At 42.5% G+C, this 72,089-nt stretch overlaps 1 long non-coding RNA gene and 1 pseudogene across 1 annotated transcript; both read left to right on the plus strand.

The window, feature by feature from the left end:
- Window positions 1–12,430: 12,430 nt before the first annotated feature.
- On the plus strand, window positions 12,431–12,995 carry LOC103671284 (annotated as a pseudogene).
- An 8,874-nt stretch (window positions 12,996–21,869) lies between these two features.
- On the plus strand, window positions 21,870–42,972 carry LOC121101036. Its single transcript, XR_005832972.1, has 3 exons — window positions 21,870–22,031; window positions 41,201–41,324; window positions 42,909–42,972. It is a non-coding gene; the product is annotated as an uncharacterized LOC121101036 (long non-coding RNA).
- Window positions 42,973–72,089: the final 29,117 nt, after the last annotated feature.

Consider the following 72,089-nt stretch of genomic DNA (forward strand, 5'->3'; position numbering starts at 1 on the left):
ATTTTTCTTCTTTATTTTATGGCTACACATTCTTTGTTTACCTCTTCAGATGACAACAATTTCATAATATTTTTGACTGAGAGAATAGAAAGATAATTTAGTTTTTCTCTAACATGGTTGATAGAAATTTGTCTTACTATTGATAATTAAGAAAATGTCAACTTTGCCCCTTGTTATTGTAATGTCATGCAAATTTTTAGGTGGTTCACAAATTTGGGACAACCTCTATCAACTTTCCTTTGTGTGTGAATTGCAAGATTTCTGGGTGTTTCAAGTTTTCTGATGTAGTAACTCATCTGACTCTTTACATTGGTAACTCTCAGTAACCTACCCAGGTCTTGGAAAGACCCTGTCTAGTGAGGGGCCCTGATACTTATGCTTTATTCACTTCAAGGTAAATTTACCCCTTCCCACACCCCAAGTATTTATTTGGAAAAATTTCAAACGTAAGGAGAAGTCGAAAGAGTAGCACAATAAACACTTGTATACCATTAACCAAGATACACCAATGAACATTTTGCTACATTTACTTTACTTCTCTCTTTCTCAGTCTTTACTTTTCCCTCTTCCCCATCTATACACACACACACACACACACACACACACACACTTCAGACTATATCTTCTAGGAACTGGTCATTTTCCTACATAACTACAATACCATTTCCATGTTAAATAAATGTAACATAGATATAATAATACTATGTAATGTCTACTCCATACCACATTTACATGTCCCCTATTCCATCTAAAGAGTCTTTTTTTTTTTTTAAGATTTTATTTATTTATTTGACACAGAGAGAGACAGCCAGCAGGAGAGGGAACACAAGCAGGGGGAGTGGGAGAGGAAGAAGCAGGCTCCCAGCAGAGGAGCCTGATGTGGGGCTCGATGTGGGGCTCGATCCCAGAACGCTGAGATCTAGCCCTGAGCCTAAGGCAGACGCTTAACGACTGAGCCACGCAGGCGTCCCTAAAGAGTCTTTATAACCTTTTACTCCCCTCTCTTCCTTTTCCTTCCCTTTCTTCTTCTTTCCTTCTCTCTCATTTCATCCCTCCATTGTTCTTTCTTACAGCTCCTTTATCCTTTTGTCATGTCTCTGTTAATTTTTGTGTACTGCCCCACTTTCTGGATCAAGATATTCCATGATCACGTTGTACTTTTTAGCCTCAGACCTAGAATCAGTCATTTACCCCAAGGAATCCTGGTTCAAGGACCCCTTACAAAAAGAAAATACCTGTTAACATCTGGTTGTTGTTAGGTCATCACACTCTGTAGGGTGAATACCATCCTGTTGAATCTGAATCCTTGTGCCCTTCTCCCCTCCTTTGTGAGTCAAGTCCTTAGGCTTGGTACTTAAGTAACAGGGAAGCCACTGGTGTCCATGATACCTGGAGACTTTTTGTCAGGTATTAAACAGATGTAACTTGCTCCATGGAATAAAGCTGAAGCTACACACCTCTTAACCTTCTCTTGTGTACTCCTCCTGTAGTTGGCGGAGTGAGAGGAGGGGAAGGTAGACCAGAGAGACAGCCTGTAAAGGAGGATGAGTTTTTTGGAAGTTTTCTATATCCAAACACTCCCCCTCCACCACAATGGCCAAGCCATTGTTTAAGGTCCTATCTGGTGTTATCTCTTACAGCTTCAGTATCATGTGTTTGGAAATCTTGGGAGTCAGTCTTCATTTGTGTCTGTGGGGCTTCTTTATTGTGGGAACTCATGAAGAACAACAAGAAGCTTTGCCAAGGTCCCTAGCTAAGAGTTTAGATATTTTCCAGGAAGAGCAAAAATTTCCCCCCTGAATCCCTGAGAGGACAGCTTTGGAAACCCGAAAACACACCCTGAGCTAAGGAGAGCCAGCAGGCCTGGGCCCTATGGGGGCAGCTAAGGTGGTACAACCACGGTGACTTACATGGACTTCTTCCCTGGAGTCACTTCAGAGTCATTAATAAGTTTCTTTGGAGAGCTGTCCTTTGAAAGAGCTCCTAGTGTGGGACTGATTCTATAAAGGTGGTGCTACCCAGAAATCAGAGGGTCAAATGAGCTGGCTGAGGAGGTGAGAAACCCTGGAGATGCCATGCAGGTATTTACTGGCATGCCCAGGAGAGGCCCTAGGGAGGCACTGATTCAGTGGGAGTGGAGGTGGTTACTGCTGAGAGCTGTCAGGTGCAGGGACTGGACAGGAGAAGCCGCTCCAGCTGCCGCCACAGTTAAGAGCTTACACTGAGACCAGGGACCCTGGCTGGAAGCCCTTCTACTGGAAGCAGAATTTCCCATTTTTATTCTGCCTGGGCAAGTGGTTAAGGGAGAAAAAGAGTTTTGTTGCTATGGCTTCCATGGGGGAAGGTTAGCCCAAGACATCATTAAAGGTGGAATTATGACCACTTAGCAACAAACTCACAGCACAAGTAGATATCCTCTGAGGAGAGTTGTGCTCCCCACTCTTGCCTGGCCTCCAGTTGTAACTGCTTTTCCTTTAGCTCTGGGGCAGCGGGATGTGGCAAGAATCTACAGACCTGAATAAAGCTTCTAACTCTGCTGCCAACGGGTTATGTGTCTTGGGCAACTTCTCTGAGGCTCAGAAGATATTGGACTACATCACTGTTTCTCAAAGTGCCTTGCGGGGGCCACCTGTTACAGGTGTGTGTGTGTGTGTGTGTGTGTGTGTGTGTGTTTCTGGTTGGCTTCCAGTCCCCTTATACCAAAACAGAGTCTCTGGGACTGGGTCACAGGCTCTTCTGATGATTTGGTGACCACCACTAGGCTAAAGAGTCCTAGTTGTCCTTCCAATTTGGTATCTCTTTTCAGTTAAATTTTCTCCAATGTGATCTCCTCACCTACAAACCAGGAGACTGGATAAGATGACTTTTTTGCCTTTTTTTTTTTTCCAATTAGCAAAATGAAGCCTTCTGTGGAAGTCCAATGAGGTAGAAGTGCAGCTGCTCTAGTTGAAGAGGAAGTTGGGGCCCCAAAGCCTTCCCAGAAGCCCCACCCCTCACCTTCCTCCACCCCTCCTCAATGGCCCCTGAAGGGAGCTCTGGGTTTTTACAAACAGATTCCATCTGGAATAAAAAAAACAGAGGTCTAAAACATTTTCCTCATTTTAAACGTGCAAATACAGGCAGAAAATCGATTTGGAATCCTGCATGGAATGCGTTTGTGAGTGCTGGTATAGGGGGCACAGGAAGTGCCTTCAGCATCATGTGTTTAGATAGCTGGAGAGGAGAGCCATTGAAAGGTTCCAGAATCATTAGGACCAAGTCTAAGTGAACCAGATAAACCCAAGTCCTGGGTCTTGGCTATAGGAAGTTAACGGAGCCCCAGAGTCCAGGTCTGAACACATCCTCAGTACCTTCTAAAGGCTTGATAATTTCTGTTCTGCTTACCACAGGTCCACACTGATACTGTGTAGAATGTCTATAGGCTTCCTAGAAAACAGGAGCAGTCTGGTGGTTTTGAGGTCTGTCCTATCCAACGTTTGTCTTAGAAGAGGTTTCATTCATTCTATTTTTGCACAAGATTCGTAAGGACTATGAGAATACTACATAGAACTTTGTGCTTCTAGAAGGTTTACATTTTCCAAGAACACGCTATGATCTCCTTTGATCCTCAGAACAACTCAGAAAAATAGGCAGGATAGGCATTAGGTTCATTTTTCAAATGGGCAAGCAGAAGCCTAGAAGTGGCAAGTGAATTGCTCGTAGACATATGGCTGGCATTTGATGAGACCAGGACTGGGTTTCCTGATTCTGCTAAGTCAGCCCCAGAAGCCCAGTTGTGTCAGGATAATGTAGGTGCCTAGAAAAGAGTTTTGTTGCTATGGCTTCCATGGGAGAAGGTTAGCCCAAGACATCATTAAAGGTGGAATTATGACCACTTAGCAACAAACTCACAGCACAAGTTGATACCCTCTGAGGAGAGTTGTGCTCCCCACTCTTGCCTGGCCTCCAGTTGTAACTGCTTTTCCTTTAGCTCTCTGGGGCAGCGGGATGTGGCAAGAATCTACAGACCTGAATAAAGCTTCTAACTCTGCTGCCAACGGGTTATGTGTCTTGGGCAACTTCTCTGCGGCTCAGAAGATAATGGACCACATCACTGTTTCTCAAAGTGCCTTGCGGGGGCCACGTGTTACAGGTGTGTGTGTGTGTGTGTATGTGTGTGTGTGTGTGTATTTCTGGGTGGCTTCCAGTCCCCTTATACCAAAGCAGAGTCTCTGGGACTGGGTCACAGGCTCTTCTGATGATTTGGTGACCACCACTAGGCTAAAGAGTCCTAGTTGTCCTTCCAATTTGATATTTCTTTTCAGCGATAACCCTTTGCCTTGACCCTGGGAGGGCTGAGGTTTCTGTAGGGAGGAGGTACACTTGATTTAACTGTAGATTTAAAAATCTGTTTCAGGGAATGACTTAGAAGAACCTGAGAGTATAAGGGGGAAGTTACTGAGCAGGTGGTACAGGTTAGTGTGTGGTGTGAGATGTTCTTTGTGCTTGTTTCAGGAACCGATGTAAGTTCTTAAACTCTGCTCATGCCAAACAAAAGTATGAGGACTATCTTTCCTCTTATTTATCACTGTTCTGGGAGATGTCTCTTCTTGTTCTTCTCTGGCTAGCTCTCTTAATTCAGCTGCTGTCTAGGGCTTACACCCAGAAGAAGAGCTAAATTCTAAATTCTTCCTTCCATTTTCCTGGGAAGACTTACTGAAATGACTTACAATGTTGACCAAAGAAGCGAGACCAGAAGCACTGAGATGAGGAAGGAGGCCAGCAAAAGAGTCACATTTTAAAATATGTGCAATACTTATTGTAATTGTTTTGTGCACCCTTATGGTGTGTTAAAAGATTTCACACTTTATAAGGTCTGGCTTCCAAACTGAATATGATATTGTCTTGTACTCAGGTTGCATATAAAAGTAGCTGTAACAGCTTAAAGAGTTAGTCTTAAGAGGAGACTCACGGACCAACATTATGCTTTATGCTTATGAGCTTGAATTTGGATATTTTAATACACTGGGGTTGATAAAGTCATCAAAAGTGTCATGGCAAGAAGCCAAATCCTAAAGGGAGGCCATTGTCTTAAAAAAGGATTAGCATTTATAGCTTATATGAGAACATAAGTTCTGCTCACCCAAGACTACAGAAAAGGTGGTTTTGTGATATAGAAATGTGTGACCTATATGAATTGATATGAAGTACAAAGAGTGTAGCCAAGTGAGTGAGACATCTTGCTGAATAAACTTATAGTTATCCAAGTTTTCCTTGTATAATTTAGAAATTTATTTATTGTTAGCTAATGCCTGTAGATTATTACCAGCTGCCTATGAGATAAATTTTAGGTATACTCTATTCTGTGGGGTCCAGAAGACATTAGTTTGGATCAAGAAGTGGGCATGATCTGGAACAGTGAGAGTTACCATTTGGAAGAAAGAAATAAGATTGTCCCCTGCCAATGATGCTTTTATTCTCATTCTTCTGAATTCCTCAATGATCATGCATGTGAATCCAAGGCCAAAGCTGCAAGTCGTTTCAGTATCCTGAGATCTTATTCGACAGAGCCAAGGAGATTCAAGTTTATTTTAAATTGTGAGGCTCATATTCCCAGCCCCTTATCTCTCCTATGTCGCCATTCCAGTGTCCACCCATGAGCAGTCTCCCTGCAGCTGACAACCCAATAGCCAGCCAACTGGATGCCAGCATCTGTGGATAAGCAGACTTCTGATATGCCAGTCCTCAGTTTCAGCTCCTGCTGCTTTCTCCCATTCAGTGAGTATACTGAAATAAACTGTTCAGGTGGAATGAAAATATCTAGAAAGAGGAGAATTAACTTGAGTTCATGGAAAAGTCTGCAGAAGGGGAAGCTCTCGGAGATGTGCTCTAGTGGTAAGAGCAATAGTATGGGGTGATGTTTATCTTGCCGGGGTCGCTATTTCCACGTGGAACATCTTAATTTGGGTTTAATGTGGTTAAAATATTTTGTATATTACTCTTCTTTTTTTCAAAATTATAGCTATTTAAAAAAATAATAGTTCTTAAAAATTTGCTGGGTTTTCCATTTATTTATTTATTTAGATTTTATTTATTTATTTAACAGAGACAGCCAGCGAGAGAGGGAACACAAGCAGGGGGAGTGGGAGAGGAAGAAGCAGGCTCCTAGCGGAGGAGCCCGATGTGGGGCTCGATCCCAGAACGCCGGGATCATGCCCTGAGCCGAAGGCAGACGCTTAACGACTGCGCCACCGAGGCGCCCCTATTTTTTAAATTATAAAGGACACGTAGCATTACTGATAGTTTGAGAAAGATAAGGGAAAATAATCGTTCATAATCCCTAACGCAATTATTATCTTTGTTTATTCCCTTCCAGTCTTTTTTTATAAGTATGCTTTTTATCTAGTTGTAACCACAGTGCAATACAATTTCTAGTCCCTTTCCCACTTAGCATGTGTCACTTGCATTTTCCATGTTGCTGTATGGTCTTTATCCTCCTAATGGTGGTATGATGGTCCATTGTAGTGTATCATAATTTACTTATCCATTTACCTGTTGTTATCATTTTGATTGCTTCCAATTCCCCACTGTTATAAAGCATATTGTGATAGGCATCTTTGTGCATATTGTTTTCCCATATTTTCGTTATTTGTTGCATTTTTTAAAGTATCATTCAGGATCTAAGATATTTACTCAACAGTGGGAATCACATGTGAAGCTAATGGGGAAATGGGGTATTTAACAATTGCACTGGGAAAATAGGGCATCATTTAACAATTTATTGGGTCTTCACTATTCTATAAATTGAGGGGGAACATGTAGCATTATGGTATTGGCACAATCATAGGTGTTTAGATACCTTAAAATTACCTCTGGTTTATTCAGAGGTCTTGGGGTGTTGTTAGGACTCTTAGCAACATGATTAAGTACTTTAGTGGCGGTCTTCATTGCAATTTCAGAACCATAAGCAGATACACAAGAAGCTATGTAGAAGGGTGACAAAATATCAGCATATTTTTGGTCAATATCCTGCAGGAAGGATACGAATGCGTGCTATCCTATTTATCTGAACTTCACTTAAAGTGTGGGTTTTGTGGTTGTAAAGCAATACCATTCTTGTCATGTTCAATGTCAATAATATGGCCCTTAGTGAGTGTCCAAATGAAGGCTGTGATCCTTTGCTTAATACTCCCGAGGCATTGAATGTATTGGTCACTCACATGCCAAGTACAGGCTTGTAATTACAGTGACATTCTTGACGTTTTCTTCAGCATTGCAAAAGTTTTCTTTAATGAAATGTGCTTAAGACTAACTGGAACACTTTTCTGTCTATCTTTGTTTTCTTGACTCCTGAACTTCATTTCCTCAGTGTGAATATGAAAGGGTAAGTTTTGGGAGGCAAGAGACTAGGGTTCACATTGGTGGGTCTCTGTGAGCTAATAGCAGGGAAGAAAAATAAGCATTGCATTTTTTTAAATGGGGGAAAAATCAGGAAAAAGGCATGCATAAAGGATTTATCCTTTCCATGAAAACATTGATTAATGAAATCTAGTATGAACGGGGTGTCACGCCCTTTAAATATTAGATTTCATTACTTAGTGGATGGTAGGCTTCTGAAAAGGGACATTCTGCCTCTGCTGGCTTTTTACAGACACAAGTGTTTCATGCCCTTGCAGTGATCAAGGATGACAATGCCTCGGGTAACTGAATCACTGGATGGGGTGAAACATTGTGCTGGACAGATGTGTTGTCAGGAAAGGGCTTTTGCTGATAAAAGGGACAGCTGCCCTCAGGATGGGGTGGGGTGGGGGGAGTCAAGTAAGAGGGAAGGAAGTATGCAAGGGAAGGTGACCCAACCACACGAAGCTAGTCTCTCGAGCCCCCAGCTGGGAAACTCCACCAGCTTGCTAGCTCTTCCGGTTCTAGCAGAGCTGGCCAGACATCTGGCCTCTGTTCTAATTAAAGTGGGCAACCAATTTGGTGGCTGCAGTCAGGGAAACAGCAGCAAAATCCTGATGGCCATAGGGTCACAAGAAGGCCCTACATAACTCTCTGAGACTGAGGCTTTACCAAATTATATCCATTTCCGAAGGGCCATTCAGTTCAATTCCTCTTAGCTTTATTGAGTGCCAGCTATTTACAAAGCCCAGACCTGGCCCTCAGGAAGCCCTTGTTTATTGGGGAAGGCAGACAAGGGGACAGCTGACTACAGTATCAAGAGAAATGAATTAAACACCACGTAAGGGACACATGCAGGGTACTGCAGGAGTGTAGCAGAGGGAGCAATCTATTCTTATTGAGAGAATCTGGGAAGGCCTTCTCGGGGAGTTGACATTTGTTCTGAACTTGCAATTTTGAAGTTAGGTTCTAGGCAAACATTCTGGAGGGTGGCCATGATCAGAGAAACAAATTCCCTAAATGGAATTTCCCACCCAGAATTCTCCCCTCTCTTCATGGGACTGAGACAAAAGACTCATTCTAGTATAGTCACAGAATTTGTCACATCTCATGGGTGGCGGCTCAAAGCTCTGTGACCTCTAAGACTAGGGTTTAGACAGAGGCAACAAACCAAGAGTGTGGCTTTCCACCCGGCTCGAATTGTTGGAGAAGGATCAGTTCGATGCCTCAGTATCTGGCCTATGTTTATGCCCCAAACAATGCATAAGGTAACCTCTTACTATCAGGAATAATTAAGCCCGATCTTCCCAGGTTATCTCCTGGTAGGTAGTTAACCTGTACTTGGCTCCGTTGGTGGCATTGGCTACAGGCAAAGTGAGAGCTGCCCATCTCCATGTAAATGAGCCAGTTGGAGCTTATTTGTTAACTATTTTCTTTCCCTTCATTGTCCCCTCTGATATTCCTCTTCCATCCCCCTCTTCTCTCCAAGTGCCCAATGATTGGTTGGCAAGACTGTGCCAGGGATCCAAAAAGCTCCGATTTGATCTTTGTTACTGAAGGCGAAAATGATCTGCTATGTATATTTTATAAGAAAATGTGCTTTGTTTATAGCTCTACAGTCAGCCCTCCTGACCGCCCCCCCCCCGCCCCGTCCCTGCCTAATAAGCTCATGTCAGAGCTCTGAAGTAAGTTTGCTATAATGGTAGCCTAAAGGACGTATTTTATAAAAATGAAAAATGAACATATTATTTATATATCAATAGTGTAAAAAACATTGATCAATGCAAGCAGCCTGATGTTTTGTTTCTCTATTTCCCCTCCAACCTTCTTTTCCCTTCCCCTGATTTCCCCTCCCTTCTTGCCCCAGGAGCCTGTGACACTCCTAACATTTAGAAAGAGAGTTCTAGCCTGTCCTGGTCAGTTTGTGCTGGGATTCAGTGTTTAATACAGAGCCTTCAACGGCTGAGCCTCCAAAATGACTCTCTGACAGCCAGCCATTAATTACCATCATCCGCGTCTAATTCATTCATCCCTCTCCCTCTCATGTAGAGGGACAGCTAGGGCTGAGGGCACTCAGGGAAATGTAGGCATGATTCCATGTTCTTTATGCAGAGAGGGCTGCCGGAGACTTTGTTGGATGCAGGGGCTTTAATTGAATTGGCTTGCCAATAAAGCTGTTGTCATTCAGTAAGTGAATTTGTTGTACTACTCGAACCACAGCTGCTGCAGACAGCCCGGAATTTCCTGAAGGCAAGCCAGACCCTGGGCTTGCCTGGGTTCAGCCTTTTTGATTGATCTCAAAGGCCAGGCAACGTGTGTCCTCCCTCCCTCCCTGTGCCCCCTCACCGGTGGGGTTTGGTTTTGGCACCCATTTGGATGGCAGGGAGTTGCAGAGGCAGGATTGTGCAGGAACCTGGTGAGCCAGTGGGTGTGACCTTAGGGGGTATCGTAGGGAACAGGGAACCCATAGGAATGTTAGAGATACAATTGGAGGGTAGGAAAGCCTTGCCTACCACAATTGGGTATTTTTTCAGTCCCTAGACAGCTGCTGCCCTGGGCTCCATCAACCTGGTCATAAGAGTTTATCGCTTCCCATTATAAAAAAGAAATTGAGAATATGACAGTTAATATATTTGTAGAGCCTTGTTTAAGAGGTCAGGTGGTATTAAGGAAATACCACAACAGTAGAATTGGCATTTGTTGTTGGGAGATCGTTGGGCCAGAAATGCTCTACCGCTCCGCACAGTTTATAAAACATTGCAAGATTGGCAGGTTGAATGATTTATGATGGCTTTAAAGTAACATCAAGATTAAGGAAAGTTTTTCAAGGGACTGCAGAGCCATTTTTGTTTTCTGTGTCCAAGTGCACGCATGTAGTGGGCTTAACTGAATGAGTGCAGGACCTGCAGGCAGATTTTCATGTTTTTGGTCTCTTTACAACTTACACAGATGGAGATCTCTCATTGAGCTCTTCTTTCAAGGGATTCCCTTGTAATTTGGAATTCTCTGACCAGTGCCCAGACCTTTTCAGGGAGCCTACTCTCCAATTGTAGAGAGTTCATAGAACAGAAGGATCTCTAGTCTGCTTTCAGTTATTCAAGAACAGAGGATTTTCCAGCTCTTTGCACTTGTTCTCCATAGTGTACCTACCTGTTGGCCATTTCATTGGACCTTCTCCAGGAAGTTAGAGGGAAAAAACCCTCTAAGTCAAATTTGGTTTTTGTTTGAGTCCTGAAATTCTGACAACTCAGAAACTCTTTAAATTAAACCTATGTATTGTCCCCATTCTTGGCCTGACAAGTGAGAACTGAATTGATCTGTCACACACATGGATCTAAGATTATAAGGAAAAAAAGATGGTGGTGCACGGGTGAAAAAGACTTTGGGACTGTCTGTCAACATGAATACATGGAGCGAGAGACGGTGAGGTGGAGTGTATATGGGCTCACGTGTGTGTGTACATGTGTGTGAGAGAGCGAGCAACTGGGAGAGAGAGAGGTTACTTTGATGTCTGACTTGGGGTGAAATAGAGAAAATAGTGCTTCTAATTCTAATCAGTAAATCTATTGACCATAACTTTCCCTAGTATAATCATGCCTTGTAGGCTCTTCCCCCAAATTAAATCATGGCAGAAGATGTGATCATGGAAATATAATAATTACAGTTTTGTTTCATGGAGGTGGATTGAACTACAAATCAAATTTAAGGTCCATTTTCTGAAGTTTCAATTTTATGCTTTTTTTTTTTTAGATTTTTTTTTTAAAGATCCTGTTCATTTATTTGAGACAGAATGGGAGAGAGAGAGTGTGAGCACAAGTCTGGGGGAAGGGCAGAGAGAGAGGGAGAAGCAGACTCCCTGTTAAGCAGGGAGCCCCATGCGGGGCTCGATCCCAGGACCCCAGGACCTGAGCCGAAGGCAGATGCTTAACTGACTGAGCCACCCAGGTGCTTTTAACCAAATTGGTTAACTCTTGAAGTCATAACTAAATTTTTCTCTTTTCAAATGAGAAGCTTATCTGTCCAAGCCACAGATGTTCTGAAATGGTGAGAAAAAGACAAAACAAATTAAAGATATTCCTCCATATGACACAAGTATGCCTCCTGAGAAAAGGATTTTGGTGGCTGCTCTTCTCTCTTCCCATCACCTGGACTCTTCCCACACTTCCTATTCTCTGTCTTCTGGGTTTTGCATCCTCCCTGCTCCTTCTCCCCCCTGACTTCCTACTTTGTCTTTCTCCCGTATCTCTCAATCTTTTCCTCCTGGTCTCATCCCATCACATATCAAATTATCTAAGAATAGTATTAAAATTTTAAATGGTCTTGTCTTTACATATGTGATTTCCTTAACCTGTTTCCCAAAATGATTATTCCTTCTTCATTCATGTTGGGAGGTTTGCACAATTTGTACCCAGTGAAGAGGCTAGCAGGACCCTGGTGATTGCTCCCAGATGCTACTTTCCACTAGCTACCGTCTTGGTTGGGAGTCTTAGATCTGTGTTGAACTTTCTAAGGTAATAAATTCAGGGGAACTCAGCTGAGACCAAACCATAATATTCTTCATTTTGGGTTTCTACTTTTCATAATGAGTGCCTTTTTGTACTTTTCTTTGATAAGTGGAATTAACGTCTCCACGTGAACTGGAAATGCTAAGTTGACTATAGTGTCTTGACGGTTTTGCGTCTTGCTCTGACACCTTCATGACTTCATCAGAATTTAGGTGTATTAAGAGATCAAGGAGCTTGGTTTTTATGTATGAAGTTCTCAAGGTGTTCTCAGAGTATGTTCCTAAGCCAAGTTCTGATGTCCCCAAGGAAGAAAATTTTCCACGTGCCAAATGAACACACTTCAGTGTGAAACGTCATGACAAGCCAGCATAATATTTTAATCATTTTCTATCAGTGGCTATGGAAAATGGTTGCGGAAAAAATATAATCAGTGTCCTTTATTCTTCCCCTCCTTTGGTAAGCATTATTTTCACTTCTCTTTCCAAGATTCAGAATTCTACTTTGGTTCCCCTGTTGCTTTTCTTCTCAAACCAGGGTATGTGGGGTAAGGTGGTGGTATGCTGGATACACCTTGGGGCTGTAGGATCAGCATGGTGATTTCCCTGGAGCATTTGCTTTACTTCAGAATTTTTGAGGAAGTGTTGCTGTTTGTAGTGGGCCCGATGGCTTCAAAGTTACTTCGTGGAGTTGGAGCGCTGGCATCGCAGGCCCTAAGGGCCCATGGTCCCAATGGAGTCACCATGGTGTTCCTACTGATGATGAGCAGGTGCCTGGACTGGAGAGGGAGGTCTTGATGGCTGCATGGAAGGGACTGGACCCGTGCAATATGCTAGCCCCCAAAGGCAGCTTCAGGTACCAAGGAAGACCCTCATTTAGTCCCATCTATCACCAACAAGTAAATAGTGGGCTGCATCTTTGAAGAGGACAATACTGCTGTCGTCTGGTTCTGGATGTACAAAGGCGAGACCCAGTGGTGCCCTAGTTTTGGAACCCATTGGAAGCTAGTGCCCCACCAGCTGGCTCACTGAGCCTTTGCACTAACTTACTCAAAATGTGCTGTAAAGTTTCTTCTCTCCAGTAAAGACTAGCTATTGCATTGGCTCCTTCTCCCATTAAAAAAAAGAAAAATAATTTTTGAGGAGAAGTTAATTAATGGAAAGATTATTACTACAATATGGAGTTGAAATTGACATTCATTTTACATAAATTACAGAATTCACATTAATTTTAAATAAAATCAGGAAACTTCAAACTTCTGCTTGGGATTCTTTATATCAACCTCCATCTTCGGGTCGCCAGAAGTGTGATTTCACTCTTCTCTGAGTGAAGGGTGGGAAATCACATGACCCTTGAACCAATCACCCTACTGAGTTTCTTAACAGAGCTGAGAAAGATTTGTCTGTGAATTTTAATATCTTTAGAGTATGGATCTTATTGTATGTATAATGTCAAATTCAGTCATCCCTAATAATGGTGCTAGATATTAGTAGTTGTATTATATGCAAGTGTAAGAAGGAGCAAGACTTCAGTCAGTTTTAACTCTTTGTGGTTTATGATAATGTCCGGATGTGCATATAGTCAATCCATAGTCATTTGAAGACTTGTCATTTGTTTTTGTTTTTTGTTTTTTTTTTAAAAGATTTTATTTATTTATTTGACAGAGAGAGAGACAGCCAGAGAGAGGGAACACAAGCAGGGGGAGTGGGAGAGGAAGAAGCAGGCTCCCAGCAGAGGAGCCTGATGTGGGGCTCGATCCCAGAACTCCGGGATCACACCCTGAGCCAAAGGCAGACGCTTAATGACTGAGCCACCCAGGCGCCCCAAGACTTGTCATTTGTATGTCGATTATCTCAGCTTCTTATGTTCCAAATTTCCACTTATTAGCTCTTGGGGGTTTCTTCCCATTAAATTAGTTGTGATGAGTTGAAAAGCCATTTAACCAGGATTCTAAACATGAAATCTTACATCAGGCTCAAGGGAAATATGTAGAGTGGGCACTCTTGGCAAAGACATCCTGTTGATTTCCACAGGGCTTTGGCCCCAGGCCCCGATATGAAACTCCCGTTCTTGCTGAAATCTGCCACACCAAGCATGGGCCACATGGGCTCTGTTAGCACTTCTGGCTGAAGGCCTGGCCCAAAAGTAGGCTAGTAATGTCCTTAGCCCTGTAGTCCCATGCTCTGAGCTTGATCTTTCAATTTTGCCTTTTGAGATGAGAAAAAGCACGGGTCCTCAAGGAAGAACCAGTGAAGAGGAAATTTCTCTGTAAGGCTAGAGTGGAATTGACCTAAGATGCCCACCTGGGCCAACCCGCTAAGGTAATGGTCCCACACATGGGAGTGCTGAGAGAGAGAGAATGAGAGATGAAAACAGAAAGAGCACCAGACCCGGACATTCCACGCTTCTTTACCCTTCTCTCCTCACAGGGAGAAGTGTGGGAATGTGAGAAAGAACAGTTCAGGTGGTGAGGCAGCTAGTGTGGAGCAGGATCAGGAGGGAAGTTTAGCAGAAGATGCTATCAGGTTTCTCCTGATGGCTGAAGTGTAGGACTAGCATTTTGTCCCCACCAAAGGAAGGCCACTGCTGAGAGAGGCAATGAAATTACGTACATTGCCTCCTTTCTATTGTTGTTCCTTTTCAGGTCTTAGGTGTGGTAAAATGGCATATCAATGGAAGATGCATTGTGTCCCAGGGTGGCATTGGACTATGTGTGGGCTTTCCTCGCGTGGCACCTGGTGCTGATGTTTGCACAATCCATGAGGAAAGGCTTTGTGGAGCCGTTCACATTAACAGTGTGAACAAGACTGCAGGAGGGACCATTTATCTGCGAACAAACTGTTTTCTAGCACTTTAGTAGTACCACTTACATACAATTTTAATGTGCTAATGGAAAGTAATTATTTTCTAGTTAGTGAATCTACTTGAAAGATATAAAATAGCCTTTACCATTCTCTAGTTCAGACACCTCACTAAGTCAGACTTGCCAGGTGCTTTGAACTGGAGCGCTGTGACGGGAATGTTCTCTTGAATTTTTGGTGTCGAGCATGCATGCAAGTAGTATTCCTTTCTTCAGACGAAAAATAAATGATAACATTCTGTTTTGGGTCTTGAAACTGCATGACTGAAAACATAAAGGCGACAACCGTGATATGCTTTTTTAATGAGGGCAGAGATGTCAAGAGAAACCAGCCTTCTAGGAACAAAACAATACTCTGTCAGGTGCAGTGGACTTAAGACCTTTTTCTCTCTTGGAATAATGTCCTTAAAAATAACCAAATTTTCCATTCAGTAGAAAAATGTTCATACCTCTCTCCCCATCAATATGAATTGTTGTCATCGAACATGGAGCACCAGCAAGCCGTATTGATTTTGGAAATTAAAATGGGAATGTTCAAGAACGTTTTCAAAGAATTATATGGGATTTTAGCCTTCTGAATGGCTTTCTTTTTAGGGTCAGTGAGAGTATTCTTGCTAAAATGTAGCCCATTGCTTTAGAAATAGTTTCCTTAATGTCTTTCCTGTCGCCCCTGCTGGGTCTGTGCAGGAAATGTAAACCAACATACAATATGTGTGTTTATTTTCATGTCCCATTTTATGGGAAATTGGATGGGATATTCCACTGAGGCTTCAGCTATGAACTGTTGACAATATGGGGAGAGCAGGGTAGGCTCTTGCTGAAAGAGTTTGCAAGGGACGAAGGGGCTTCCGTAACCTTTGAGAGCTACAGGGAAGAGCCAGGCCTGCCTTCAGGAGTTCTGTTACTCAGAGGTGAGGAGGAAGGCATTCAATAATGAAACCAGCTGGTGAGTTGCTGAGCCATTAAATGACATCCTCACCAGCCAGCCCTTGTTGCCAACACAGTAGGTCTGCTGGTGTGCCACACCTCATCTTGGGGGATGTTATGTCTGATACTGTGTGGTCTTCCTGCCTCTGCTGGCTACAGGAAACTCAGGGTACCAAACACCCAGTCCAAACCCCACAAGGGGTCATTAACCAGGTGGGGGGCAGAGTTACCCTGAGGACCCCTGCAGGACCAGAGAGGCTATAGATTGTCAAACCAGTCATATCCTGGCCATGTGCAGGTGGTAGTGAAACGGCACCTTTTCCTGGGATCCTACTGGAAAAGCAATTTAAAAAGTGTCTGGGTAGAGTGGGGCCTGAGCAGGGTGTGTGTGTGTCTGTGTGTTTCCCGTAGAAGGTTTGAGATCTCAGAGTTAGACCCATCTGTAAGACAGCAGTAGGTGTCAGTGGGAATGCAAGTTCTTCCTGCAGAAGAAAGGAGTTAGTATGTTTGCATTTTAAGCTCATAAACAGCTGCTGCCTGGACCATCACGGCAAGCACATTGGGGCTGGAGGCGCTAAGGGCTGCTGTTTGCCAGTGCACTGTGACAATTTCCAAGTTGTAGACTGAAATACTGTATAAACTTCCAACTGATTAGGATTTGCTTTGTGTTTCTAAACAAGGAAATTGAGGAGTGTCAAATTAATTTTGTAGTTTTGGTCATTTTTTAATTCCAAGTTGGCCATCCCAGCCTAGATTTGTGCAAGTTCTGATTCCAGAAAATAGTCGAAGTACTAAACTTGGTAAATAAATGTGTTTATTTTACAAATGGATTCAAGATGAAACACCCAGCACTTCTCCAGGGCATTTCTGTCCCTGCCTGTTCATTTTAGCATCTTGACCAAATGAATTCCCTTCCCTTAGTATAATATTTAAATGGACTTCTGGCGTCTGATGCATTGCCTGCTGCTCCAGTTCCCTGAGAAAGTCATTTAAATAGATTTTGACTATCTTGCATCTACTATGAAAGCCAATCTATTAAAAATCCTGGTCACTTCTCTCTCTCTAATTTTAGACAAGCCATGTGGAATTATTGGCATTTGAGAAAACTCATCTTATCAGAGCTGAAAGTTTTGGATTTAATTTTTAACAATCTTTTTATTTTTTTCCTTTTTTAGATAGAAAAATGAACACAAAGTCAAATAAGAAAAGTTTGCCATGAGAAGTTAGCAAGCTGTCAATAGAGATTTCACTACTAAATGAAACCTCACTTCAGCTTTTGGAGGAAGATTCCCACCTCCCCTTCTCCCAATTCCTAACCTTCCCTCCACCCCACTCTTCCCATGCCCAATATAAAAAAGGAAAAGAACCTTGACAGGTGTCCTGCCTTCCAGGAATTTGCCATCTGGTCAGGGAGACAAGCTCTACTCATTCAGAGGGTGGACCATGTGCCTTGGGTTTTTTGTCATGCAGATGAGGGGTGCAGAGTGGAAAGGACCAGGGTGTGGTGGAAGTTGACCTGGAGGGATGGTGAGACCTGGGTATGTGAAGAGCAAGAGAGGAGGTGCTGACTGCACAAAGATGGTGAATATAAGTGCAACAGTGGCTACAGAAGTAAGAAGTAGAAAGTATGGGTGCCTGGGTGGCATAGTCTGTTAAGCATCTGACTCTTGGTTTTGTCTCAGGTCGTGATCTCAAGGTCATGAAATCCAGTGCCGGGTCAGGTTCCCCGCTTAGCATGGTGTCTGCTTGAGGTTCTCTCTCTCCCTCACCCTGCCCCTCCTGCTATGCTCTCTCTCTCTCTCTCTCTCTCTCTCTCTCATAAATAAATAAATAAATAAATCTCTAAAAAAAAGGTGGAAAGCGAAAGGTAGAACTGAGGGACAGGGACTTGGCCAGCTTGACTGCATCCCCAGAAAGAGGGGAGATCATGCAGGAGGGTAGTAGGAGATGGGGCTGTAAAGAAGTGTGGGGCCAGAAGGGAGAAGCCCTGGGGTCGGGCTAAGGAGTTTGGATTTTGTGGTGTGGCCAGTGGGATGAGCCAAGAAGTGGTGGGGACAAATGAAATCCAAGATGGAGACTCGTGTTCTCAAAGTTCTTGGGCTGTATGTGGTGCATATGTTAAACCACAATGTGTGCCTCCAGGATGAGAATGTCCTAGGGGCCGGAGGCCGAAGCACTCCTCAAAGAGGGGGAGATAGAGAATGCCATAGACAGGGGTTGGCTGGGAAAGTGTCAAGGAAGAGCAGGGTTTTACAAGGTGGAGGCAGCAGTAATTAGTAGTGCTTGGACCCATCTTCTACCACAGGAAGATGATTATTAAAGCAGTACTGGGTCCTACCTTGGCAGTCAAGATGTATGAATAAAAATACATTGGTCACCAATTTACTTCCTGTTCCCTTTCTTCCCGTTTAAAATAGTAATTGATGCTTTTTCCCCCCAAACAGATGTTCTTAATTTTTTAGCACATTGTGGGGTTGCAGAATGGGGCGCGGGGGGGGGGGAAGCAGCTGGCAATAGCATCTTTTATTTTTTTATTTTCTGGCTGTGGGTTGGAGTTAGAATGAAGATTTAGAAACGGGGAAGCAGAGGCTTGTGGCCCTGGGTCCCGACTCCTCACACCACCTCAGGTAGCAGTTGTCCTGATGAGCCAAACCTGCAGCCTATTGACAAGTCGGTCGCATCTTTATATTACATAAGTTATACCTGCTTGTGGTGAAGAACAAGAAAGGTTCCCCTCCTCCAGTTTCTTTCTCTGGAGAAAGCCAGTGTCAACAGTTTGGTATTTATCCCTTGTCTTCTTTTCTTTGCAGACAGTAATACTGATGACAACCAACCTCAACTGGGGGCTTTCTATGTGCCAGCCACTATTTTAAGTGCTTGACATGTCTGAACTCATTAAATCATTTAGTCCATACATTAGTCCTATGAAACAGGTGTTACTACTCTCTCCATTTGACAGATGAGGACACTGAGGCATTGAGATGTCTAATAATTCCCTTGGGGTCACACAGGTAGTAGGAGATGAAGTCAGATTGATACGCAGGTAGTCTGAATTTGCAGCTGTGCTCTTAGTGACTCTATGCTGTCTCCATGAATGTGTTTACTATCTAGCACATGCAATTATAAATTTAGTTCTTACTTAAGAAAATAAAACCATGTTCCACAATTTGCTTTTTTTGGTAAACAGTAAAAATGTGGATATTTTACTATGTTAGTACACCTACATCCACAGTCTTCTTAAAATCTGTATAGAATTGTACCATCGTTTAATGATTCTCCTATTTGTGGCCATTTGCACTCTTTCCAAATTTTTGCTATTAAAAGCAATATTGCAAGGAACCTCCCAACAATAGCAGCACCAACAGTTATCAGTAATTCTGAATAGCATGCTCACTATGGGCAGAGTTTTAGTCTAAACTCTATCCATGTATGAACTCATTTAAACATGTGTCTTTGTGTAAGTGAGTAAATATTTCTACGGGTTAGATGCCTGGAAGTGGGATACTAGGTTAGAGGCCAAGTGCTTTTGAAATTTTGATTGCAACTGCCCACTTTTCCTCCAAAAAAGTGTTATTTATTGACTGTCAGCTTTCAACTCAAGACTGTTAGTCATTGTTTGGAATGCACAGACACGTAAGAGAGGGGCCTCCCAGGGGTCTCCAAGGGTGAAGAGACAAGTCACCAGGTGATTGAAGCAGTCTTTCCACGGGCAAGGCTGTGGCATAGCTGGAAACATTACAGGAACGCAGAGAAGGTAGGTCTGTGAGGGGCCAAAGGTTTGGGAAAGGCTTCAAAGAAGAGGTGGGCTGTATGAGGCCTGGAGGATGGGATAGGGTGGGGGAGCAGTCCTCCAGCTTCTCTCTCCAGAACAAGAAGAGAAGAACAAGGCTGAGGGGCTGGTGTAGTTTAAGGATGAACCATTGAGTCAGTGGGATTATGGTCTGACTGAAGCAGAGGGTACTACCAGGAGAGGAGTCAGGTAAGAGTAGAAATGGAAGCCCACCTGTCCTATGTCTTAATTTTTAAAAATTACACACAAATCTAATACATTGCTATGGAATGTCCTATTCTTCCACCTGTGACAATCTTCACAACTGCCTGAAATAGGTTTGAATTTAGAACTTCAGCTCCATGGGACGTGGCACCGGAAGGTGGTGAATTCCGTTTGTAGATCAGCACAATTCAGCCAGGCAATCAAGCTTGTGATAATCCTGTATATTTGCGGCAGTTCCTTTGATTAGGTTTTCACTTCTGCCAGTGTTGAAGCATGCTGGTGGTGGGCTGTTTGCAAGAGCAGGATGTCATGGCCCAGAAAAGGTGAGCGGGTGTCCCGGACACACAGAGGTTGGATCTCCCAAATCTCCGACTTGAAGCTAAGACGTGGGCATGGAAACATTCCTATTCGACATCTGTCCTCACCCCACCCCCAGCCAACAAAGAGAGAAATGCAGGTGTCCGCCTGTGACTTCCTGTTCTGCAGTGGAAGTGGGCTCCTGTGTTTTTGTTTCACAAACACAGTTAAGGTCTGATTTCAGTGCTGCAATAGGGAAGCGAGGGCGATGGTAAGAAACCCAGAACTTGGATGCAAATGATGGAGCCATTTTTAATTTGTTCAGTGTAATCAGGTAGGGGAAATTCTATGTTTAAATATAACCAACCACTTCGAACCACATATGGAAGTAGCTATGTAAGAAATGCTTGGTGACGCATTGCCAGAGTTGTAAAATTTGTACCTCTCAAGACAAGGACATTGAGAAGCTTCTCACGGTGATGCTAACGCATCTGCATCGTACCGTGCGTGCAATTTCACGTCATAAATAATGGATTTACAGGCTTACCTACTACTCTGGAATATTACACGTGTAGAATGTGGCTACATTAATGTCACCGTGAGACCCTTACCTTTTGTAAGGAGGCTTTCTCTGCTGCAGGCTGGGGCCAGGCAGGGCTGGGCTGGAGAGAGCCGATGCTGCCTGGCCTTGCAACTTTGCCTAACAAGCACAAACACTGTTTTGGACTCGAGGACCTTGAGCTCCACCAGCCACAAATCACAGGGAAAGGGAAATCAAGCATTAAGGTCGTCCCCAGATTATTATTGACCGGAACAGTCTGGAAATGGTAGGGTCTTTCTAAATGTCGGCAGGGGCCTCTGTGAGGTCCAGTGATGCGATGGTGTTTGCTTTTACTAGTGCAATTTCTCCATTTCAGGTTTTACTTGCTCTGATCCCTCTCAGAATGGGTGTAGAGAGCTGCTCTCACCTGGCTTTTTCCTAGAGCTGGAGGAAGTCCTGGGGGAGAGTTTGGCGCCAGTTGATGCATGCAGACTGGGGCATGGCTTTTACTAAAGTCCATATGGGCCCCAGGATAAATCACACCTGTCCTAATTTATCCATCGAGGAGGACTTGGGTGAAGAGAGACTTCAGGGGTAGCAGAGGAGAGAAAACGCAAGGACATCGTGTGTATGTGTGTGTTGCGATGACTGGAGGGAGGGGGAAGGTGGAACTCACAGGTCCTGCTGCCCTGAGTCTCATCCCTGAGGCCATGTAGAGCCCACCAAAATGGGTTCGAAGGCTGACTCCAGGACCTCGTCCCTTGGAGACTTCTTGCTACAGTGCTCTTCTGTCCCTGTGGAACCACCTGGGCTGCTGGGGTGTGGCAAATGGGTTGGTTTCGCTTTCCTTCAATGGGAGGAACTGGAATGAGTTGACCAGCAAGTTGCTATTGTGCACCTTTTGTGTGTTCTGCTGGGCTAGGGGCTATGGAGGACACTAAAGAAATAGAACACCAGTCTCCTCTTGAAGACTCACAGCCTTTGGTCATATGATTGTGGGTATACACACATTCTAAGGAGTGGTCCAGGACACATCATGGGTGCCTGGTTCAGAGGATAGAGACCTTTGGGGTGGGGGGTGTAGTCAGGGAAGGCTCCATGGAAGAGGCTGGCCTGCTTTTCAAAGAAAGAGGATTTTAGACAGGCAGAGGGAAATGAGGATTACTCAATAGATGGAGAAAATTCCATAAGCCCTACGATCACTAGCCCTGTAAGGAGCAGGGTGCCTAGCAATAGCTTTTTCAGTCTGAGTTCAGGTCCCAATTTTAGTCTCAAGGCAGGTCAACCAAAAACAAACCTGTTACCTTACTCTCCTCCCTGGCTGTCCTGTTCACAACTGTCATGATAAATTTTGACCAAATTACACCCCCAGAGGCAGGCAGCCGGGCAGCCAGCCAGCCTGCCTTTGTCACTGGTGTAGAGAACCAAATCAACCAACCAGGGTTCCTGCCAGAACAGGAAACCATGAGAAGTGTCTGCCTGGCTGCATCCTATGAAGCACTTTCCCACCCTGTTGCTGGAGAGGACAGCTTGGTAAGGCACCTGCTCACTGTGGATGTGCAGATGAGGCCCCCGGAAGGCAGGAGAGAGTTCTGGCTGGCTTTTCTGACAATTGTTGGGTGGTTTGTCATTGAAGACTGCCCCTCAGGCAGCTGTGTGCTCTGGTTGAGTGACTTCCTCTCTCTAGACTCAGTTTCTGAATCTGTATACTGAGAGGGGGAGCAGATGGCCTTGGAGGTCCCTTCCCGGTCAGCTCTTTCCTGTCCCTAAAGACAGATGAAGGCAGGTGGGGAGGGCAGTGGAGCAGAGAGGAATTGAGAGGAATTCCCCAGCAGAGGGTCTTGGGAACCACACAGTTCCCCATTCTGGTGCCACCTGCTCAGAGGGTGTGGGTGACAAGGGTGCTGGTCTTGAGGGCTGTATGGATGGGTGGCCTTGCCTCCCCCAACATGCCGTTAGGCTCCTTCGGGTTCATATCTGGACTAATGTGGAGGCTTTAGTCACACCCATCTTGATTTACCAGGAAAACCTCAGTTTTGTCTTGTGTAGACAAGTTGTCTATGGTGCCAGGGAGGGAACTGTTGCCCTGGGTTGTTCATACTCTGTCTTGTGACTGCGGCAAGGGCTGTGTCATCATGGCCGGGATCAGCAGGGGGGCAGACACAGGTCCAAGGGAGTGCCCCTGGTACCTCCCATGGACTCTTGATGCAGATATATCCTCATGTCCACAGCACATGATGTCTGCAGAGCTGAGGCTGGAAGACCCTGACCGAGAGGTTTGCCGATGCTGGGAGGAAGGTCCTTTGAAGAATGAGGACTGGAGAGGGTGGATGGCTTGACCAGAGTTGCACAGCTACTTGGGGACACAGCTGCAGCTAACTCCAGGTCTCCTGACTCTCAGTCTATCATGCTTTCTCTTCCACCAAATTGGTAGGTGGCAAGAGGCTTGGTGTACCACAGATTGAAACTTGGACTGACCTCTGGGAATCAGATCATTCTCTAAAAATGTGTCAGAGGAAGTGAGAGTGCAGGGCCTCTCTTCACACATTGGAGCCATAAGTGGGGCACGTGCTCTCAGCTCCAGGCCGGGCAGAGAAAGTTGTGGAAGGGCAGTCGACCAAAAAGTACTTATTTAATCATTTGTGTGTGCCCAGCCTTGAGCTAGGTGTAGTAGGGCATGAAGGAGCTTTGAGGTTCACACCTCACACAGCAATTTTACTGCAGCTGGCAAGGCAAATTTAACCCCCAGATCAATTGTAAAAGCAACTGACTGCAAGCTCCTGTCTGCATGATGAAATAGAAGAACATACATTTATATTTGCATAAAAGAAAATCTGGAAGGATACAAAAATGTAATAAAAGTGGTTAATTGAGCAGTCAGTAACCTGATAGGAGTAGGGGGGTGAGATGTTGCCATTTGTACCTTTTAATTACAGAAAATTTTTGAACTCTGTGAATGTATCATCTTTGCAAAAAATTAAATATGAACAATACCACTAATCAATACCATGCTGAATTGGGTGACTAGTAGCCAAAGGAATTCAGAAAAAATAGAGTTCAGGTTTTTTTTTAGAGCCTACTCAAGCTCCTGGAAGATTAGAACTGGAAGGGACTCTAGGTGCCATTGTGTCTGACTTCCCACTCAATGCTGGCATGTCTCGTACAGTCACCAGACATGGACCTTCCAGTGTCCCTTCCTAAGCCCTGTAACATGCATGGACAGTGCTAATCCAGGGATCACAATGTGTAAAGAGGCCAGTCTCTGTCCTTGATGGCCTTTTTTTCTCCAAGTGCACCTTTAACTGAAATGCCAAGGAGATTTTAAGAATCCCTGGTTAAAAAACAAAGTGATAAGGGGTTTGGAAGGAGGATAAAATTAGGGAAAGCAGCAGAATTAAGCAGTAAGTAATAAAGAAAAAGAAAGCATTTGAAATAACTCTAAAAGGATGAGTCACGTGTTGACAATCAGAGGGCAAGAATACCAGGTGGAGAGAACATAATGTTTAGGAAATTCTCAGGATTGGATAGCATAGGACTGGCCATGGTGGTGGAACAGTGGCATGGAAATCTGGATGGGGATCATGTTGTAGACTATACTGAGTGCCAGTCTGAGGTATTTCTTTTTTTAATTCAGTAGAAACTGGGAAACCAGTAAAGATTTATGAGCATGTGCTTGAGTTATTCTTCTTGAGATTTTCAGATGAGTGAGCATTCTCTATTCCATCTAAGAACCCATGAGGAGAGGCTCCCTGGAAGCAGTAGGAATTGAGCTGGGCCTTCAGGGATCAGTAGAATTTAGACAGCATTCTTGATAGAAGGAAGATCCTAAGTCCAATATTGATGGATACCACTGAAGGACTGTGAGCAGGAGAGAGCATGACAATGCTGTGCATTGGAAGGGTAACCATTGTGCTATTTAGGATACAAGGGAGGAAGGATTGCCTGAGGCACAGTGACAGGTAAGGAAGTTTTCTCCATAGTCTCAAGACAAGCTACTGAAGGTCTGACTTAGATGGCAGTAATGAGAATGGAAAGAGGAAGACCCACTGGAAAGACTCATATCTCTCCCATCCCAAAGGTCCTCTTTGCTTGGATTTACAAAAAGGAACTTTTAACTCACTTGCTAGTCCTCAGAGAAGAGACCATTCTTAGCTCGACGCTCCAAGTTTTCTGTTTACCAGATGTTTTTCTGGATCATCTCTCTACTCTCTCTGTCTCCACTGGCAGGAGTGGCAGCTATGCTCATCCCAGCCCTACTGTTCTTTGGCATTTTGCTGCAATTTGGGTTGCATTTGGATTATGTTGATGATGAGATAAACCTTTCCATTCTTGGACATCTTCTGTCAGGCTGGAGGAAAAGATGTTCAGTTCATGGTGAGAAGTCACCAAGACTAGATTCACCTTCCCCATTTTACATGTAAGGAAATAGAGGTCCAGAGAGTTAAAGAAACATGCTCAAATTGCAGAGAAAAGGGGGGACTTAGGAACAGAACTAGGTCTTTTGACTCCAAGTCCTAGACATTTTTAGTATACCTTACAGTTTCTGCTGAGGTATGCTAATATTTACTGAACACATATTATGTGTTATACACTGTGTTAAAGCTTTGATATCATCATTTAATCCCCCCCCCAATGACCCTATGAGGTAGGAACTATCATTATCTCTACCTCTTCAAATGAGAAACTGAAGGTCATAGAGACAAGTAATTTTCCCTGAAGTCACACAGCTAGGAAGTGGCAAAGCTAGAATTTGAATCCAGGTCTGTCTGACTCCAAGCATTTATTCAAGTGTAAGAACCCCCTAAAAATTACTTATTAAAAATAATTAACAGCCTGAATAGTTGTTCTACTTTTAACATTTACTGTTTGAAAAGATTTCGTGGACTCAGTAATGCCTTTAATCTGTATTTGAATGATTAGTGTCTACATACATTTTGGGAAATATATATTTAGAAAATAATAGCATGTGTGTATGGTTTCAGAACTCATCAGTGGGTAGAAGAGAGAGTTGGTGAGGTGTGGGAAGGTGGTGGCTTGGGAAATATGGTAAGATGAGCAATCTCATTGGAGTGAAATTTTAAAGCTTTTCAAAAAGTTCTCTGATGCAACTTGATGCACCAACCTGCAGGTATGAATGAAGTCACACATTGGTTTGGTTTGGTTACTCCTACCTGCAAAACATATGACCTTGGGCCCCTGGCAGAATTTCCTACTTACACTAGTACTCCTGGGATGCTCTGAGAGGCAGTGAATAAACACACTTGTACTTGCTGATGGACCCTGGATATTTGTTGTGTGTCTTGCTGCTTTCCCCAGTGTCATGCTCAGTGTCGCTCTGTGCCAATATACTGCTCACTATGGGGGAGAGAGGGGAAGGGTGGGACAAAGCAATGCCTTAGTCTTCTTTGTTAGAACCAATGCGTTACAGAGTTTAGAGAAACATCTCTTTGTAATTTTTAATTGAGAATAATTTGTATAGTCAAAATGCAGAGCATACAGTGTTCCGTTCATTGAATATTCACCATTGTATATGCTTGTGTAATCAAAAAAGACAGAATATCCCAGAAGTTTCTCTTGTACTTCTCTTAGTGTCAATTCCCTGGTCCTCCAGAGGCAACTACTTTCTAATTTGTCATCTTAGGTCAGATTTAACTCCATCTAAATGGAATTATATAATACAAATCCTTTGTGTTTGGCTTCTTTTACTTAAAAGAATATATTTAAGATTCATCCATGTGATTGCGTGTATCAGTAGTTCATTCTTTATACTGTTAAGTTATATCCCATTTCATGTATGTGCCACAATTTATTTTTCTGTCTTCCTATAGATGAATATTTGGGTTGTTTCCTGTTTTTTACTATTATGAATAAAGTTGCAATTAACATTGTTGTATAAGTCTTTTTGGGGAAGCATGTTTTCATTTCTCTTGTGTAAATACCTAGTAGTGAAATTGCTCGGTCATGGGGTAGATGTATATTTAACTTTGTAAGAAACAGCCAGTTCTCCAAAGTGATTGTATCATTTTACACTTGCATCTAGCAATATGTGAACATTTTACTTGCTTCACATTGTCTCCAACATTTGGCATTGCCAGTGCTTTTTATTTTAGTCATTCTAGTGGGTGTGAAATTATGGTTTTAATTTGCACTTCAAGATGGTGTTGACTACCTTTCATGTTTAATTGACCATATCTTATTTTGAGAGATGTTTTTTGGGTATTAAAAAAAAATAAGACCTAGTTTTAAATGTTTAACTTGTAGATATTCTTTATATATGCTGGATGCACGTCCTTGTCATGTATTATAAATATTTTTCCCAGTCTGTGGATAGCCTGTACATTTTCTTAATGGTGTCTTTTGACATCCAGAATCATTTTTATTTTGATAGTGCTCCAGATCCTCTGACTACCTAACAAACTATCCCCCAATTTCTTTACTTAAAATAATGACAACATTTATTTTACTCACAAATCTATAATTTTGGTAGGACTCAGTGGGGATAGCTGGGCTCTAGTCTCTGGACAACATTTGGGGTCCACTGGGGTGGTTTAATAGCTGGGGGCTGAAATTATCAGAAGCCTTGATCATTCATATGTCTGGCCCTTGATACCGTCAGCTTAGACCTTAGATGGAGCTGTTGGCAGGAATGCATACCATGACCTCTTCATGTTGCTGGGTTCCAAAGGTGAGAGCGTCTAAAGAAAGTCAAATGGAAGCTGTTTATTTTTTTCTGACTTAGCTTCAGAAGTCACATAACATCACTTCTGCTTTACTCTAAGAACTGGAGCAATTACACATTCACCCTGGTTCCAAGGAAGGGTTAATTGACTCTCCTTCTTAGTAGGGAGTGGAGATGTTTTGGAAGACCATGTGGGACTGGATATATTGCTCTAGACATTTTTGGAAAATACAATCTGTCCCCATCTAATGCTAATATGTCAGTTTATTCTTTATTGGTTAATGCTTTTTTAAAACCATCCTATGATTTTTGCCTACCTAAAGATTACAAAGATGTTCTTTGTTTTCTTCTGACACTATATGGTTCTACTATTCACATTTAGGCCATCTTTTTTGAATCCTGTTGTGTAAGGAGTGAGGTAGATACTGAGGTTGACTTTGTTTTTCATACAGATATCTAGCTGATTCAGGCCCATGTGTCAGACTTTCCTTTTTAACAAAAGTTGAAGTCAATTGACCATATATGTATGGGTTGATTTATGGAATCTCTGCATTTTCCTATTGATTTGTTTGTCTATGTTTTCATCAATATCAAACTGTAATCAAACTATATCAAACTTTATGATAAGGCTTGAAATCATGTAATAAAATTCCTCCCAATTATTTTTTTCACATATTTTGGATATTTTATGCTCATATAACTTTTAGACTTAGTCTGTAAATTTTTCAAAAAGGCCTGCTGGAATTTTGGTTGGAATGGTATTGAATCTATGGCTTGATTTAGACAGAATGGACTTTTAACAATATTTTGTCTTCTAACTTGTGAGCACGATACATCTCTCCATTTCTTTATCTCTTTAATTTCTCTCTGTAAAACTTCTCATGCCTCATACATTTTCCAATAGGTTTATTTCTAGATATTTAATGGTTTTTGATGATGTTTTAATAGGATTTAAAAATTATTTTCTTTTTTATTTTATTTTATTTTATTTATTTTTTTTTTTAAAGATTTTATTTATTTATTCGACAGAGAGAGAGACAGCCAGCGAGAGAGGGAACACAAGCAGGGGGAGTGGGAGAGGAAGAAGCAGGCTCATAGCAGAGGAGCCTGATGTGGGGCTCGATCCCATAATGCCAGGATCACGCCCTGAGCCGAAGGCAGACGCTTAACCGCTGCGCGCCACCCAGGTGCCCCTAAAAATTATTTTCTTTTTTAAAAAAAGATTTTGTTTGAGAGAGAACGCGCGAGAGAGAAAGAGAGCGCACAAGCAGGGGTGGGGGTAGAGGAGAAGCAGACTCCCGGCTGAGCAGGAAGCCCGATGTGGGACTTGAATCCAGGACCTGGGATCATGACCTGAGCCAAGGGCAGACACTTAACTGACTGAGCCACCAAGGCACCCCTAAAAAATTATTTTCTGATTATTCATTGGTAGTATATTAAAATTAAATTGCTTTTGGTATCTTAGCCTTGTATCTTGTAACCTTGCTAAATTCATTTATTACTTCTCCTTCTTTTGTAGAGTCTGTAGGATTTTCTACTGTACAATCAAATTGTCTGCAAATGATGACTTTACTTTTCTAACATTCATGTGTTGTGGTTTTTTTTTTTTTCCTGCCTTATTGCACTGGCTAGGACTTCTAGTATATACTAAATAGAAGTGGTGAGAATGGATATAAGTATGATATCATCAGTAGGTTTCTTATAGACTCTTTTTATCAAATTAAGGAAGTTCTGCTCTCTTCCTATCTTCCTAATTTGCTGAGAGGTTTTATGTTTTTTTGGGTTTTTTTTTTTTTTTTTAGATGAATGGGTATTGAATTGTGTTAACTGCTCTTTCTGTATCTCATGAGATGATTATGTAATTTCTTTTCTCCTTTAATTCCATTGAACAATTTTCAAATGTTAAACCAATCTTGCGTTCCTAGAGCAACTTCCTGGAAATAATCTCTCTGTATATATAACCATCTATCTATTTATATATGTAAATTGGTTTTGCTAATATGTGGTTAAGAATTTTTCATTTATGTTTCATGAAGGATGTTTGTTTTTCTTATAATGTCTTTGTCAGGTTTTGATATCACTATTATATGAACCTCATGTAATGAGTGGGGAAATATTCTCTGTAATTTCTGAAAGTGCTTATGTAAGGTGGGTATTAGTTCTTCTTTAAATATTTACATAATTAATTGTTGAAGCCATCTGTGCCTGGTGGTTTCTTCATTGGTAGGTATTTTATTATGAGTTTAATTTCTTTAATAGACATAGTGCTATTTCTATTTTCTTTTACTCCTTATCTGAATTCTAGTAAGTGTTATTTTTCAAGGAATTTTTCAATCTTCTAGAAATTGTTGATATTTTAGCATTCATTTGTACATAACATCCCCTTATTATTCTTTCAATATTTATAGAATTTTCAGTGATGTCTCCTCTTTTGCTCCTTGGTAATTTGTGTTTTTCTTTTTCTCTGTTTTGCTAAGGATTTATGTGTTTTATTAATTTTTTCAAATATTCAACTTTTAATTTTTTGATTTCTTTATCTATTATATTTAATTTATTTCTGCTATTAATTTTATTTTGCTTTCTTATACTTAATGTTGGTTTTAATTTCCTCCCTTTTTCTTGATTCTTAGGGTGAAAATTTAGGTCTTTGATTAACTCTGTCCTAACATAGGCACTTATAGCTCTAAATTTTCCTCTAAGCTCAGCTTTATCTGCATCTCACAAATTTTCCTGTGTTATATTTTCTTTATTATTCAGTTAGAGATATTTTCTAATTTCTTTTTGTAAAAGATTTTATTTATTTGACAGAGAGAGCATGAGCACACAAGCAAGGGGAGCAGCAGAAGGAGAGAGAGAAGCAGGTTCTCCACTGAGCAGGGAGCCCGATTCAGGTCTCGATCCCAGGACTGAGCCACCCAGGCGCCCTGAGATTTTTTTCTAATTTCTCTTATGATTTTCTTCTTTGATTTACAGGTTATTTAGAAATGAGTATTTGAAATTTAAGTCATTTCAAGATTTTGTAATTCATATCTAATTTAATTCCATTGTGATCAGAGAGTATATTTTGATACTTTGATATGATTTTGAGCCTTGATAATTTTTTCAGATTTGTTTTATGGCCCAACATATAGCCTCTCTTGGTGAATGTTTTAGATACACTTGAAATTAATGGGTATTTGCAACTTTGGGCCATAGCATTTTATATTTGGTATTGTTGGTTGTGATCTCTCCTCTTTCACTCATGGTTTTATCTATTTGGGTACTTTCTTTTCTTATTGATAAGTCTGGCTAGGGGTTTATCAATTTTATTAATTCTTTTGAAGAAACAGCTCTTAATTTTGTTGATCTATTCCATTGTTGTCGTTGTTGTTGTTTTTCTATATTGTTTATTTCTGCTCTAATCTTTATTATTTCCCTTTTTCTGCTGGCTTTAGACTTTATTTGCTCTTCCTTTTCTAGCTCCTTTAGATATAAGATTAGGTTGTATATTTGAGACTTTTCTTGCTTCTTGAGGTAGGCCTGTATGGCAGTATACTTCCCTGTCAGGACTGCCTTTGCTGCATCCTTTCGTTTTTTATTTTCGTTTGCTTCCATATATTTTTAAAAATTGCCTCTTTAATTTCCTGGTAAACCCAATCATTCTTTAATAGGATGTTCTTTAACCTCCATGTATTTGAGGTCTTCCAAATTTTTTCTTGTGGTTGATTTCAAGTTTCATAGCATTGCGGTCTGAAAATATGCATGGTATGATCTCAATCTTTTTGTAGTTGTTGAGGGTTGATTTGTGTGATCCAGTATGTGATCTATTCTGGAGAATGTTCCATGTGCACTTGAAAAGAAGTGTATTCTGTTGCTTTAGGATGAAATGTTCTGAATATATCTGTTAAGTCCATCTGGTCTGTGTGTCATTTAAAGCCATTGTTTTCTTGTTGAACTTCTGCTTAGATGATCTGTTCGTTGCTCTGAGTGGGGTGTTAAAGCCCCCTACTGTTATTGTATTATTACGAATAAGCTTCTTTATATTTATTGTTAATTGATTTATATATTTGGGTGTTCCCAAGTTGGGGGCATAAATATTTACAATTGTTAGATCTTCTTGATGGACAGACCCCTTACTTATGATACAATCCCCTTCTTCACCTCTTATTACTTTCTTTCATTTAAAATCTAGTTTGTCTGATAATAAGTTTGTCTACTCTCACTTTCTTTTGACATCCATTATCATGACAGATGGTTCTCCATGCCCTCACTTTCAATCTGCGGGTGTCTGTAGGTCTAAAATGAGTCTCTCATAGGCAGCATATAGATGGATCTTGGTTTTTTTAAATCCATTCTGATACCCTATGTCTTTTTTTTTTTTTTAAGACTTATTAGTTTATTTTAGAGAAGGAGTGTGAGTTGGGGAGGGGCACAGGGAGATGGAGATGGAGAGAGAGAATCTTAAGCAGACTCCCTGCTGAGTGTGGAGCCCGAGTCGGGCCTTGATCCCATGACCCTGATATTATGACCTGAGTTGAAATCAAGTGTTGGATGCTTACCTCACTGAGCCGCCCAGTCGTCACTCTGATACCCCATGTCTTTTGTGGGGGTATTTAGTCCATTTACAGTCAGAGTGATTATTTAAAGATATGAATATAGTATTGTGTTACCTGTAGAGTTGGTGTTTCTGGTGATGTTCTCTGTTGGTTTCTAGTCTTCGCTGCTTTTGGTCTTTTCCCCCCACTCAGATTTCCTCTTAATATTTTTTGCAGGGCTGGTTTGATGGTCATGAACTCCTTTAGTTTTAGTTTGTCTGGGAAAGTCTTTATCTCTCCTTCTATTCTGAATGACAGCCTTGCTGGATAAAGTATTCTTGGCTGCATATTTTTCCCATTCAGCACATTGAATATATCCTGCCACTAGCTTCTGGCCTGTCAAGTTTCTGTGGACAAATCTGCTGCAAACCTGATCCATCTTCCCTTGTAGGTTAAGTACTTTTCCTGCCTTGCTGCTTTCAGGATTCTTTTCTTGTTTCTGTATTTTGTGAATTTGACTATGATGTGCCTTGGCAATGGTCAGTTTTTGTTGAATTTAATGGAAGTTCTCTGTGATTCTTGGATTTTGATACCCATATCCTTCCCCAGATTAGGAAGTTTTCAGCTATAATTTGCTCGAATAAACCTTCTGCCCCTTTTTCTCTCTCTTCATGCTCTGGGACTCCTATGACATGAATGTTATTCCATTTTAATAAGTCACTGAGTTCTCTAAGTCTGCCTTCATGATCCATTACATTTGTTTCCTTCTTCTTTTCAACTTCATTATTTTTCATGGTTTTATCGTCTATATCACTGATTTGTTCCTCTGCTTCATCCATCCTTGCTTTTATGGGATCTCTTCAGGTCTGCATCTCAGTTATAGCATTTTAAGTTTTGGCGTGACTAGACTTTAGTTCTTTTATCTCTGCAGTGAGGGATTCTCTAGTGTCTTCTATGCTTTTTTCAAGCCCAGCTAGTATCCTTATAATTATTGTTTTAAGTGCTAGTTCAGACATCTTACTTATATCGCATTGATTAAGTCTCTGGTAATCATGTCTTCCTGTTCTTTCTTTTGGGGTGAATTCTTCCGCCTTGTTGTTTTGGGGAGAAATAAAGCAAAATAAAATAAAAATTAAAAATTGAGAAAAATGTAAATAAAATAAAATAAAATACATAAGGAAGTTAGATTCTAGGTGCATTTTAGTCTACTTGTTATGAGAAAATTGATAGAAAAAAGTTAGAAAGGAAAGAAAAATGAAAAGAAAAAAATTAAAAATTAAAAAAACATATAAAATAAATTAAAAAATAAAAAATTGCTCTTTCTGTATCCAAAAACAAACAAAAACAAAGAACAAAAAGAAATAAACAAGCAAAGAACCCCCAAAGGACACTGGATGCTGTTTTCCCTAGAGCTGAAGCTTTGCAGCACTTTGTGATCAGTATACTTGGTGTGTGTGTGTGGGGGGGGTTTGTGCTGGTCTTCTGGGGGAGGGGCCTGCTACTCTGATTCTAAGCCCTAGTGGAGATGTGCCTGCCCCATGCAGTGGGGCGGGGCTTGGTGTAGTATCTCTGTTCTCCACTTGGTGATGCTGTTCAGCTCACTGAGGTGGATCAAGTCGGTGGGCCAGGGAGAAAATGGCTTCCTCCCATTCTCTCCTCTGTGGAGCAGGAAATTCATGTCACCCCTCTTGAGTAAAGCCTCACAGATGCAGTGACCCTGCCTTTGTCCTTGGTTTCTGTCATATCCCCTCCTTCACCCTGTCTGTGTCTGAGCTGTCTGCCTGCCAAATGGCACAGCACTCCTGTGTTTTATCTCAGACTTGGCTGTGTTTGAAGGCCCCACACTTCAGAGACCCTGCACTGTGGACCCCCACTCATCCTCTGGGGGAGGGTCTCCCTGCTTTGTGGCCGGTGCTGGCTTGTCATGGAAGACAGTCATGTGACTGCACAGTGGTTCAGAGTTTATAGTAAATCACAACACACAGCTGGTGCCAGGGTTTGCAGCTGTGCATCATCTTTGTTCCTATACTGGTAAGTGGGATAGCTCCATGGCGCCCACAGGGTCCTCTGCCCAGGAAGAGGCTGTATGGCCTCTACCAAATGCATTCTAAGCAGGAGAACCGCTTCTCCCCATGTGACCCTGGGGATCCTTAGGCTACCGTCTTGCTGGGGCTCAGCTCTGCTCTCCCACCAGAGCACCACTCAACTTCCCAGGCATGAACATGGCAATGTTGCAGACCTCTGAAACTTCACAATCTGTGCTTTACTGTTTATAGAAAACTAGTGGTATTGTAATCTTCTCCTTTTCCCCCATCCATGGTTTTGGGGAATGGTTTTCTTGTACAGTCCCCCGACTGTATTTTCACTCTTCCCCCACCCCCTTTTCTCTCTCCTTCTCCTTAGCTACTCCCCACATGGTCAGGGCTCTCTCCCCTGGGCAGGGCCCATGGCTCTTTTCTCCCACAAACTCTCTGCAGTTCCTACCTTCCGTGGGTCATTTTTCTGGTTTGTAGATGTGCAGCTCTTTCTCTACGACTTCAGATCAATTTCTTGGGTATTCAGAATGATTTGATATTTATCTAGCTATGTTCGAGGGAGGAGGCAAGCTTAAGGTTGCCCTATTCCTCCACCATCTTACCTCTCTCTGGCTGGAAAATAGCATTTTATAAATGTCAATTATGTCAAGTTGTTTGAAAGTAGTATTCCATTCTTATATTCTTACTGATTTTTTTCTTTTGTCTATTATATCAATTACTGAGAGAAAGGTGTTAAAATCTACAGCCATGAATGTGGATTTCTTTTTAGTTTTGTCAACGTCTGCTTTTTGAATTTTGAAATGCTTTTGTGAGTCTCTGCACATTTAGGATTGATTGTGAGGTGTTTCTAATGAATAGACCCTTTTATAATTATGGAATGCTCTCATCATCTCTGGTAATATGTTTTGTCTTGAAGCCCACTTTGTCTGATTTTAATATAGCACACTAGCTTTCTTATACTTAATGTTTGTATAGAATATCTTTTTCTACTCTTTTCCTTTTTTATTTTAAAAAAATTATTATTTAAAAATTTTTTTAAGTTTAAATTTTAGTTAGTTAACTTACAGTGCAATAGAAATTCGACTCCAGTTTCTGGAGTAGAATTCAATGATTCATCACTTACATACAACACCCTGTGCTCATCACAAGTGCCCTCTTTGATACCCATCCCCCATCTAGCCCATCCCCCACCCAACTGCCTCCATCAGCCCTGTTTGTTCTCTGTCGTTAAGAATCTCTTATGGCTTGTTTTCTTCTCTCCTTTTTTTCTTTCCCCCTTCCCATATGTTCATCTGTTTTCTTTTTTAAATTCAACATATGAATGAGATCGTATGGTATATGTCTTTCTCTGACTGACTTATTTCACTTGGCGTCATACACTCTAGCTCCATCCACATCATTGCAAATGGCAAGATTTAATTCTTTTCGATAGCTGACTAATATTCCATTGTATATATATACAGCACATCTTCTTTATCCATTCATCAGTTGATGGACATTTGGGCTCTTTCCATATTTGGCTATTGTTGATAATGCTGCTATAAACACCGGGGTGCATGTACCCCTTTGAATCTGTATTTTTATATCCTTTGGGTAAATATGTAGTAGTGTAATTGCTGGATCAGAAGGTAGTTCTATATACTCTTTGCCTTTTAATCTTCCTGTGAATTTATATTTAACATATGTTATTTTTAAATAACATGTAGGTAAGTCTTACTTTTTTATTGAGTCTGACAATTTTTGCCTTACCCTGGGTGTGTTTAATTTGCCTACATTTAATATAATTAATGTATGATTGGGTTTAAGTCTACTATCTTGACTTTTTACCAACTGTTTTTTGCTCTTTACTTCCTTTTTTCTCCAGTATTCTTTTGGATGAAACAAGTATTTTTTGGTATTCTATTTTGTCTTCTCTATTGCTTTTTAGCTATGCTTTTTTGTTATTTTATAGCACTTGCTCTTTAGAAATTAAACTTTGTGTCTTTAAATGGTCAAAATCTGCCTTCCAATATGTTCATACTGTTTAATGAACAATGTTAAAAGCCTTATAGCAACAATTTCATGCACCTGACTCTTGCCCTTCATCCTCTTGTTTTTATATATTTTACTTCTATTTATATTATAAATCTCATGATGTATTATTATTATTTTTAAAAGCCAACAATTTTTACAGAACTTAATATATAACATACATCACAATATATGTTATATATAATATGGAGAGAGAGAATAAAAAAATATATTTTATACACACACACACGTAACTTTTGGGGGGCCTTTCTTGTGATACTGGTTTGCTGGAGACAAATTCTCTCTGTTTTTATCTATCTGAAAATATCTGTATATTGCCTCTATCTTTACATGACATGGAACATTAAGTTGATAGGTTTTCCCCCCTTTCAGTGCTGTAAAGTTGTTTCAGTTTTCTAGCCTCATTCTTATTGTTGTTTCCTGTAAATAATATATCTTTTTTCTTCTGGCTACTTTTGTGAATTTTCTTTTTTATCTTTGAGTCTCAGCAGTTTAACTGTGACATTTTAAGGTGTGGTTTTCTTTGTATTTGTCCTGCTTGGGTTCACTGAGTTTCTTGCATCTATATGTTGATTTTGGAAAGTACTTGACTGTTATTTCTTAAAAGAAAAAGAAAGAAAGGAAAGAAAAGAAAGAAAGGAAAGAAAGAAAAACATATTTGCCCTTTTATCTTTCTTTTTTTCTTTTGGAATTTCAGTTACATGTTTTCTAGATCATTTGATATTATCCCTCAGTTCTGTTTTTTTACCCCTTATTTTACTCTTTTTTTTTTTTTTTGGATAATTTCTCTTTTGTTTTCAAGTTATTGATCTGTTTCCCTGCTATATCTAATTTGATGTTAAATTTATTAAGTACATTTTTCATTTTTGATCTTTTTTTTTCATTTTTATTGTTTCCATTTGGGTCTTTTTTATAGTTATCTTCTGTTTTCCGAAATCCCTAATTTGTTCATGCATATGTTTTTCCCCCTAGATTCTTTAAAATATTTGTCATTATTATTTTAAAGTCCCTACCTGGGTCATTCTGGGTCTTATTCAATTGACTATTTCCTCTTTTGACCATGGGTAAGATTTTCTTGTGTCTTTTTACCTTTCATATATCTTGATGTTTGGAGACATTTTGTGTAGAATAACAGTAGAATAAATAATATTCACCTCCAGAAAAGGGGATCATCTTTTTCTTTTTTTCCCCTGAGGGCATTTGTGGGAGGATTGAGTCAATCTCATTTGTAGTTCAGCTAAGTCTGGGCTTGATTGCAACTTAAGTTAGATTCATTCTGCCACTGGCTTAAAATGGTTTGAGAAAAAATTAATATTCCCTTTAGCAAGATTTAGGATCTGAATACTGTTGAGATTTCAGAAAATTCTTTACACCTTAGAATCTGGCTGCTAGCTTCTACCTCCATCACTGGAGAGTATTCTTCGCTTTCCAATTTTGCCCCCAGCTTTCTGCATCTTGAGAGTTCTCTCTCTCCCCAGATGTTGTGTCTACATCTGGAGGATGGCTGCAGTGCACTTGGTGGAAGCCCAGAGCACCTCAAAGTGATTTATCTCAGATCTCTTGTCCCACCCTGAGCTTTGTACTTGGGAAAAGCTGTGGGCACCTCAGGGAGATCTGTGTCAGCCCTCTTGTCCTTCCAGCGCTCACCATATTACTTCTGTGCCTACATGAGAACAAGGGGGGCATATTGGTGGGTAGTTACAGAATCACAGTTTTGCTCAGATCTTAATCTGTCATGCCAACCAACTCACTGCTATGTTTGTCGAAAGTTTGGTGGATTTCTCCCAATCCCCATCATGGCATATTCCTCTTTCTCTACTTCTTCACTAGTGAGGGAAAGCATCATAGCTCTCTTCTTGCCAGGAAGGAACCATCACTTTTTAAAATTTAGTTCATTTTCATTTCTTTGCGTCTTAGCTCTCTGATTTTTGTGATGTTGTAGCTTATCTGGCTTTTTTTTTTTCATGGTTAGGATGGAAGTAACAGTCTCTTGTGATTTTCTGCATTCTAATTGGAAGTGGTGCTTAGTTTTTTCTGTTTTTATTTACTTTTTGTGTCCAGGACCTAAACATTGTAGTTGGGATAGGGATAGGTTTGATTGATTCCAACTCAAAATCTTTACTCCCTTTCTTTGTGGAAGGCTTTCTCTTGGGTGAAGTTTATAATTTCTGACCCCATCTCTCAGGAGGAGTTGTCTCTCCAAGAAGTTCTCAGACCCTATTAAATTTGTTTCTGTTGGGCTCTCCATCAGTGTCACAGAGATATCTGCATCTCACTATTCAAGATGTGGCAAACTCCCCCACCCCTCAGGTACACAGTTTGTCACATTAAAGTGAGAATACCTCAGAGAGGAGTGACATTTTAGGAACATTTTCAGGTTGGTGACATCAAGGCCTATGGGAATGGGAGGATCTCAGGATAGGGGTGGGATTGGAAACTCCTACCTACTAACATTTACTTGGTATCTACTTTGAGTCACCCTCTTTCACAGTGGTGGCTCTTGACATAGATTTTCTCACTTTACATATAAGGAAGCTGAGACTCAGAGAGATTATATAACTTGCTTAAGTGGCAAAGCAGGGATTTGAACTCACAGCTAACCCACTCCAAAATCAAGGCTTTTTTTTTTCTTCACCAGCATGGAGGAAGGCATAACAGAAGATGGTAGTGGGCAGACCACTGCATCCCAGTCTAAGCTGGAGCTGACCCTGCAGAAGTTGGACATGGGGTTGGAACCAGCATAAGAGCTCTAGTTTCTGAGACTAGAGCTCTTCCTATTAGGACCCCACCATAATCAAACCATGCATTCACTGGGTGACCTTGAGCAGTTTACTTAATTTTTTTTTTAATATTAGTATTTTTCTGAAAATCTGAGGTTCCCCAAATCCTTTGAAAATACTCCTAAGGGAAATTGGAAGCTGCACCTCCTCCATGGGTCCTCTTTTCAGTAGGCCTCCCTCCCATTGACTGGATTTATAGGAAGGAAAGGAAAGAAAACAGCAGCCCCCAACACCCACCTCAGCTCCTGCTCATCCCAATCCATACAAGCCTTCTCTCCATGCCAAAGGCCACCTCGCACTCGGCCTCTTCTCCCTGGCACTGCGACTAATGCAGGAAAAGCCAAAGTGTAATTAGTTAATAGCAGAGCTCCTCTGTTAATGGAAAGGACATTTCAAACTTACTTATGCAAACTGATACTGTAGGATTTGTCAGAAACTATCAATAGGATGCAGCAAAGAGGATTCACAGGTCACTTGTCAAGTCAGGACAAAGCTTTTCTAGCCTAAGCTTTGAGACCCAGAATGGCTCTCTGGACTACCAGCTAGCTTGCAAGTAAGAATTCCAGGATAAGAGGCTGGGGACCCCTCTTCTGAACATCTTCCCCCTGGTAATAGCCATGTGTCAGGACTGTGCTGCATACCCAACCAGCATTATCTCAGCTTTTCCTCTCTACAACCTGATGAAGAAGGTGCTGTTATTGTCCTCATTTTATAGTTGAGGAAATTGAGACTTTGGTATGTTATTGACTAAGGTCAAGCAAGTAGTCTGTGGTAGGCCTAGCACTTGAACCCAAGACTACCTGAATTCTAGGTCTAGGTGGTACCACACCCACTCAGCAGTTGGGGCACTCTTTAGAGGTTTTAACCTGAGTTACTAATAGAAGATGGCATTTGGGTCTTCTTAGGGCTGGCAATTGATCACCATACCTATTTTTTCCTCTTCCTGGGCTCACAGCCATACCTACATCTCCTCCCCCCAATGTGATCCTCATGCTCTTACCCTTTTAGGTGGGTTGAAGCAGAAGTGATTCCCAGGGCAACCTTGTGAACCATGTGTCAAAGAGGGTGGATCCACAAGTTAGAAAGAGCCTGGGTCCTTGATTCGCCATTTGGAGGAGAACATTCCTACCAAGAACACCTGTATCAGATTCTTTTATTGTGTTCTCCCCTTAGATATGAAGGTTTATCAGTTACAGCAACAAGTGTTACCTTAAGCAGTAAATGTGTTACCGACCAGGAAGAAGTTGGAAGGTCACTGAGGAACTGAGGGAGTCAATTATACTCTCTATGATTAACCTGCCTAGGGTGGTTGGGTTGAACAAGCTTGGTCTTTGTTGTATAGATTCAGTTTTGGGTGCTTGAGTTTGATATATTTATTAAATTTTTCTGAACATCATTATTTTTTGAGAATGAGAATGGCATTTACATAATTCTGTATGAATTTAATCCATTCAGCAACTTTTATTGAGCACTTACTATTTGCCAGTGATTTTTCTAAGTGATGAGAACAAAGACGGAATTCTTGCCCTTATAGAACTTACATTTGGGTGGGGGGCTGGACAGTAAACTAATAAGTAAATATGTTGTATGGTGATCAGTGATATGGAGAACTAATAAAGCAGTAACGGGAGATGAGAATACCAGGAGTAGGAATACCAGCAGGTGGTTAGGAAAGGTGTCTCTAATTAAGGATACTTGAGCTGAGACCTGAAGGTCATAAGAAAGTGAGACATGCAGGTATTTGGGCAAAGTGCTTCAGGCAGAGGGACTGTCAGATTAAAAGGCCTGAGGGTGAATGTGCTTGGCCCGTTGGAGAAGCAATAAGGTGGTTGGTATAGCTGAAGTGCTGAAGGTGAAGGGTATGTGTGACAATGTGGGGAAAAAGCATCCAGCACAATACCTTTCAATAAATGTTAGTCCTTCCTTCCTATGTGATGGCTTTATAGTCACCATAGGAAGTCCTCATTGCCAAAAACAAACAAACAAATGAAAATTGAAGCATATCAAACATATATTTCCTTTATTGACTGGGCTGATGCTTGGAATTTCACCAAGGAGTATTGTTCTTTTGTCCAAGGCTTCGGTTCCTGTATCATGCACATATTTCTGGCACAGGATAAGATTCTAAGCTATTTTTCATGATTATACTTTAAAGGGGTTGATCGCATGTTTGACTGAGGTTAGAGGGAGAAAAGGGTTTGAGAGAGGAGGTAACTGGGAATATGGAAAGGGGTGAAGGAAAGATTGAGTTACAGCTGTGGAAAGGAGGGAGAAGAGAATCGTGACCCGGCCTGAGGTCATGGTTTGAAGCTCTTCTGCGTTGTAGCTTTACGTGGGTGTCAAAGGAACTTACATCTGCAGACATCACTGATTCAAAGAAAGGATTGCTCTTAACTTATAAGGTTGCCTTGCATTGAAAGAATGAGTTCCCTATGTCCCCAGGAAGCCATAACCCTTGTCCTCTACTCTGTCACTAAAGACTAGCAGAGGAAAGAGTCCCTACAGAGCATAGACAAGTGTCAAAGGTCTATGTGCCCCTAAGCTCCTGTACCCTTGGCTCCTGAAATGCTCGTGGTCAGCACTCTTGGTTGCAGAAAACAGAAACCACTTTGACTGTTTAAGAAGAAAATGGATTTATTATGTGATATTTGGTTCCCACCAGAATCATTGTGAGTTGGGAGAGAAACAAGTACAAGGTTAAGCTTCCAGGAAGAATGCGCCAGCCATACTACAGAATTGGTCTGAAGATGGAACCACCGTTACGGCTGCTAAGAACTCAATGCCAGGTACTCATCACCTCTACTGCATGCATTGCTGCCTCCAGCAGTAGGGCTGCTTTTGTGTATGGAGCTGGACCTGGTCTTCCAAGGCCTGCTGCCTCTGTGTTCCCTTGGCAGAGCTTGGCTCCTCACATTGCGTACTTCCTCATTTCCAGAACAAAGTTGTATGTGGATATGTGTAATGACAGAGCTGGGTCACGTTCCTGTGTCTTAGTTGCAAAAGAAGATAGGAGTTTGAGCCGTGACTCTATTGAGGATGCAGGGCTGATATTGTGGGGATGTCCCAAAATATAGAAGGGATTGGTAAAGATAGGTTCAGTCTTTCTTGTAGACAATGTCTACAGAAGGCCCTATTAAAATTCAAAATTTGTACATAGAATAAAAGGCTTATGTTACCTTATCAGGCCCTAGAAAGAAGGATGCCTAAGGTGGCTTTGGCAAGGAGTTATCACCCAGGATGGCAACCTTGATGGCAGCATGGCAGAGGGGCATGCTGGGGGTGGGGTCCTCACAAGCAGGGAAGCAAGTACCAAGGAAATGGAAGGAGCCCAGGGCAAGCTTATGTGGGCTTAGTCTTTTGATAGTACCCTGCACTGCAAAGAGAACAGGGCCTTCATGGAAAATGACAGGGAAGGCAAAAAAACCATCTGAGTTTGGTTTCTGTGGGGACTTAATTATTGAGCTATCCTGATGCCTGCATAAACTCACAGCTCAAAAGAGTGAAGAATTCTTTCTGAGAAAGTTCTGGTAAACAGAAGCCTGTAAGTGCTTAGAACCCAGGGATGTTTTCCATTTATTCTGAGCTAGACTACAAACAGACCTATGTGTCTTTCCCTGCCCACTGAGAAAGACTTTTCCTGTCCTAGATCAATAAACTGCAGATTTGAAGATGACATCCATTGCCATTTTCTGATCTGAACTGATCCCATTTAGAATTTTTAAATAAATTTGGAATAAATTGGAACCCCTGCCTTAAACTGCAACACACGAGTTAGAGCTTCAAGATGACTCAGTAGTGAGCTCCCCACACAACTCAGACAGAGATGACTTTGATGTTCCCCAAAGCACTTTCCCACAACGGGTGAGATTCTCTTGGGAGGGTGGGGCATGATCAGAAAGGAGGATTTTATCTCCTGCTTCCAAATAAGCTTTCTGTCTTGGCTGGGCCCTGTGCTCTCTCACTCCCTTGTTCCCACCGTTGTGCTTGTCTTCTGCTCCTCCACATCTCTGGCTTGCCATCTTTCAAGGCAGGGCCATGGCCTCGTCCTTCAAGAAGCCTCTAGTCGGACTATTTTGTGAGAAAGGATGCACAACGGAGGTGCTTTGGAAGTCCTGGAGGCCAGTTTGGTTCTGACTTTTGGACTGCAGGAGCCCTGCAAAGCCTGATTCCTGAAGACATCCCATTGACTCGTTTGGTCCCTGAACCTGTCTTGGTTTTAATTTCCCTGTGAAGTTTCTGTTCTCTAGCAACATATGCCCCCCTTTTTCTACTTCAGTAGCCTCAGTGGTAGCTCTCACCATGTTAAACAACGGTCTGATTTGGCATGGAAAAAAGCAGCCAATTGTTTCCTTTAAATCTTAATGTTTTAGGCCCTGGGAACATTTTAAGTAACTACTTAATGAGAAGACTTCTGGTGAAGCACAGGTAAGATCTTAAAGACTCTAATTGCTCCCCAGAGAAAGCTGTCAGGATTAAGTAACCTCATTCAGGTTGTGTACGTGGAGCAGGATGAGCAAACAAGGCAGAAATGAGGAGCAGGGGCTGCAGGGGAGATGTCCCCGAACCTGGTAGGTGAAATTCTTGGACCTGGAAGCTATCTAGAGCTATACCTTGAGCTGTGGACAGTCAGTACCTGCTGGCCGACTGCTATGCTCCCAAATGGTCAAACAAATGACTGACTTTTTCCTGGGCCCGGTTGCCTTCTAATTTGGAACCCAAATTACAGTTCTTTCTTCTGTTCTTTCATTTAAATACAAAACAAAACCAGACAAAACCAAACCCCAAAACGCTGTTTTCCCTTCTAATCCCCACTTGAACTTTTTATTTGTACATCATTCATTTGTTTATTCGCTACACAAGTGTTTATAAAATGTCTCCCTGGTTTCAGGCACCGCTCTAGATACTGGGGATGCACCCAATTATTCATCGTGGATTTATCGGCAGTAAAATGAACTTAAGCACAAGAGGCAAGAGAACAGAGAGGGACACTACATCTGTTGGCAGGGGGTGACTCCTGACATAGAATCCCAGAGTGCTGGTGTTTGGGATGGGCCTTAACCCCCAAGTTAAGGCTGTGTGTGGTATGATGGGAGAGTTCTGTCAGGTAATAGTTTTCACTGTGTATCTAAGGCATGTGGAGAGTGAGGCACTTTCAAAATGGGGCTCAAATTGACTTATTATTTCATTGAACTGAAAAGCCCTTTGTGTGGGTCTTCCCCCTTCCAGCCCGGCGGAGGTGGTCTGTTGGCTCAGCAGCCCCTGCAGGCTCCACGGGTAGGAATGCTGCCCGGCTCCCAAGAGCCATACTTTCTGGGACTGTTACACAGGCCTAAGTGGGTTTGGAGCTGTACCTTGGAATTAAGTAAGAAAAACGGAGGTGAGAGAAGGGCATGCTGTCGCCCAGACAATTCAATCTTCTCTTGACATGAGTGAGACCTAAATTGGGAAGTATTTGGCTGATGGTGAGGGCAGATAAACGTTACGGATTTGATGTAATCCCAGACCTCAGGCTTGAAACTGAGCTTGACCCTTCCCGTTGAGCACTTTTATGCAATACTACTGGACATGGAGTAACAAGAAAGGAAACAGAGGAAGGATATCGGTTCAGCCATATGTCGACTCTGGGAGAGAAGATGACAGGGAGAGCAAGGCATGAGTTGTGCATCAAGTCAGGAGTTGAAAGAACAAAAGAAAATTCTGTGAAGTTAGAGCTAGTATGTCCTCGAGGAGACAAATGAGCTGATGTGAGAGGGCTGATATTCCATGATAGGCCATGGGAGGTGTGCGTGTTATGGAGGGTGGGGGCTAAGCATGTCATCTTGCTGTTTAGAAGTCCGACAGAACCATGTGGCCTGAAATTCAATTCATAACAATTACAAATTGCACTCATTTGTCCTCATAAGCCTAAGTGTAGGGGAAGGAGGAACAGCTGTCACTATATCAGCATTTCAAATGGAGAAACTGAGGCACCAGGGGGTTTACCTGACTTCCTCAGGGTTGTACAACTGGTGGCTGAATTTTGCCTAAAGTGCAGCGTTTGCATCCTGTCCTCCCATAATGGTGATGCCCTGAACTTACCAAGAACATTGGCGTTTATTATCTCATTGAACCAGCCCAGCAACACTGTAGGAGGCAAAATGGGTGAGAAAATTGAGGACCAGAGAAAGATTGAGAATGGACTGGAACTCCCATTTCTTGAGCACTTGCTATATGCTTTGTGTATGCTGTCTCAGAAAATACAATCTTTTCAAGGTAGATACCATTCATCTCTGCTTTAAGGATGGGGAGGCTGAATTATGGGACAGTAAGAAACCTGCCCAAGGCCATCCAACCAAAAAATGGTAAACTTGAGATCCAGACCCAGATGTCTAACCCCAAAGCGGGGGCTATTCCAGCTCACCACCCACCACCTGCGTGTAGAAGCCCTGCAGCCAGTCAGGACAGAGTCAGTTTGAGAAATCCATTTTCCCCACTCTTAATGTTTCCATCAAGCTGCTGATACAATAACAAGTTTGTAGTGAATAGCAGGAGTGAGGAGTCAGAGAGGCCTGGATTTGGATCTGAGCTTCTCTACATACTAGAGTAATTACCGTCTCTCCCGTCCAGTTGCCACATCTGTAAAATGATGAGTCCCCCCCGCCCCCCATCCCGGAAGGTTTGTGGTAGGGGTTAATGAGAGTCAACTGCTTAAAGCAGCATCCAAGATGTAGTGAGCGCTCAGCAAGTGGTGGCAGGGGTAGGGTGGGACAGCTGGGCGCCTGTGTCCTGTCTTGAGCCGTCCATGTTCCCCTATCCTGGCCCCTCCTCATTTCCACAGGCAGGCACACATTTTCCAAATCTTCCTGTGCCCTGTCTCTTGTCTCTCCTTCCTTCTCTCCCGAGTTCTTGCTATGAGTGTGGAGTAACCTCTTTTTTTCATTCGTATATGTATAGCCAGGTGTGTGTAAGGGTGCAGGATGGAGCAGTAGCTCACTTTCTCCCTGCCTCCTCCTCGGCTTCTGGATCAGCCAGGACTCTTCAGAGAAACAGAACAAGGAATCAGCTTGCCCACTTGTGGGCACCAACAAGTCTGAAGTCTGTCGGGCCGCCCAGCTGGCTGGCAGCTCAGGCAGGAGCTGTTACTGCGTTCTTGAGGCACTATTTCTTCTTCCGCAGGGAGACCCCAGTTTCACTCTCAAAGCCCTTCAATGGACTGGATGAGGCTTCCTCACATTCTTGAGGATTATATCCTCTACTTAAAGTCAACTGATTGTAGATATTAACCACATCTATGAACTACCACCACAATAGTCACATTAGTGTTTGGTTAAATAAGTGGGTACTACAGCTTAGCCATGTCGATACATAAAACTAACCATCACAGCTTCCATCACTGTCCTTGGGTGAAGGTTCTCAGCTGGCCTCTTCTTCCTTCATCTGATGCACTGGCTCCTTTCCCCTCTGTCTACTCCTTAAATGTGGGTGGTCTTCAAGTTTCCATGGTTGTATTTTGCTGTTTCTAGGTGCTCCTTCAGGATAGTCTTATCTCCTTGTAGCAGCTGAACCTCTCCCTGTACACCAGCTATTGCCTTGCTTGTATTTCTAGAAACCTATTTCAGATTGGCCACTGAACATCTCCACTGGGTACTCCCCTCAAGTTCCAACTGATTCCCTGCTCCAACCTGTATGCCCCCCTGAATTCTTCCTTCCCCACTCACCTGGTCAGTCCAACCAGAAATCTGGTTGCCATTCTTGACTCTCCCCTCTCGTTTCTCTTCACATTCAGTTGGTGCCCAACTCCTGATTTCTACCTACCAAAGATCTCATTTACCTAGTCAAGAAAATATTTATTGATTATCTACATGCAGCACCAAGCCAGGCTCTAGGGCAGGGTTTCTCCCTCTTGGCATTATTGACATTGGGCCATATGATTCTTCATTGCAGAGAAGGTCCTGTGTGTTGTATGATATTTAGTAGGATCCCTTTTTCGCTAGGGCCACTGTAAAAAATCACCAGAGACTGGTGATTATGCAACAGAAATTTATTTTCTCACAGTTCTGGAGGCTAGAAGTCCAAAATCAAAGTGCTAGCAGAGTTGGTCTCTCCTGAGGCCTCTCTTTTTGGCTTGAAGATGGCTGCCTTCTTGCTGTGTCCTCACATGGCCTTTTCTCTGTGTACACACGGCTCTGGTGTGTCTCTTCTTATAGGGACATCAGCCATGTTGAATTCAAGGCCTATTCTAGAGGCCTCATTTTAACTTAATTACCTCTTTGATGACTTTATCTTCAAATGCTATTACCACATTTGGAGGTACTGGGGGTTGGGACTTCCACATATGAATTTTGGAATGACAAAATTCAGTCCATAAAACCTGGCCTCCACCCACTACACATCAATAGCACCGCTCACTCCAAGTTGGGACAACAACCAAAAATTTCTCCAGATGTGGCCAAATGTCCCCTGGGTGCAAACTTGCCCACGTTGAGCACCACTGCTCTATATAGCAGTAGTTTTTAATACTGGCTGCACGTTAGAATCACTTGGAGAAATTGAAAACCAAACAAATAAGCAACCTCACCTACAGAGATTCTGACTTGATTTTTTTGGGTAGAGCCTAGTAAGGGTATTTTGTAAAAGTGTTCCAGACCATTCTAACGTTTGGCCAGGGATGAGAACATTCTAGCAATGTGAGAGTGAGCAAGACAGACATTAATAACAAATTTTGTGATTAAAATTTGAATACACAGTTAAGATTATGTTATGCACACTGTTTTGTAACATTTTCTTTAGCATTGTGGCTTAAACATTTCCTTTTATCATTAGATAATCTACAGGTAAAATTTAGTAAATTTACATGTGGCTATGATGTAAGTAATTTCATCAGGGCCCTATTCTATATTTTATTTAATTTATGTATTTATTTTAAAGATTTTATTTATTTATTGCAGAGAGAGAGTGAGTGGAGGGAAGGGGCAGAGGGAGAGGGAGAAGCAGACTCCCTACCGAGCAGGGAGCCCGATGCGGGGCTCGATCCCAGGACCTTGGAATCATGACCTGAGCAGAAGGCAGGCGCTCAACCAACTGAGCCACCTGGGAACCCCCTATTCTATATTTTAGAGGGTGCACACTCTTCCCTATTGAAGTAATGCTGCAAGAATATTCATGTACGCATGTCTTTGTAAACAGCTTTGATCATTTACTTAGGGTAGACTTCAAGAGGTAGAAATCCTGGGTCAAAGGGGTGAATGTTTTTGTGGTTTTTGATATATACAGCTAAATTGCTCCTCAGAAGTGTTGTATTAATTTATAGCTCTGCTACAATTAAAAAAAAAAAAGCCATTATCCTATATCCTTACCAGCCTCAGATATTTCAGTTTTTGAAATTAAATGAAATGTGGTGACTTGTTTTCATTTGAATTTCTTTGGTTATTATTGATACTAAACATTTATTGATATTTTTATTTATTGCTACTAAACACTTATATGTTATTTGCATTTTTCCTTTTTTTTTTTTTTTTAAAGATTTTATTTATTTATTTGACAGACAGAGAGACAGCCAGCGAGAGAGGGAACACAAGCAGGGGGAGTGGGAGAGGAAGAAGCAGGCTCCTAGCGGAGAAGCCCGATGCAGGGCTCAATCCCAGAACCCTGGGATCATGCCCTGAGCCAAAGGCAGACGCGTAACGACTGAGCCACCCAGGCGCCCCTGCATTTTTCCTTTTTTACACTGCTTATCCATGTCCTTTGCTCATTTTTAAAGATATTTTTATTTTCCTTATAGACTTGCAAGAGCTGATTGTAAGAATATTAATTCTTTATTTGTTACGTGTTGCAAATGTTTTTATCTAGTTAGTATTTGCCTTCAATGTTTGTCATTTTTATTTTTTGGAAGTAACTTTTATGTAGTTAAATATGTTAATATTTCCACCCTCCCTTCCTTCCTCCCTTCCTAATTTTATTCATAGAAAAGTTTTCCGTACCTATCATCAGATCAATATTCATCTACATTTTTCTTCTTTCATCATTTTTTGGACATTTGATTTTTAAAATCCATTTGGAATTTTGCCATGCTGTGTGATCGAATTTTACATTTTTTTTTAAAAAAGATTTTATTTATTTATTCGACAGAGATAGAGACAGCCAGCGAGAGAGGGAACACAAGCAGGGGGAGTGGGAGAGGAAGAAGCAGGCTCACAGCGGAGGAGCCTGATGTGGGGCTCGATCCCACAACGCCAGGATCACGCCCTGAGCTGAAGGCAGACGCTCAGCTGCTGTGCCACCCAGGCGCCCCCGAATTTTATGTTTTATTTCAAATACTTACCTAGTGTTCCTAGAACCGCTTCCTAAAAATTTTTATCTTTTCTCGTTCATTTGAAATGTCACACTTTTCCTAGACTAAGTTCTTATCTGATTGGGCCTGGTTTGGGGCTTTCTACTCTGTTCTGCATTGTTTTATTTACTAGAGCTATAATTTGTTTTGGCAGCTGAAGTTCAAGTTTGCCTCATTATTCTTCATATTTCAAAACAATTTTTGAAATTCAAAACTACTTTTTTCAGATTCCCAAAATTCCCATTGTGATTTTTGAGTAAAAGCCCATTAGCTGGGGGAGAATTTACAGCCTTCCGATATTAAATCTTAGCTTTCTGACACAATATATAACATTCCTTCCATTCTCAGGGTATTCTTTATGGATCTTTGTAAAGCATATTGTTTCCTTTATAAAGTCCTTGCACGTTTCTAATTATATTTATTCCAAGATACTTTGTATTTTTGTTGCTATTGAAAATGGAACCCTTTACCCATTATGTGTACTGAGTAGTTATTGCTGCTTTTTAAAGAAGCTGTTATTTTATATAGATTTATTTTGTAATTGTCTTGTTTACTGGGTAATTAGTTTCAATGGTTTATTACCTTGAGTGTTTTGGGTTGGTGACTTCTGGTTATTCAAATAGTGTTAATTTGGTCTCCTTTTCATGTTTGCATTTCTTATTTCTTCTTGTCTTACTGCATTGGCTAAATGTCTAGAAAAAAATATCCAACTACAGTGGGAATAATGAGCATACCTAACCTGCCCCTGATATGTTTTGATCTTTTTACTTATACTAGTATGAGATTGACCAAAGTTTTGTTAGACTATTTATTGTGCTCTTTTTGTCTTTGTCAGATTTTTTATTGGCATTATACTATCTTCACAAAATAAACAAGGGAGCTTTCAAAAAAAAATGATAAATGATCTGCAACATTTTATATAGCAATAGAATAGTTGATTTCTTCAAAGTTTGAAAGAATCTTCGCATAAAACCATCTGAATCTAATCCTTTGGCCAACTTTTCCAGTTTCTTCCATGGCATTTGTTTGTTTAACTTTCTACTTCTTCTGGATACAATTTTGGTAATGTGCATTTTCTTAGAAAATTATCTATTTTATAAATATTTTTTATTTGTTGTAGTAGGGCACATGAGATTCTTGTATAAATAAAAGCTTTGCATGCCAGTAGATTATACTCTTTTATTCCTAATTTTGAATATTTATATTTTTTCTCTTAAATTTATTTATAACCTCAACTCTTTTTTTTAACACATTAATTTTTGTTTTATTTTTGCTAATTATTTTTTCTTTACTTTTTCTAAGTCATTTGATTTGAAATTTTAGTTTATCTTTTTTAAAATTACTAATGAAAATATTTAAGTCTATTTATTTGTCTTCTGATTATAGATTTGAGAGCATCTCATAAGTTCACATATATAGTTTTGTAGATAATCCTGAACTGACTTTTTTCCTCTTTAACTGAAAATTGTTTGTCAGTGAATTTTTAAAATTTCAAAGAACTGAGGGTATTTTTTGGGGGAGGTGTTATTATTTTGTTAATAATTTCTAGATTTGTTTTACGGTGAGTTAAGAATGTGGCCAGTTTTTACTTTTTCAAGTTAATTGTAATTTTCTTTGTTGGAAGGGTCTTCCACTTTGTGCATACCCTTAGTTTAGCATGTACATTTTGTGATAGTTATGTGTCTACATGTCTATCATTCCATTAGCCAATGAGCCCTGTGTGACCTTGGCCATTTCTGTATTTTCAGTGTTGAGAGCAGTGCCTGGTAAATGCCAGACATCAATAAATGTTGGCTGAATTGACCTTGAATGACAGATGGGAGCATGACATGAGTTCAATTGGCTAAGGGGGCTGAGATTGTAGGTCCCATTTTTAGATGTACCAGTTGACTTTACTGATCTATAGCAAAAGTCCAGGTACAAGGGAATATTTATAAAGCAAGGTGAAGTATGGGTTCCATATTGGTAACAAATTAGTGTCATTTATTGATAGGATTAAAGTTAATTCTAACATTTTTTGTGGTACAACCACATAGTGGTATACCTAGACCCAAAGTTATGAGGAAAAGCAATTGAGATAGTAGAAAACAGCTGGCCCTAGACCTGAATCTAGCCAAACGTCCACCATGATTTGCTTGGGCAAGTCACATAGGCTCTCAGGCCCTATAGGGTTATTTCTAATGATTAAAAAAAGGATCTTTGGTAAGTGGCAGGAAAAAATAACTCATGAAACCAAAAGAAATTTTGTTAAGAGACATAAAAAAGAAGCATTTTTATATTCTAGTACTAATTTTTTAAACTACTTAAATCCCTGAAACAATGAAGAATTTTGTGTTTATGTATTGCACACACACACATATATATATATGTATATTCTCTTTCTTCCTTTCTCTCTCTCTTTCTATTTTTCCTGCAGAGAGGGTCTAATTATGTTTTCAAAGTATCTATAATCTAGAAAATCTTAAGAACCACCTTTGTAGGGGTGTTCTAAATCTGGGGGTTGGTAGTCCCAATGAAATATGAGAGGAATTTAATTTCCTTTTGCTCTTAAACCTTCCTAACACATTACCTGTCAGTCAATCAAATATTTATAGAGCAGCTCCCACATTTAAGGTGTTCTCTTCCAATGAAGAGAAGTAAAAAAGGACAAATCCTATTCCTGACTGCTTGAAGCTTATGGTATGATTGGGGAGAGCGGAAAAATAAATGTGGAAAGTTCGCAAATAAGATTTCTGGTACAGAGCAAAAACATTAGTTACAAGCTGAAGCCTCCCCTTTCTACCTTGAACATTTACAAATGATGAGAAAAAAATTTAACAAGAACATAGTCCTGCTTAAATCAAGAGAGGAAATTTCCAGCAGTCTTAAATGGAGAGGTTTCTGTAAAATAATTTAACACGTGGGCCACACTGGAATTTGGAGACTGAAGCTGTTAGGCTTGTGGGCATGGGGGGATGGAAGTAGCTTATTGGTGAGTTCAGTTTGGGACCCCATTACCCTGAAAGCCTGCAGCTTTAGTTACACAGGTATATAAAGTTAAGGCCCAGACACATACTTTGCCCATTAAATTCGGGTGGGGACAGCAGAAAAACCCTTCTTTCCTGCCTGGGGTTGTGGCTAAGGCCCTGAGAAGTGCCACCCAGCCTGACAGGATCCTGAGACCATGCTATATGCTCAGGCCAAATCTGCTGGCTAGCAGATTACTTTGGGACCTGAGTATCAAGTCCTTCTTAAGACTGCCCTGGATTTTCTGAATATTTACTGGAGGAAATTCTCATAAAAGATAATTTCACAAATGAAAATTACAAAGCACCCAGGAAGTCCAACATCTTGAAAGACAAATAACAAACTCAGCAAATAGATGAACCAACATCCAAGAGAAAGACCTGATAGAGCAATAAAAAACAAAACAAAACAAAACAAAACATTTTCCAACAAGTAATTTAAATGTTTGCAAAGATAATGGAAGGCATAGAAATGATGAAATAGGAACAGAAGGAAATGAAACAAGAACAGGTGGTCATTAAAAAATTAGAAACTTCAAAGATGAAGAAGTCATTACTGGAATAAAAAAAATCGAGTCTATGGGTATATTAGTTAACAAATAATGCCAAACCTACTAAGCGTAAAACAATAAGCATTTATTATCCCAGTTTCTTGGTATTGGGAATTCAGGAATGGTTTAGCTGGCTGGTATTAGTTCAGGTTCTCTCAGATTTTAGTGAAGGTGTCAGCCAGATCTGCAGTCTAATAAAGGCCTGGCAGGGCCTGGAGGACTGCTTCCAAGATGGCAGCTTCACAGGGAAGGTGGGGAGATGAGCTCAGTTCCTCCTCATGTGGGCCTCTCCAAATTGTACCTTGATGTGTCCTCATGATATGAGAGTTGGCACCCCTAGAGCTAGTGATCAAAAAGAGAGAGCAAAGGGAAAGGAGACCATGATATTCTTCGTCACCAAGTCTTGGAAGTTACACACCATCGTGTCCACCATAGCCTATTCATTAGATGAGAGTCATTGAAACTACCCCTTACTCAAGGGGAGAGGAGTAAGATGCCACCTCTTGGAGGAAGGATTATTTGAGAATTTGCAGGTATATTTTAAATCACACAACAGACCAAATAGTCTACGGTACACAACGAAAAATGGATTATGAACCTGGAAGACTGAGCTGAGGAAATGTCCCAAAATGTGGCAAGAAGAGCTAATGGGATGGAAAACATGAAAAAAACATTAAGAGATTTTGAGGACAGATCCAAAAGCCCCAACACATGTTTAAATAGGAGTCCCAAGAGGACAAATGATGCAGAAGCAATACACGAAGGTGTAATGGCTGAAAATTTTCCAAGACTAGAGAGAGTACTATATTTCCCAGATCAGGAAATCTCCTTAGGGATGAGCTAAAAGTTAGCCAACTCTACAAAGCAGTTACACTGGCAAAAAAGTGGTAGAAAAAAAGAACTTCAAGGAAACAAAGGGCAAGAGATTGCAAAGGCTGAGTAGTCAGGAAAATCTTCACAGGTTGTGGAGGCAAGGCTGAGAAATTCTGCTAGCTCTGGTGCAGTGCAGGGAATGTTGAGCTCAGGGGGCAGAAAGAAACCAGCTGTGTAGGGCAGCCATGATGGGGCCATTGCACCTCCCACTGACCTTCCCTTGATACCTGGGACAGCTTCCTCCCCACCTCTGCTACTCTCAAATAACTGACAAAGATGTGTGAGACAGCCCTGGAACTCTGATGCCCAGGGTATAGGGGCAAGCCCTGAAGACGCTGTGCTGCTCCCTGAACTGGATACGGCCCCTTTGGGCCCCAGGTTCCTCTCTCCTGCTCTTAGGTCTCAAATGTCAAAATGCTGCAACCAGATGAAGACATTTTTCTTCTGCACAAAGGCCTCAACTTGGCACACTTCCGTTTATTTTCACCCCCCAAAGCTGTAATTAGTAGTCAGACTTGGTTTTCCCTGCAGACTCAGAGACAGGAGTAAGTGTTAATTTGAACATTTGCAACTAACAAATGCCTTCCCATTGGCCCCCATGTAACCAGACAGTTTTGAGAGATGTTGGGTCTCCTGAGTAGGGTGTGGGGTGGGTGGGCACTAAGGGTGGGAGGTGGGAGGTTGCAGGGAGGCTGGAGCTGGTGCAGTCCAGCCTTGGCTGCATTGTCACGTTTCCAGGCTGAGACTTGGGAGATGTGGCAAGTGATGGAGTCGATGGGAAGTGGCAGGAGGCAGATATGCATACCCAAATAACAGGCAAACACCACTCCTCATCCATGGGAGTAAAAGATGTAGCTGGGAAAATCAGTCACTTGAAGAGAGAAAACAGTATCAGACCAAAAAAAAAAAAAACAAAAAAAAAATCCCTCCAGCCAGGCAGTGTGATCTGACCCCCATGAGAAATTTTTCTTAGGGTCAAACCTTTGCCCCTTGCGTCCTGGTCTCCTGCCTCGGGCTGAGGCTGCCTGGATATATGTCTCTATGCTGAGGTCACTATTGTCTAAGATTCACTGAAGCAGGCCTAAAGGAACAAGTCTTGGGGGGATGGGTAGAGAAAAGAAAAAAATACACTGGTGAGGAGAAATCAGTCCTAAAATCACAACAATTTGATGCCACCCAACTTTCACGGCAACTCAGAGTTCATTCACTGTTCTTTTCTTCCCCCCATTGCTGCTGTTGTTTTTCCTGGTCTGCATTTCCCTCCCAGCTCCCTGCAGACTGTTTAAAAATTGGATAAAAAGAAGACATCATCCGCTTTCCTTCCCCTCAAGGAAGAAAAGAAGTTTCCAATATCACCAACCAGGATAGCGATTTATTCATTTTGCTTTCATTTCTAATCTCTGGGAACACTGAGGAAAAGAGGGTATCTATCGCCTTTGTCTTCCCTGCCTCTTTGTCTCATTGTCATTCATTCTGTCTCCTTCCATCACTGGTCTCATTCTAGATCTCTCTCCCTGTCTCTCTTTCCCTCTCTGTATTTGGGTCTTTCTCTTCAGCTTGTTTCTCTGCACAACCAACTATGCCCAATATATCAGCGAGCCCTTCAGCACCCTGGGCCAGCTACAATCTAATATCCCACACAGCCGTCACGTACCAGGTTGTATTTTCAACCTTGTTTCAGCACCCCTAGGCGGTGTGCACACTGAGTAACTTCGGATCTTTCAGCTCTCTGGATGGCCTTTTATTTTAGTGACCCTGGGCAGATCGCAGACTGAGCTCAGGCTGCAGACCGAGACCTGACCTCTTTTTATGTAGTTATGTCGAAAGGAGCATCTGTGGGATAGCCAGTTTTTCAGGCAAGTAGTTTTGGGATGGTTGCATGTGAGTGACTAAGTGTGTGTGCGTGCGTGTGCGCACACCCATGCACACGAACATGACATCATAAAGGGATTGATTGATTTATTTTGGGGATGCTATTTTGATTCATGTGAAGTAATTTGAAAGCTTTTTCTTTTCTTTTTATGAGAGAAGGAAATTGGCGGTACTTCAAGCTACTGGGGAAAAGACCTTTCTAGAAATGGGACAGTGCCCAAGTCTTATGTCATGATGCAGGTAGAGTGTAAAGGAATTAGGGCTGAAAAAAAGGACCATGACTCTGTGTTAGGACTGGAAATAGCATGATGGCAAGGAGGCCACTGGACTCGTCTCTGGGACTGGACACAGGCTCTGGCATGATTTAGACGCATGGCCGGCTTTCCTATGACTCGAGAACTCTGAGTGATGCTGCATGCCAGGGGAAAGTGTCACCTGTGGCTTGAGTGAAATCCATGGCTTTTGTGGGTACTGCAGTGGTTGAGGATGAAGGTCAAGTTTTTTAATAACTTTCAACAGCACACCAGAATTTTAGGGGAAGAACTGTTATTTTCAAATTGCTGATCTTTTTTTCAGTGAACTGGGTGCTGGTTGACATGTTTGGCCTCCTAGGGCATTACTGAGATTTGTGGGAAGCCCAGGGGACGAAGGATGAGGCCAGCTGCCGAGAGATCAGGGACGGTTTCTGTACTGCTCTGAATATTGGAGAGCCCTGCAGCTTTGCATCTAGACCTGGCCTTGGAACGCAGGCTTATTGGCAGCTGAACAGAGATTTTTGCCAGCTTTTTGCCTCATATAAATATAATAGTAACTCAGAATCTTGGCACTTCACCCCATGGATATTTGCATGATCACTTCTTCATTACCAGTGCTAATCATCAGCAAAATTGCAAAGTGGGTGCATCTTGCCTCAGTGACTTCAGCTTTTGTACTTTCCTCCCTCCTTCCACGGCTGGCCCAGCATCCCCCCTTCCTCCTTCCCTCTTGACTTAGTGGCCTGTGCTCTTCCCATCCCCCACCCCCGCCACTAAAAATTCCATAGAGAACACAGATATTAGTCACTTACATTAGTTATCTTGCCCAAGACTGCTTGCACCCCTCATTGTCTTTTGAAAGGCTGCATCCTTGGTGGAGGAATAGTATGGAAATTGCATATGGACAGATAGTTTTGTCAGTTTTGTTCACTGTTGTATCTCTAGGACCTAGCACAGTGCCTGGCAGGTGGTAGATGATCAATAGATTTTAATGAATGATTGCATCAATTAAGTGAATTCAAATTTTGGTCAGCACATAGGGGCAGCTTTTCCTTGGCGGGGGGGTGACGGAGGATAAAGAGGTACTGTGACCACCCCTGCTGTCCCTGGGGTTTCCCATAAGGCTCTTACCTTCTTGCCACCCTCCCATCCCCACCCCCGCATAAGGCCAATCCTTAAATAACTTTTTTAAAGATGTAGTTTTCTTTTGTCAGGCTCTCTGGGATCCTAAAATCCCTTGCTTTGGTTCCTGGCAGACTTTCCACACTTCCAGGGCAAAGATGGTTTCCTCTCCCACTCTCCCAGGCCCCTGGCGTCATTACTGTGACCTCTTCCATTGCAGCGGTCAGTGCCTAATGTTCCCTCAGCCCTGGGGGAGAGCAGAGCTGCACATGCAATGCCCACCTCTGTCCTCACGGAGTCGAGAATGAAACAGTGTCATTTCTTTTGCAAACCTCCAGTGCCTGTGTCTCCTTTGTATGACTGCTTAATAGTAAAATTGATCTGCTTCTGGGCAGGGGCTTCAGGCCTGGTAACTTGGCCTTAAAGTCAAGCCTGCAAAGGACAATTGCCCAGAGCTGTCTCTTTCTGAGGACTGCCCCTTGTTAAGGTGTGAGATGGAAAGTTGACAATGGAATGAAAATATTTTGGGCTGTTTGGAGAGCTATTTTTAATATGTGCAAGGGATGTGGTATTCCTTGTTTAGACCGTCTTCAATTTGCCAGGGAGCTCTGTGAATGGAAAATGTGAGCCAAAGGCCTGAGGTGGAAAAGGGAATATAAACGCGGGGGCCCTTGCGATCTGGAAATTTACCCGCTGTTCCAAGCTGCTGGAGGTTTGAGTTCTGTGTGTATTAGGGATGGCTCTTCTTTTATTTCTGGATATTCTCTCTTCCACCTTTCAGCTGGCATGTAAATACCCATCAGCACCCTGGTCCGCAGGACCATCCCAGCCAGCTGTACCATCCACAGTGTATTGTATACATAATACAACACCATTAACTCTAATGCTGTCACACGGCAGCAAGAGCGCTTGGGAAGTGCTGGATGCGAGGCAGGAAGCTGCTGACCGACTGGCTCCCTTTTATATAATCATAAACTCAAACCCACATTTCTCTGAAAGCAAGAAAAATCACCCAACCACCTTTTGATTACACTTTTACACAAATTAATGTCATTTTCCTTTCCAACAGTATTGACTACAGGATTCAATTTGGTCCGGCAGGTGCTGGGTAACGGGAAGCCTGCTAAGAGCAGCTGTGTTAACAGCATCCCTCTCGAGAAAGGATTCTCTGTGGAGGGTGAGAAAAGAGGGAGAAGAAGATAGAGAAGAAGAAGAAAAGGGGGGAAAAACAACAACTTGCACACACATCCACATCTCTGTGTGCTGCTGCTGCTGCCGCTGCTACAGCGGCTGCTTGGATGCGTCTAAGATGGCACCTTGGTGCCCTGCCACATTCGGTCTCCTTGGTACCGAAGCGGCGCTCAGTTTCTTGTCACTGAGTGGATGATGATTATCTGCACCAGGGTCTCAAGGGTGCTCAAGCTTTGCTGGCGATTGGAGCTGAGATGCTTCAGCTGAAGGATTTTAAAAGCTGTACAAGGCCAAAGAACCATTACCAGTCACTTGCTGTGTGATGCCTGTTGAGGAGGGGGTAGGTGTGGAAAGGAGGGGTGCTGGGGGTGCAGGAGAGGGGAGGGCACATGATATCTTTATCCCTTTCCCTGTTTTCTCTCTTTCCCCCCTCCTCCCACCTCTCCACCTCCCCACGCCTTTTTAGCCACTGTACCCTTGCTGAGGCATGACAAGGTTATGTCAGTGTGGTCTGAGAATCTATTGATCACGGCCATCAAAGATCTTTGCGGGAGTTTAGGGATTTGGTGCTTTGCATAACACCCCACTCATCTCAGTTAACTCCTCCTGTCCCGGCCTGGACTCCCATCAGCTCAGAGCTGAGCTGTTGGCAAAACTTGCTAATTTCTGTGACAGCTGCTTTCCGAACTATACTCATAAGGCTGTCAAAACTATTGTAATTACTATTATAACAGAACTCAGGTGCATGACCCAGGCACTGAAGAAGTGGAAGGATTGGACCAGACATAGCAAAGGGAAAAAACCCACATATAGATATTACCTCAACTCCCCCCCGCCCAGACATATGCACACACACCACTAAGCAAAAAGGATCTTGTTGAATTCCTACCCTGGTAGTTTTTCTTTTAATCAGTGAAAAATAAATGCCAGAAGCCACTGAGCCACACACTCACATCCTGGAGCATGTAACATTTTTCAAAAAATATTGATTGAGCACGGACTGTGGAGCCAGCGCTGTTCTAGGTGCTGGTGCTAAGTGGTATACAAAACAGACCACAGTCCCTGCCCTCATGGAGATAGCATTCTGGACACACTGACACAAAACTGCCTGTCTTCAGTCTGTGAGGACTGAAGCTTCCCCTGTGACCAGGGCATGACTGTGTCAGTATTTCCCCCAGTGTGGATTTGTGCAAACACATATGTGTGCACACATGTGTGCACACACTTTCACATAATCATTGTAGGCTTGAAAAATGCTAGGGTAAGAAAATATCTGGGACACTTCTCTTTGGGACCTCCAAAAATAGGAAAAACTAAAGTGTCCCAAGCCCATGAATTTTGGAGAAAAGTGATGCTAGTTTTTCAGCCTAAAGGTCCATGATGCCATGGGAGGCCTTTGCATTAGTCAGATTCTGCCCACCTAAAAAGATAATCTGAAGGACTTGAAGTACCTGGACAAGTCCAAGCACTTTTTTTAATCTTTTTTTTTTTTTTTTAGGGGAGGGCTGGGGAGGAGCAGAGGGAGACAGAATCCTTACGCAGACTCCCCACTGAGTGGGGAGCCCCATGTGGGGGCTCAGTTGATCCCAGGACCCTGAGCCGAAATCAAGAGCCAGATGCTTAACTGCCTGAGCCACCCAGCTACCCCCTAAGCACTTCTTATAGTAAGTGAGAGGTGCTGTTTCCCTGGAAAGTTCTTGGAAGGGTAATACCTGTGGGTATGTGACCACAGGTTTCCTGGGATGAGGTGGGGAGGGTGGGATAGGAGGCAGAGATGAGCGGCTGACCAGGATGCAGAGGAAGAGGACAGGGCTTGAGGGTACCACTGTGCCTTCTGGGGGCACAGGGCATCCTCAAACCCCAAGACTGTGGTCAGAGTGTGGCCTCAGCACCCCATCCTCAGTGGGGCAGAGTGCCCAGTTGCCTAGGGATCAGGGCACGCTCAGCCTGGTCAGAAGGGACGTGCTGCCTTCTGGCCACAGCTGGCAGCAGAGGGTCCTCTGCTTGTTTCTCTCTCCCTTAGCACTGGGTGTCACTGCAGCCAATGTAGATCCCTTTTGAGACCCTCTTGGGGCCTGGAACTAATCACCTGGCTGTGGAGAGGGGAGGGTGGAGGCTGGAAGGAGGGAGAGTCAAGAAGAGGGGTCTTCTTCAAACCCCCTCAGAATCTGGCTCTTCATCCTTTGCTCTCCGAAAAGCCTCATTTGCAGAGACTGATGCGATGCCTCAGCTGAGCCCAGACGTTTTATGCATTAGTGCTGCCTTTGAACACATTGGGGGCTCTAGGTTGGAATCCCAGGCACTTATGTTTACAGTGGGACCACAGCCCTCATGGCTCTTTGCAGGGAGGGGCGTTGGTATGGCTGCTTTGGAGGCAGGGGAATGCTGGGTCTGGGCTCTACATTGGGAATGGGAATGGCTCTACAATGGGAACTAGGTGGCTTCACCTAGTTCACCATCTGACCTGGAGTCCCAACCCCAGACCTCCTGTGTGAATGGGAACTGACAGAGGGTCAGTGTAGCACACAGCTCCATCCTCTTTTCCACCTCCAGCCCAGGCAGAGAGGAAAGAGGACATCGTCTTTTTTCTTTTCTCTCTTTTTTTTTTAAGATTTTTTTTTTTAAAATTTATTAGACAGAGAGAGACACAGCGGGAGAGGGAACACAAGCGGGGGGAGTGGGAGAGGAAGAAGCAGGCTTCCCACTGAGCAGGGAGCCTGATGCGGGGCTTGATCCCAGGACCCTGGGATCATGACCTGAGCCGAAGGCAGATGCTTAAAGACTGAGCCACCCAGGCGCCCCTTCTTTTCTTTTCTCAATCTTTATATTGTCTTTGGAGCTGAGAAGCTGAATTTTGGGTGGTTCTCCTCAAAAGGCACCTTGTTATGGTTAAGTATGTACCACCCCCCTACACACACTTTTGAATCACACAGTGATTTTATTCATGAGGTCACCCCTTTCACGATAGTAGATTAGGGAGTGAAAGAGTCTGGCTCCACAGTGAAATAAATCATTACCAGCCAAGCCCAAATCAGGAGTAAGGGCAAGAGAAATTGACATCTCCCGCCAAAAAGCATTTATTTTAAATAATGAGAAAAAAAGATGAGCCGTCTGTGGCTATGAGTATGTGCACTACATCTATGTGCCATATCATGCCATAACTCTGGGTGAACATGATAAGCAGCTTGAACTTGGTCTTTGTGATTACCTGTGTATTTTCATAATAAAAACACTAAAGCAGAGTCACCAAACTCTAGCCCCACCTCCAGAAGTCTCCTCCTCCTTATCACTCTCTCTTCTCCTCCTTTTCCTCCCTCCTCCTGTCTGTCCTCCTCCCTCCTCCCCTTAGTCCTCCTCCCTCCTTCTCCTACTTCATCCCCCCCCCCCTTTTTGTCAGACAGTTTCACTTCTGTCATGTTTTTTCATTTCTCCTTTAGGTTCTTTTGCCTTTCTGAATACCTTTGTAGTAAGGAGCCAGCTTCCTCCCCACCTCTTCTCACTTCTGCCGTTTTGTGATCTTGCCAGTTTTAATGAGAGCACAGTCAATAACTATGGAGAGGTGCTGACGACATTACAAACGAACTAGCCCTTAACAAGTCAACTGTAGATGAGGTGCCAACAGGATGGACAAGAGGATTAAAGTATTTATGCCAAAATATTAGAAGCACACGCAGAATTAGTTCTCCCTGTGTTAGATATTTTACTTTTGGCAAGTCCATATTTAAAAATCTTTTATCCTTGTTTTGCTTAAAGTATTACAATAAGCCCCGGATTTTTCACAGTTACACTTGTATATTTTCACAGCTGTTTTAATCAGAAAAAATTAATGTGCTTTTGATAGCTCAGAAACCTATCACTGGCAAAAGCTTTGCAAAAATGTGCCGCAGAGCAGAGTGGAATCCTCAACATTATATATTTTTGCTGGCTATTTGAAATTCATAGAATTTCCCCTAAATATTTTCTTTTGCAATTCTTGCCTAAATTAATCTAACAGCTTGGGCTGACTTCTTTGATAATCTCTTTTGTTATGAATGCAGGGATTGCTATTGTTAACATTCTTTGGGAACCAAACATGAACTGTCTGTTACTGGAGGAAAATACAATTGCTATTTTTGGTTGTATTGGAAGTATTTACTCAAATAAAATATACAACATAATGGATAGGCAGGACTGGCAGTCTCCCTGATGGCTTTATGGTCACTGGCTTAGCATCGGTGTGCTCCCCTGGATTTTCACAGGCAGCACAGAAAGGAACTTGACTTTTGCTTCTCGAGGTCTGTGACACCTACAGATCCGCAGATACACACTCTGAGTCTTGGGCATTGTGAGTCCGCGTGGTCTTGGATTCAAATGCCAGGCACACGTCATGAAGAGTGCAAGAGAGCACACTACCAAGAGGAAAGTTCTGTGGCTGCACATCAATAATAACAATGCCAACAGTATATATATTTTTTAAATCCACAAAAGTAAAACATTTGCCATAAGGGAAGGAAAATATGGGGAAGGAACAAAAGAGATGAACAAAAGTCTTGGTTGCCCCTGTCTGCCTGGCAAAGAAGAGGCCTGATTTCCAGGGGAGGGAGAATCAGTGGATTAATGTGAACTTTAATACTGAAGCAGTGTGTGTTTATTGCTGGTGACCACAAAACATAAATCTTGCAAGCACAATATACAATACGATGCAGCCCCCAGTTTTTTTTCCCCCTCTCCAGTCTCAATTTGTGTGTAAGTGTGTGTTAAGTGCTGTTGAAAAATAGTGACCTTTAATAAAGGATTGTATCCTGCGACTATTTTCCCAGACACACAGTGACCTTTCAAACCAGACTGAGGTGAGGGGGGAGTATGGAGTTTGGACTTTGAACTGGCCAGACCCCGCTGTGCTCCTCTGTTAGCCTGGCCACTTTTTATTGTGTCACCAGGGAGCGTTCTGTATGCAAAGCAGGCCGGGCTGGCAGCCTGAACCTTTGCAAATCAATTTGTCTGTGAAGGCGAGTCCACTGGAGTGAAAGATGGTCTAACAGGGCACACTGCCCCCTCTCTTTGTGACATCATCGCCTGTGGTACTCTTGTCAGTCATGTCTGCTCAGAGGACTGTTGGAAGGAGGGGGAAATGCTTGGGTGGGGGGTGAGGGGGTGGGAGGGGTTAATCCTCTTGACCAACTGCGGCCTGAGAGAGGAGGGGCATTCTTAACAGAACAGAGCTGGGGGGTGGACAATTAGTCTGCTTGACTGGGGGGGTGATGGGGGAGGGTGCCATTGTGCCCGATACTGTTGCCTAGCCGTGGTCCTCAACCCTACTGTTCCCCTAATGGTAACATGCTATAGGAGGATATTGCTATCTCCCTCAGACCAGGGGAAAGCGCAAGTTCTGAGGGAATACTGAAGACAATGGTAGCCAGAAAGTTTGCCCCACCCCTGCCCCCCTGCCAGTAGAGCTGTCGCCCACAAAATTCTAACCTTTGATTGTTTTCCATGCAAGACCCTGAGACACAATCCCTTCTCATAGCAAACTTTTTCATAAGGGTTAATATTATTAATGATCTTTCCAAGTCTTTCCAACACCCCAGACTCTACATTAATCAGTAGCTAAAAATGCCAGGAAAGACAGAAAAATTCAATTACTTTGTTCCCTAATTCAAATTTCTTTGAGAAGTCCCTTTAAAGATATGGAAATCCTGCATTTTTCATAAAACTGTGGTTAGATCAATTTCTGTGTAAGCAATTAATCATCTTTATACTCCACAAAAGATGGGGAGCAAAGTGTTACCTACTACAGCCATGCTGACTGATTAGTCTCTTGGTGAGCAGCCTGGTGGAGGGCCCCAAACACCTTGCATGTCTTACATGCAGGTTTAAAACGTAAGCCCTCTGTGGAACCCTTCAAGGGGAGGAACGCCGGGAAGAAGTGGTTGTGATGGGCTCTGGAGCTGGATGAGCTTAAGTTCTAATTTTTGCTCTATCACTTGCCACATTATGGGAACTTTATCAAGTTACCAATTGCATTTAAGGCTTGGTTTCCTCATCTGTTAAATGGGAATGATAAAGAATAGCTACCTCATGGGGTTTTGGTGAGAATGAAGTGAAGGCACATATTCTCCTTAACCTGGTTAGCTCTCTGTAAGTGCTAGGTCTGGTGATAATATCATATGTGATGATTACTGAGGTAGAGGATGGAACAGGATGTAACTATCCACATGGATGTACAGTTGGGGTTTTGAATAGCTTTATTAGCCATGAGAAACTTGTCTCATTCAAAAATCCTTGGATTTGGGAGCAGATGTTTTGTTTTATTTTGCAGGTTATCATATTGGATTTAAGGCTATTGACATATACACCGTATATGTAGTGTCCTACATATATATCTATGCTATACACATATTATTTTTTTCTGACTACCAATCTATTTTCAGTTATAACCCCCAAGCACAGGACACTAAAATTTATTTGTGTATCATGTCCTTTCTACATGGGATCACAGGATGATTTGCAGGGAGTCAGTGGTAAACTGACAGGGAGAAAACGTTTTTGGGAGCAGGATTTGAAAGGGGAAGTCACTGTGAGGCAAGACTAGCCATCCATTTGTAAAGAGCGCAGACGTGATTGGCACGAGCTCAAATCCGAAAGAGAAATTTCAAAAACTAATTTTTAAGTTGAGTTTCACTGTGAAAACGGTGAAGGGGCATTGGTTGAACGTATCTCATTTTAAGGGGGAAAATTTTACTGACCCTTTTACTTTGAAACTCACAACTAAGGGAAGACTACTGGGGGATTTGGGAAGGAATACGGACACAGGTAGAGATTTCAGGGAGGCCCAAGGCAAGATGGAATGTTCTGGGTGATGAAAAGGAAGTATTAGAGGCAAAAAGCTAAGAATGAGGTCAAATATCAGATACTAGAACAAAAATTGGGATCCTAGAATCTCTTAAGGCTAGTAACAAAACACAACAAAAAAACGAAAAAACTCTCTAGATAATACAGAGACAGCCAAAACAAGCCTTTTAACCACAAGATAGTGGTATAAAATGAAGACCTTGAAAGAGGAAAGAAAGAAAGAAAGAGAAAAAGAGACTTCTATTGAGTATTCCTTATGAAGCAGTGAAAACTTTGGGACCGAAAGCAGATATAATGTTTAGTATGGTAGCAATTAACTATATACTCCAGTAAATGGAAAGAGGGTGATAAAAGCGGGACATGCAAGTCCTGTAGGATCCTGTTTACTCTTTCCTGGATTCAGTTCTCTGAAATGTCACATCATATTTCCTGAATCTAAAAACTAGATGGTTCCAGAGCCTAATTCAGCACAAGCAGCATCTGAGGTGGTCGGCTTTCTGGTTCCTCAGCTTCACCTCCCCTTACAGAGAGTTCCATTGCACTCCCTAAGGGAAAGGTGAGTCGAGGTCTTTGTAGCTAGAGCCTGGACAAGGTCAGGCTGAGAAGCAGGACAAGGGAAAGTAACTTGGAAAAAGATGAGCAGAAACCATTCTTAGGAAGGCTGGCAGTGTGGGGACCATTAAAAGTGCTTAGGCCTAATGCTTCCAGTGTAGCCAGAGGTCTCAGTTGGGAGAAGTGGTGTGGGAAGCTGGAAATGGTGTGGGCTCTTTCCACTGGTTATGGTCTGCTCTGTTTCTCTTAGACCTCAGAAAACCCTTGGTGAATACTCTCCTTCAACCGCTTGTGAATGCAAGGAATTACATTATCTCAGAAGGCCTCTTCCACAGTGAGAGAAAAGTTGATGACTATTATCAGCTGGAATTACAGGGAAAAATGAGAAGAGATGAGGAATCCATAATGAGACAAAAGCAACGCATTAGTCACCCAGGGCAGGGCCACCGTTAGCCTGACAGAAGTGCAAGTCTGGGTGAAAGGGATCTGGGAGGTGGTAGCCAACTGTGCTGGGAGGACCACAAAAACGTTTGGGAAAGGGAATTCAGACACTGTCTTTCCCCCTCTGTCCACAAAGGAGGGATTATGGAGTCTGTTTCTGCTATTGTCCTGGACATACCATGTGTTCTGACAGGGTTAATGCTTTAGGACCCAGTCCAGCTTGACATTCTGAATGTCCCTGAGGCACAAACAATCTTAGGGTGATCTGTACGAGAAATGTGAGAAATGGAAAAGAGCAGAGCTCTCCTCCTGATATACTCAACTTGGTGATTTTAATTATTCATCAACTAAGAAGCCAGGCCTCATTTGGCACCTCTGACAGCAGGATGGGGGCTCCCTGGTGGTTTCCAGCTATTCCGACAGGTTGCAGGGTACCTGTAATTCCTGGATGAGGGGCTGGGAGCATTATACATGACCATCTCTGGGAATGTAGCTAGCATAGTGCCTGATGAGCACAAGGTGCCCAGTAAGTGGGGACTGTCTTCATGCTCCAACACTAAATTGTATGCTGTCTCTTCAACCACAGTGTTACACCTTGAGGCAGGGCCCATATCTCTACAGTAAAATCCCCAGAATCTAGTACTAAATTGGCCAGAAACTCAGCAAGTGGGATGACCTTGGCCATCTAGGTATTTGAGTGGTGGGGGAAGGAGAAGAGGAGGCCCCAGAAAAGATACCCCAGCCACTGGGAAGGCAAGTGTGTGTGGTGGTGTTGGGGGGTGGTAGGACATAAGGGTGGTTAATATCATTTTTTTAAAAAAGATTTTTTAAATTTATTTGTCAGAGAAAGAGAGAGAGAGCACAAGCGGGGGGAGCCTCAGACAGAGGAGAAGCAGGCTCCCTGCTGAGCAAGGAGCCTGATGTGGGACTCGATCCCAAGACCCTAGGATCATGATCTGAACCGAAGGCAGACACTTAACTGACTGAGCTACCCAGGTGTCCCTGGTTAATATCATTTTTTCTGAATCCCCATTAACTTTATCCTTTATGTTTAGAGCTTATCTGATACCCGCAAGGGCTATATAAAGCTGCTAATGCTGGATACTTGTCTGGGTCTTTTAGCTCTGGCTATGAATGTTCTGGAATAGTCCCAAAATAGTGCCAGTCACCAGTTAGACCTGGAGTTAGGATTTATAACAAAAGAACTTTACTTTCTGTAGTCTTTAACCATTTTCTTTTCTTTCTTTCTTTCTTTTTTTTTTTTTAAAGATTTTATTTATTTATTTGACAGAGAGGGAGACAGCCAGCGAGAAAGGGAACACAAGCAGGGGGAGTGGGAGAGGAAGAAGCAGGCTCCCAGCAGAGGAGCCCGATGCGGGGCTTGATCCCAGGACCCTGGGAACACGCCCTGAGCCGAAGGCAGATGCTTAACGACTGAGCCACCCAGGTGCCCTGTGTTTTACCATTTTCAAAGTTCATTCATGCAGTTGACCTCCAGAAAGAGTTGCCAGATAAAGTACAAAACCACCCAAATTATATTTGAAGTTCAGACAAACAATAAATAATCTTTTTAATATATGTGTGCCCCACATATTGCATGAGGCATAGTTAGACTAAAAAATTATTTGTTCTTTATCTGAAATTCAAATGTAGTTGGATGTCCTGTCCCCTGCCCCCCTCCGAATCTGGCAGTACTATCTCTGGGTAGAGGACTAGCATAACAGCTAAAGCACAAAACCATTAAGATAGATGTGGTTTGTATGCCAAGCTCTGCAACTTGCTAACTCTGTGTCTTTGGGTAAGATTTCCTTTTAAAAATCCACCCAGAGTTTTCTTGTGTGTGCCAGGCCGTGCTGTGAGGACTTAATGAGCTAATGCCTGCATAGGCTCAGCACATAGTGACTACTAAGGAGGTTGTCGTTATTGTTATGCTCTTATTTGAGCCTTGCCTGGGAGGCAGCCAGGCATTTCTTTACCCACGTAACAGAGGAAACTAAGAGAAGCTCCAGGTCTCAAGTTTTGATTCCTAGTTCAGCTTTTCGTACTAGGTTGATGATACCAAGGTTTTGTTTCGCTGCCATCTTGACATGGAAAAGCAGAATCTGCTGAGGAACCACCTAGTGCTACCAGCCTTCCCAGAGCAGGGAGAGCAGGCTCCTCCCTCAGGGGTCCAACCAGCAGGCTGGTGAGTCCCTTTGCCTATCAGCAGGGAAGGAAGGGGCATTGCTTTCAGGGGGTTCCAGTCATGAGCGCTTTGATGCTGTAGGCCATGACCCAAGCCATGGTGGGCTGAGAAGCACTTCCTGCCACCACCCCTCCTGTGTCCACCTGCAGACCAGCAGAGGCCCTGCCTATGAGGAATCCATGCCTCAGTTCTCGCTACCCACTTACCTTTATCTGCAGGATGGCCTAATCTGTACTTGTTCTTGGTGCTAATTTACATGCCCCTCCTGGGCAGTATGTATGTTAGGAGAACGCTCTGGGTACAAGTGACAGAAACCTAACTTAAACAAAAGGGGGATCTGAACACCCATAACCCAGTCTCAGGAAGAAGGGCTGCCTTAGGGATCACTGCAGCCAGGGCTTGAATGTTGTCATTACTCTCTCAGGTTCTGTTCTTCTGTTTGTCTGCTTCATTTGCTCTAGTCACAGCTAGTTTCTCTCTTCCAAAAAGGGACAGACAGCTCCTGATTTTCATAGTTACAACCTCACAATCAGAGAGGGAGGAGGTCCTTCTCTGTCAGTTCCAGTTTAAAAAAAAAAAAAATCTTGAGGAAGAGTCCTGTTAGCTCCGCTTGGGTCATGTGCTCATCCTTGGACCAATCATTGTGACCCAAGAGATGGGCTATACATCCTGTGGTTATCCTAGGACCAAGTATTGAAGCCAGAGGGATGGGATGCTCACCTCTTACCAGAACCATTATGCTATGTTCATTAGGTTATGTTGGGAGGAGAGCAGTTTCCAAACAGTTGGGATGGGGAGAGCGGGATTATGAGAAGAAGGAAGAGTTGATGCTGTGTCTCCTTGTAAAGGAAGAATTTAGGGCAAGGAGAGTCTGGGTTGGGTGGGACTGGCTGGATGATTTTTATGAGGAGGAGGTGGGAGATCACCTGGGTCATGGAGCTAGGATAATTGAGTATCTATTTGGGTCTCCTCTGGACCTTACATCATTTCGGTTTGGTTTGGGCACTGGGATTGGGCTGATGGTTAAGTAACTTCCAAAGGAAAAACAGAGGTATGCTTGTGGCTTGTGGGGCAGCTGATGCATTTAGCACTTTGTGGGGGTAATTGCATCCATGGACATTCTGCTAGGTGTTTACTTGATGCCTAGTGAAGGGCTAAGTACTTTAGGAGTTTCAGAAACAACAGAAGACAAGATTTCAGCCTTTGAGGAATGTATAATCTTCTTTGGTCAACAAGATGTCCACATGTGAAACACTTAGAAAACCCTTTAAGGAAGTGCCAGATCGTGTCTATAGAACAGGCTCTGAACTCTGTATACAACAGGGCATGGGGTTCGGGCCTTGGGCTGAAAGACAGGGCTGCCTAGAGGAATTTGAGCTGGGGCTTGGAGAACAAAGTGGAAGATGAGTGCAGGAGGCTGACCTCCCAAATAATCATGCCTTAGGATAGATAAATGAAAATTGGGTCTTACAAAGGATGTAGCAAGGGTGGATATTGCCTTAGGATGAGGACCCAGGTTTCGTTCAAGGGACCGGAAGAAATACATTTGTTCCCAGGCTACAGCGTGGGTTTTGGAGAAGGGACAATTCACTTTCTGTGGAGATCTGCTTTGCTAATACACCAGGAGCTACACAGCCATGGATCATGTAAATAACCATGGAATAGGGAAAATCACTTCTTTTTCTTATTTCAAGCAAGTTAGGACTTGTTTATGCATGAATAAGTGGGAAATGTTAAGTGACAAACTTTAAAAAAAGGTTTTAAAAAAGGCAAAAGTTTTCATGAATATTGTGAGGATTCAGGAAGCAGCAGATGTGCACAATAGGACAGGGTTGTTAAAGTCCAGAAGATCTGGGTGTGAATTCTCTGTTTGTGGCTTAGTAAGGGGCATGACCTCAAGCACTAAGCCTTAGTTGCCTGGCCTATAAAAGGGGAATAAGGGTGGTACTTACTTCACAGGATTTTATTTTTGAGGGTGCAATAGAGTATCTATGTAAAATACTTAGGACAGTACTTGGCAAGTAGTAAAGATCAATAGATAGTTGTAGTTATTATTATTGTAAGGGAATATAAACTAGGTGTAGGCAGTTGGAGTGGGAACCGTTGTGGTTCACTACCTAGTATGTGCCTGACACTGGACTACACAGGCACTTTACACATATGATTAAATGTAATCACCACAAAAGACATGTGAGGGAGAAAGAGTGATTTTCATTTTAGAGATGAGGAAACTGAGCCTCAAGGGGGTTAAGGGGCCCCAATGAGGTTGATTTGAACCTGGGTGCACCTGATTTCAGAATCTTACTCTCTTGTCCTTAGGGGGAAGACCAAAGATGGCTGGAGGGGATTGCCAGGCAATTTCCAGACCAGACCCTGCATCATAGACTTTCCATTTAGATGTCTTAGAAGGGACCCAGACTGTTGGAGATGAGGGGGTGGTGATGCAAACCTAGTAGAAATGGTTGCTAAAGACAGGATACAGGTAGGCGATCTCTTCTTGAGCCAAGCTCCCTGATGAGCTTCTGACAGCAGCATTTGCCCAGGAGTGCCAGAGAGAGAGAGAGAGAGAGAGAGAGAGAGAGTCCCCCTGAGAACCCTGGGAGCAACTAAGCAAGTGTGACCTTTCCCTTCCCTTGGGTCAGCGCCTCCTCTCTCAGGGAGGCCTGGAGCCCTTGGGAGCCCTCTTGCCCTGGTGACCCCTCTGCAGTCCCATAGAGGAGGGATGCTGGCTGGAGCTCCCCATGTGGGGGTGACAGCTGGCCTCTGCCACGGCGATCGCTCCCATCTAATGAACGCATTTCGAAATGGCACAAAGCAAAGGCATAAAGCAACCAGAGCCACTGGTGTGTGGGCAGGTGCGGGCCGAGAAAAAAAAAAGGGGGGATTTGAGTTTGCGAAGTTGAATTGCTGAGACATGGGATATCTTAATAGCGTGGGAAACGGGGATTGTGAGATCAAAGGCTATGATAAGAGGGAGATTATTTCATCACGACTGTGCAGAGGAGACGGATGGTCATATATGCAGGGTAGACACCCCCCACATGCCCATTTTTTTGATTTCAAGGTGGGAAACACTCAGTCCGAGCCTGGAGCCCTTCCCAGACTCCCTACCACAGGTCAATTCAGCCCTGGTTTTACTTGCTGGTGGAATGCAAGACTTCCAAGGCCCACCACATTTGCTCTTGTGTGATTTTCATTTTATTTCCAGCTTATACTTTTATTTCTTCATAGCTAAGTATTTTTCTCTGGTAAAACATCCTGGCTTTTGCTTGACGTCCCAGCCTATGCTCTTTATTTGGTTGTAACCATTGGGAGTTAATTTGGAGGTTTTAAAAAAAAAATTATTATTGCATTTTAAGAATGACAGACCAGTTTTCCAGCATTATTTCTAGTTCTTAAAATTCAAAGCAGTTTGTTAGAGATTGTTCTTTGCTTTTGGAGATTGAGCTGGTTTCGGTTTTATAGTCCGTTCGTTGTCTTCACGCCCATCTCGGTGACTAATACTCTAAGATGGATTTCCTTTTTTTTTTTTTTTCTTTCCTTGAAGTGGGTTTCAAATCCCCAAAGAATTTCTGGGAGGGGAAAAATCCTTTAATTGAAAGCAAGAGAAAACAAAACAAAAAAGCATAAGAGAGCTGACAAAAATATCATGTTTAATGAAACCAAGTTCCATCCCTGCAGATGGCTGTGGAGACACAGAATGACCTAAAGATAGAAAAACGGGTTTCCTTTACATGTCTTGTAAAGGGTGTTTTGCGTTTTTGTTGTTGTTTTGCTTTTTTTGTTTTTTTGTTTTTGAACATCACATGTATGACTGATCGGCGCCTTGCAGAGCCCCCGATGGAGCAGGTAAGAGTCCAGCCCACCCTTCTGGACATGTTGGGTCCCCCATGGCTGTGATAAGATGGTTTGTGAGGGCGTCCTGGGTTCCGTTCTCCTCCGACTGCCTACGGCACACGCGGTGTGTTCTACATCATAGGGCGCTCTGACACAGCCACTTCCCGGCTATGTGACCTGGGGCAAGGGACTTAACCTCCTTGGGCCTCAGTCTCCTCCTTTGCAAGCTGGTGGGAATTGTATCCACCTCCATGGGTTTTTGTGAGGGTTATTTAAAACATGGTAGGGGAAGTTCTTGGTACAATGTCCGGTTCTTAGAGAAGGGTGCTGGTTCTTTTGTCACCTGATCTTCCTATCTGTGTGTACAGCCAGATCATAATCTACCATGGGGTGGGTCTGGGCTGCACACTTGGGGAGCTTCTTGGGTGCTGAATACCCAAGGAGGCCCTTACAGTCTGCGTGGGCTAAACAAGTAACAAAGAATAATCTGAAAAAGTACCAGCCTCTTTGAACTTCCCTCTTAAAGAA

This window comes from Ursus maritimus, unplaced genomic scaffold, assembly GCF_017311325.1.
Source record: "Ursus maritimus isolate PB19 unplaced genomic scaffold, ASM1731132v1 scaffold_6, whole genome shotgun sequence".
Lineage (NCBI taxonomy): Eukaryota > Metazoa > Chordata > Mammalia > Carnivora > Ursidae > Ursus > Ursus maritimus.